This window comes from Pimephales promelas, chromosome 1 (assembly GCF_988280905.1).
Source record: "Pimephales promelas chromosome 1, fPimPro1.hap1.1, whole genome shotgun sequence".
NCBI lineage: Eukaryota > Metazoa > Chordata > Actinopteri > Cypriniformes > Leuciscidae > Pimephales > Pimephales promelas.
The window spans coordinates 386428-458516 of record NC_142769.1 but is presented as its reverse complement, the minus strand read 5'-3'; the positions used below and the strand labels follow the sequence as shown (position 1 = coordinate 458516).

General features: G+C 39.4%; 5 protein-coding genes and 1 non-coding gene across 8 annotated transcripts; 3 read left to right on the top strand and 3 right to left on the bottom strand.

Moving 5' to 3' along the window:
* Nucleotides 1-6531: 6531 nt before the first annotated feature.
* Nucleotides 6532-8220, top strand: sox32 (SRY-box transcription factor 32). Its single transcript, XM_039673151.2, has 2 exons — nt 6532-6829; nt 7691-8220. Exons 1-2 carry the CDS (start codon nt 6532-6534, stop codon nt 8218-8220), a joined length of 828 nt encoding a protein of 275 aa, XP_039529085.2.
* Nucleotides 8221-27334: 19114 nt separating this feature from the next.
* On the top strand, nt 27335-31000 carry sox17 (SRY-box transcription factor 17). Its single transcript, XM_039673086.2, has 2 exons — nt 27335-27849; nt 29230-31000. The coding sequence occupies exons 1-2, from the start codon at nt 27534-27536 to the stop codon at nt 29730-29732; spliced, it is 819 nt and encodes a 272-aa protein (XP_039529020.2). The 5' UTR covers nt 27335-27533; the 3' UTR covers nt 29733-31000.
* Nucleotides 31001-39145: 8145 nt separating this feature from the next.
* LOC120480171 (uncharacterized) lies at nt 39146-48861 on the top strand. Its single transcript, XM_039673150.2, has 3 exons — nt 39146-39814; nt 43092-43242; nt 43549-48861. Exons 1-3 carry the CDS (start codon nt 39146-39148, stop codon nt 48141-48143), a joined length of 5415 nt encoding a protein of 1804 aa, XP_039529084.2. The 3' UTR covers nt 48144-48861.
* Nucleotides 48862-51744: 2883 nt separating this feature from the next.
* On the bottom strand, nt 51745-66764 carry LOC120480162 (kinesin-like protein KIF20A). 3 transcript variants are annotated; one of them, XM_089131110.1, is made up of 18 exons: nt 66519-66764; nt 66343-66438; nt 64408-64527; nt 63499-63637; nt 61868-62052; nt 60677-60767; nt 60422-60601; nt 59207-59318; nt 59065-59127; nt 58731-58874; nt 58488-58656; nt 56822-56998; nt 56109-56248; nt 54319-54484; nt 53080-53191; nt 52792-52862; nt 52603-52722; nt 51745-52068 (listed from the first exon to the last, which is right to left on the bottom strand). In XM_089131110.1, exons 1-18 carry the CDS (start codon nt 66633-66635, stop codon nt 51844-51846), a joined length of 2427 nt encoding a protein of 808 aa, XP_088987236.1. In that variant the 5' UTR covers nt 66636-66764; the 3' UTR covers nt 51745-51843. The 3 variants fall into 3 exon arrangements, with proteins under 3 accessions (XP_088987236.1, XP_088987174.1, XP_039529068.2); XM_089131048.1 differs by having other exon boundaries at nt 58488-58653; nt 58719-58874; nt 66519-66763; XM_039673134.2 differs by having other exon boundaries at nt 52792-52856; nt 58488-58653; nt 58719-58874; nt 66519-66763.
* A 1184-nt stretch (nt 66765-67948) lies between these two features.
* Nucleotides 67949-71259, bottom strand: rps20 (ribosomal protein S20). The gene is made up of 4 exons (XM_039673137.2): nt 71121-71259; nt 69604-69703; nt 69356-69429; nt 67949-68153 (listed from the first exon to the last, which is right to left on the bottom strand). Exons 1-4 carry the CDS (start codon nt 71121-71123, stop codon nt 67971-67973), a joined length of 360 nt encoding a protein of 119 aa, XP_039529071.1. The 5' UTR covers nt 71124-71259; the 3' UTR covers nt 67949-67970.
* LOC120480174 (small nucleolar RNA U54) lies at nt 69499-69567 on the bottom strand. Its single transcript, XR_005623051.1, has one exon. It is a non-coding gene; the product is annotated as a small nucleolar RNA U54 (small nucleolar RNA).
* Nucleotides 71260-72089: the final 830 nt, after the last annotated feature.

Here is a 72089-nt window from a genome sequence, read left to right as displayed (position 1 = left end):
TGGACAATATATGGATCTAAAACTATTCATTCCTATATTAATAACAAATGACCTCCGTCTAACATGACAAAACTGTGTTCATTACAGTTTTCACTATTAATTTTATTATTCACACGAATATGACACGCCTGAAACATGTTTTAGATTAGATTGTGATGGTTTTAACCCTGTGAAATTTTTTTATTTTTTTTTAATTCAAATAATTATTTGGAAACGTTTTTAAATAAAGTTTTGAATAAAAATAGCAGATATATTTTTAAAAGAAGTCTCTTGTGCTCGCCAAGGCTATTTATTTGATTAAAAATACAACAACAACATAATATTAATAGTGTTAAATATTATGGCAATTTAAAAGAACTGTTTTCTATGTGAATGTGTAGTTTAATCCTGTGATTAAAGTCTTCATTTATTTCAGGATTCTCTGATCAATACAAAGTTATATTTCATTTATTTGAAATAGAATGTTTAATAACATTATTTAAGTCTTTACTGTAACCTTTGATCAATTTGACGCATCCTTGCTGAATAAAAGTATTAATATCTGTTATTTCTTCCCCCATAAAGGAAATTCTTATTGACCGAAAACAAAAACTTCAGAGAAATGCTGTTCTTTTAAACTTATTATTGAACACTGATGATAATAGTCATAAATGTTGATAATCAGATCCTCATATTAGAGTGATTTCTGGGGGATCATGTGACACTGAAGACTGATGATTAATTCAGCTTTGATCACAGGAATAAATGACACTTTACTGGATATTCACATAGAAAACTGATGATTTACATTAGAATAATATTTTGATAATATTTTTAATCTAATAAATGCAACCTTAGTGAGCAGAAGAGACTTTTCTTTTAAAAACATTGAAAATCTTACTGACCCAAAAAGTGTGTGTGTGTGTGTGTGTGTGTGTGTGTGTGAGAACAGAATACAGTGCAGGACCTGCTGTGATACAGTAGTGGAGAAGTGAAGTGTGTGTGTGTGTGTGTGTGCGTGTGTGTGTGAGAACAGAATACAGTGCTGTGATATACAGTAGTGGAGAAGTGAACAATAGAGCGGCTGATAACATCTTATCACTGAATAACAGCAATAAACACACGAGCTGAAGCTATAGGGGAACACTCTGGAGAATAAACATCACAAACCAGTTCAAATCCACACCATAACCATAACCATCCTTAAACATAACCATAACCGTCCATAACCATAATCATAACCGTCCAAAAACATATCCATAAGATCTCAGTGTGTGTGTTGAGGAGTTTCAGAGGAGTGTGTTCTGCTAACGAGGCCCTCAGGGGTCCCGTAATCCCCTGTGTGTTTGGGGAGGAGGTGTGTGTGTGTGTGTGTGTGTGTTATCTGACTCACTCCTACTGGGCCAATACAGTGCCTGACACACACACACACACACACACACACACACACACACTGATTCACGGCTCCATCAGACGCACTGTATTCGCTGTTTAATCTCAAGACGTTCTTCTGTTCACTCTTAATATCTGTTAATATCTCTTTATAACTCGATCATATCCTGACTCTTTATAACTCAATCATATCCTGACTCTTAATATCTGTGATAACTCGATCATATCCTGACTCTTCATAACTCGATCATATCCTGACTCTTATTATCTGTGATAACTCGATCATATCCAGACTCTTCATAAATCGATCATATCCTGACTCTTCATAACTCAATCATATCCTGACTCTTAATATCTGTGATAACTTGATCATATCCTGACTCTTCATAACTCGATCATATCCTGACTCTTAATATCTGTGATAACTCGATCATATCCTGACTCTTCATAAATCGATCATATCCTGACTCTTCATAACTTGATCATATCCTGACTCTTCATAACTCGATCATATCCTGACTCTTAATATCTGTGATAACTCGATCATATCCTGACTCTTCATAACTCGATCATATCCTGACTCTTCATAACTCGATCATATCTTGACTCTTCATAACTCGATCATATCCTGACTCTTCATAACTTGATCATATCCTGACTCTTCATAACTTGATCATATCCTGACTCTTCATAACTCGATCATATCCTGACTCTTAATATCTGTGATAACTCGATCATATCCTGACTCTTCATAAATCGATCATATCCTGACTCTTCATAACTTGATCATATCCTGACTCTTCATAACTCGATCATATCCTGACTCTTATTATCTGTAATATCTCGATCATATCCTGACTCTTCATAACTCGATCATATCCTGACTCTTCATAACTCGATCATATCTTGACTCTTCATAACTCGATCATATCCTGACTCTTCATAACTTGATCATATCCTGACTCTTCATAACTCGATCATATCCTGACTCTTAATATCTGTGATAACTCGATCATATCCTGACTCTTCATAACTCGATCATATCCTGACTCTTATTATCTGTAATATCTCGATCATATCCTGACTCTTCATAAATCGATCATATCCTGACTCTTCATAACTCGATCATATCCTGACTCTTATTATCTGTAATATCTCGATCATATCCTGACTCTTCATAACTCGATCATATCCTGACTCTTCATAACTCGATCATATCTTGACTCTTTATAACTCAATCATATCCTGACTCTTCATAACTCGATCATATCCTGACTCTTTATAACTCGATCATATCCTGACTCTTAATATCATGGAAACATTGAAACAAACCTGTAAACGTCTTCTGTATAGAGTCTAGAATATATATATATATATATATATATATATATATATATATATATATATCTGTGTGTGTGTGTGTGTGTGTTTTAAACATGTTTTTCATTCCTCATAAATTCTGTTTTCAATAAAGTTCACTTCAACTTCAATCTGTTCTTTTAATCGCCATAACCATTGAAACACAATCAGTGTGAGGAAATCAGCAGATTCACTGAAGATAAAGCACATTAGCACAGAATCGGCCTCGAGTGTTTGACTGTCGGAGAGCAAGTGTTGCTCCACTCAATGCAAATGAGCAGCAGGACATGTGTCAGATTCCTGAGGACGGATCGCAATCTGCTCAGATAGCACAAGTCTATTTGATGTGATGTTTACATCTGGAAGACGTATTTTTAAGAGTGTTTGCTCATCTGCAATACGTCTACAGGACGTTACCTGTAAGATGTCAAATAGACGATTAGAAGATGTCAGTTTAACATCCATTTGAAATCATTACATCTTAAAGACATCTTCTAAACGTCTACTTGACATCTGACAGGTAACGTCCTATAGACGTATTGCAGATGAGCAAACACTAAAAATACGTCTTCCAGATGTAAACATCACATCAAATAGGCTTGTGCTATCTGGGTGGAGTCACTCCTCTTTTCCAACACTCGCATCTTGGAACCAGTTTCAAAGTTTGTGTTCTCGAGCACAAACACTGAAGTGTGTGAATGAACGGCAAGAACACTTTCTGTTTTTAGTCAAAAAGGCCCATATAAATAACCAATCTTTGCAACAGAAGTGAATCAATCAAAACTAACTTTATCTGGACAATAACTTTATTCTAGATCTACTGTAATCTCCTGTTATCACTGTAAAGCTGCTGTGAAACTCTATATTGTTAAAGCGCTGCATAAATGAAGCTAACTTGACTTGTTCTCAAGCCACTGATCTCCCCAGTTTGGGCATTATAATAACAGTAGATTATAATAACTTTATAGCATTGGATTATTCCTCTTTAATCCGGAGTATTAAACGAGTTTTCACGGTGAAATCCATTCAGTTGCATTTATTATGATGATATTTCTCAGCAGATATTCTGTGACGCATCAACTCACTCACATATTCTGCCCAAACTTCATTCTGTCTGATTATTTCTGAAAGATGCATCAGCTATATTTACAGCTCAGGGATGATCGGCCCATGTTTTCCCAGATCTGTTCAGATTAAGACAAAGTCAACATCACCACATTCTTATGGATATAAACACTACGTCATATTCATTACACAAATATTAATAAAAAGGTTTGCCGGATGCTCATGATTAGATGCCTCTAAAGTTATTGCGTGCATTGATTTTAAAGCAAACTTTAAACAAAAACTCTCGAATGCATTTATTATTATTTTTTTAAACACCGAAACTAACATTATTGTATTCACGCTGAGTCGCGCGAACTAATTAACAAAACCCCATTATCGCTGTTAACAGCGACGCGAGCGATCTGACGCGCGATGTGGATTCAGTCGCTAATCGGTGCGAACAACCTTCAGTTTCCAGCGAACAGGAATCATTTGTTAGTGTAAGCATTAAGACACAAAAGAGCATGTTTATTGGTAGCCTATAATGTTATTTCGCACTATTCTGAATTAAATCGTTAATCTATAAAGTGCATTCCCGTTTTATAGCAACTTAAAACGGTTTTTAAAATTATTTTTTAAATCGGTTCATAGCTTAATTGCACGCTGAAAATAGATTAAAAAACGCAGGGTTGTTTTAACCCAAATCTGGTTCAAATATGTACGAACCCAAAAAAGTCAAATAATTTTTTTTTAATTTTAATGTAATTAAAATTAAAAAATAACCCAACGGTTAGGTTTGTTCAAATTTGACCCACATTTGGGTTGAAACAACCCAGCATTTTTTTTTTGAATGTACAGTGAACATGCACTGCTTTATTAATATATCGATTATTACAGAAAGATCGTCTTTTGATTGAGTAAACGAATTAAATCAAATCCAAACTTGCGAATTCATTCACCTCATTCTCGTCGAGTTTAATGTTATTACGGCTCATCTATCTCAGTTAATTTCAATTCAACAGCTTTTCATCATAATCATCATGGAGATCGAATTAGTCTCCAATTCACATAAACTCAATCATGTCAAATAATAGCAGAAGACGCTCCAGTTGAATTCGATTATCCTCAGTATCATTAGACTGTCTAACATGCATTATTCCGAGATCGCATCGCATCGCTTCGCTTTGTCCGACACAGGTTTCGCCAGATAAAATCTAAAGCTTGATCATTGCCTTCATTGAATTAACCGAGCGGCTATTTCTGATCAGACGAGTCTGTGTTTAATCGAGGTGTCAAAGCGGTTCATGATTCTATTATGGCGGAATCACAAACACAAGAGTCTGAGACAACAGGTGCATCAGACAGACGAGTGTGTGTGTGTGTGTGTGTGTGTGTGTGTGTGTGTGTGTGTGTGTGTGTGTGTGTGTGTGTGTGTGAGAGAGAGAGAGAGAGAGAGAGAGAGAGAGAGAGAGAGAGAGAGAGAGAGAGAGAGAGAGAGAGATCTGCTGTCTGGAGGCCATCTTAATGTATAGCCACTTACTGTGTGTGTGTGTGTGTGTGTGTGTGTGTGTGTGTGTGTGTGTGTGTGTGTGTGTGTGTGTGTGTGTGTGTGTGTGTGTGTGTGGTTCAGTTATGGGAACAAAATGAAGACAATATCCCAAATCCTGGTTCTTGTGGGGATTCATTTGGTCCTCATGAGGAAAACCGCTCATAAATCACAATAAGTGATGTTTTTGGAAAATATAAAAATGCATCAAGTTTTCTGTGATGGGTAGAGAGAGATAGAGAGAGAGATACAGAGGGGGGTACAGTATAAAAACCATTAGGCCTATGTCTATGGAAAGTGATATTTTTAATGACCCAGTTTGATTAAACCATCAACATATATGAAGAAAAACGTTTTATATATTATGATAAGAGAATAGCAAAGCACTAAATTCAGTTAATGTATTTATCTGACTAAATTATCTGGCAAAAAAAGCCAAAGTAGCCACAGGTTTTATTGTAACCTTTTTTTTTTTTGATTAACTTAAAAAAGGAAATTACCTGGTAGCTTTCAAATGTTTAATTTAATTGAAATTAAAACTAAATTGAGTTAATAATGAAGAAGGTCAAAATATGATGTTATCTGAACCCAATTGATTATCCAAGTTGATTTGACCAAAGAAAAAAAAAGTTGATCATGAATATAACTTTTCACAATGTGAAAAAAAAGCATAGAAAAACAAAAAGCAATCGGTTATTAATAGTCATGGGTTACTCTTGTTTTGCGTGTGTTCATGATTTCTGGGCAAAATTATGATTACTGTGGCTACTTTGGCTTTTTCTGGTCAGCCACATAGTTGTAGACATCAAGCGATGTGATCTTGTACGCGAGAGTATTTCTTCTCCTTTTTTAAACATTTAGAGAAAAATTCCAGCGAATATAATTCCAATCCCAAGAGGGATAAGAGAAACAAACTAATTTATTGAATTTTCAGTTTTTCCAGTAGAAACTTCACAGTTTCCAATTTCATGTTATTTTAGCCTAAATCATGGTTTAGCCTAGCATTGGATATGTCTGCTAATTTATAAAACCATGTTAATATTTTTTTCTATAAACATTTCGTTAGCGTGCGCGTGCACATCGGCGTTATCGCTGAGGTGAAACTTCCCGCGCTTCTTCACACCTTTAATCCACTCCTCCGCCGCTGATTGGCCCGCGCTCCCTTAAATCCCACTGCATCCCAGAGATGGACCAGGACGAACTCCAGCATGTTCCTCGACCTGATCGTCCCACAACATCATATCGACCGCGCCAGAATGATGCTCGAGAGTCAGCAGTGCCGGGTCGCGTCGCGTTGCCCGATGTCGCGTTGCCCGGTGTCGGGTCCGTCGAGCCCGGTGTCGGTGGATTCCGAGTCCTGTTGCTCGAGCCCTGAAGCGAAGACGCTCGCGGAGGCTCGAGTGCGACGCCCTCTGAACGCGTTCATCATCTGGACCAAAGAGGAGCGTCGACGCCTCGCGCAGCTCAACCCGGACCTGGAGAACACGGACCTCAGCAAAATACTCGGTAAGTGCTTCATTACAGCGTTACGCCGGAATATGCGTTTCAGATCGTTCACTGTTAAAAAAATAAAAATAAACCGGAAAATGTAGGCTACTTGTAATTTTAGTAAATTATACAGTACTAACTTTCCGTACAGTAACTTATAGCCTACAGAAACGAAAATTTTCGTTAAATCTTAAAACACAACATAATGCAATGCGTTATTCAAAATACAGGCAAAACACCTGTAAAAAATAATAATAAATAATACCGAAAAAAATCCAACCCGATCTCACTGCAATTCGTGCGTAATGAGGTGGGTTATTCGTACGAATTTGTACGATTTTTTACATAATATCTGCAAACGAGTTGCCCAATTCATAAAAATTCGTACGAATGACCTACCCTTGTCCAACACACCCTCACTGGGGTTTGGAGGGGGAAACAGTTTTTTTTTTTAGGTTTTGGGTTAGGTTTAGAAAAATCATTCGTACTAGTATTCAACGAATTCGTACTAGTGAGTTCGTGAGATAGCACTGTTTTGACGCACTTTTTTATTATATTTTGTTTACAGTGTTTGTACAAAAAATCAGTTTCTTTTACATTTAAAAAATGCAGGTTTGTTTAAACCCAATTTTGGGTGAAATATGGACAACACAACCATTGGATTAAAAAAATTATTCAAAAATTGAACCCAACTGCTGGTTTTGTCCATATTTGACCCAAATTTGGTTTAAAACAACCCTGCATTTTTAGAGTGTACAATAAATGCTACAACACTCATTTATACGATTTGTCTAAACCCAACCCATAAGCTTATATGCATATTGTAATAAAGTGAGCAGCCTATTACAGTTTTGACTAAAACGTTGTGTGTGTTTACAGGAAAGACATGGAAGGCCATGTCTCTGGCAGAGAAGCGTCCTTACATGCAAGAAGCAGAACGGCTGCGAGTCCAGCACACCATCGACTATCCCAACTACAAATACCGGCCCCGTCGACGAAAGTGCAACAAGCGTGGCATTAAAATAGCTTCAGCTGAGAACATCAGCTCTCCACACGCTAGTTTCCATCTCAGCGAGAACATCAGCTCTCCACACGCTAGTTTCCAGCTGAGTTATATTCTTCAGGGTCAAGCCTCGCACTGGCCACGCTCGCTTCCACACACTGGGTTTCCACTGGAGAGCCACCGTGAGACGACGACACCGCATGGAAACCTGGCGTATCACAGCTCGTGTTTCTCGCAGACGAGCGGGCCTGAGCTCTGGGTCGGAGGACCTTCTCTGGAGTTTTACCTGGAGCAGGTGAGGTCCGACATGCTGGACCAGCTCGACCGCAGCGAGTTCGACCAGTACCTCAATCCTGGAGCCCAACACACTCCCAACAGAGACTCCAGTGTCGAACGCTTCCAGTGAACCAGCCTGTGTGATACACTGTGTTTATTTATTATATGGCTGACACTTTACAATAAGGTGCACTAGTTATCATTAGTGAATGTATTTACAATGAGCAATGCATGCTGTTAATAATACAGCTGTTCATTCATGTTAGTTTACTGTGACTAATGTTAACAACAAGTGCAACCTTTGATTTTAATAATGTTGACATTAATATTAACTAGGATTAATAAATGCTATAGAAGTATTGTTCATTCTTAGTTCATGTTAACTAATGAACATTATTATAAAGTGCTATTATTATATGTAATGCACATGCATGTTGAAAGATCATGACATTGTTTACCTTGAGTTCGGTGTGTATTTATATATTGTTTTATTTTACATGTGTAAAGTTTGCTTTTTTATGATGTCATTAATAAAATATGTGATCAATCACTTTATAGTTTTGGATGAACTGATTTAATATCTGAATGACATGCAAGTTTGCAGATAAATTATTGATATATAAAAAAGGAAGAAAACATTATTTTGAAGCATGTAAACTTCATTTGTTAGCTTAGCGAGGAGGAACTGCTGTTTGCTGTTTTACTCACGCCTTTCTGTCAACAAACCCTCCCTGAAAATCCCCAAACACATACGTCCACTGAACAAAGTGTGCCAGATTTATGAAGAAACCTAATACATCATGTGCTTCAAGCTCGACAGAGAACAACTGATGTGTTCGTATCAGTCGTAAAGATCAGTATAACACATGAATTGTCTTGCGGCAACTCAAGAGTAGGAGGGTCGTTCCTGGTATTCAGTGCCTTTTGGCCATCAAACAATGTAGAAAATCTAGTTTTTAAAAGAAATGTATTATAGGGTGATGCAAAGCATTTGAAAAAAATATTCTGGTCAAAAATGTTCACCCTGTTACTTATACTCTTGTAAATTTTTTTTATTGTCACTGACTTATTAGCATGTTTTTCTGCTGGTTTTATGAAATTAGTGTCAAAAAACAACAACTGCTTGACAGGGTGGACAAAATAATAACAGGTGGATAAAATAATAACAGGGTGGACAAAATAATAACAGGTGGACAAAATAATAAAAGGTGGACAAAATAATAACAGGTTGACAAAATAATAACAGGTGGACAAACTAATAAAAGGTGGACAAAATAATAACAGGGAGGACAAAATAATAACAGGTGGAAAAAATAATAACAGGTGGACAAAATAATAACAGGTGGGCAGAATAATAACAGGTGGACAAAATAATAACAGGGAGGACAAAATAATAACAGGGGGAACAAAATAATAACAGGTGGACAAAATAATAACAGGGGGAACAAAATAATAAAAGGTGGACAAAATAATAACAGGCGGACAAAATAATAACAGGTTGACAAAATAATAACAGGTGGACAAAATAATAACAGGCGGACAAAATAATAAAAGGTGGACAAAATAATAACAGGCGGACAAAATAATAACAGGTTGACAAAATAATAACAGGTGGACAAAATAATAACAGGCGGACAAAATAATAACAGGTTGACAAAATAATAACAGGTGGACAAAATAATAACAGGCGGACAAAATAATAACAGGTGGACAAAATAATAACAGGTGGACAAAATAATAAAAGGTGGACAAAATAATAACAGGCGGACAAAATAATAAAAGGTGGACAAAATAATAAAAGGTGGACAAAATAATAACAGGCGGACAAAATAATAACAGGCGGACAAAATAATAACAGGTGGACAAAATAATAACAGGCGGACAAAATAATAAAAGGTGGACAAAATAATAAAAGGTGGACAAAATAATAACAGGCGGACAAAATAATAACAGGCGGACAAAATAATAAAAGGTGGACAAAATAATAAAAGGTGGACAAAATAATAAAAGGTGGACAAAATAATAACAGGCGGACAAAATAATAACAGGTGGACAAAATAATAACAGGGAGGACAAAATAATAAAAGGTGGACAATGTAATAAAAGGGTGGAGAAAATAATAAAAGGTGGACAAAATAATAACAGGTGGACAAAATAATAAAAGGTGGACAAAATAATAACAGGCGGACAAAATAATAACAGGTGGACAAAATAATAACAGGGAGGACAAAATAATAAAAGGTGGACAATGTAATAAAAGGGTGGAGAAAATAATAAAAGGTGGACAAAATAATAACAGGTGGACAAAATAATAAAAGGTGGACAAAATAATAACAGGTGGACAAAATAATAAAAGGTGGAAAAAATAATAACAGGGAGGACAAAATAATAAAAGGGGGACAATATAATAACAGGGAAAACAAAATAATAACAGAGTGGATAAAATAATAACAGGGCAGACAAAATAATAACGGGGAAGACAATATAATAGGGATAAAATAATAATGGGTGGACAAAATAATAACAGGGAAGACGAAATAATAACAGGGTGGAGAAAATAATAATGGGTGCAAACTAATAATAAGTGGTATAAACAATGGATGGATGATTTCACATTTACATTATTACTGTATTAGATGGGAAACATTATGTAAAATACTGCAGTGAACATACTTCTTCAACTTTAAACATCAAATACTTTTCAGATATTACAGGGTGGACATTCTGATCTAAAATCAGCCAATGCACCATGACTGAGCAAAAACAAGCTAACATAGAAGGCTTATCAATAAAGAATTGAATTGTCTTTAAAACTATTATTTTAAAAATATTGAATATTTCTCTTAACTGAATCATCTTAAAGAAACATTACTGGTAAAATGACTGATAAATCATCATGAAAATGGTGATAAGTGGTGGCTAAAAATATGTTGTGAAATGTCACTTTTTTTAATCAACTTAAATAGAGTTGAAATGGTGTTATTTATGCGTAAAGGACCGTTCACATCAAGCACGATAACTATAAAGATAACGATGAAGATAACTATATGATTGCGTCCACACCAACGACCGATAACTGTCTTTTAAACACGCGCGCGCCCGCGCTATGTTTTTAAAGTAGCGAAAATGCTTTACGTTACAAACAAATATCAAAAGAAAAGCAGGCGCTTTTGGGTACAAGACATCCAAAAGAGGAGAAGAGTTGGCAGCGCATCTAAACAGTGAATCTAGCTGATGAAATCATGCAGTGATGGGATAAAAACATCACTAGTCACACTTTTGGATAACGCCTTTTTTTTTCACTGCAACTTCAGCAATATTGTCAACTAGCGCTGGATAGCCTACCTGAGGTAATTTGCTAAACTGCATATGGTTAGGGTTATTCCCAGGATACAACCGATTGCTTTCCATATGTATTGTTCAGGCAACAATAATAAAGATAAGAGAAATGACTGGTACAGGCTTCTTTTATTCCACGTGGTTGTACACACAGCATATCTCCATTACCACACCACTCTTTAGCCAATGCACTTCATCTTATACAACACATTACTGCCATCTGCTGGAATCAATCATATACAGCTGTACTCATTACATCTCTTTTCCTTTTTTTTTTTTTTTTTTTTTCTTTCTACATGTTACATGAACTTTCACATAATTACAAACACTTGACTATATAACACTCAATTCATTTTTTTTTTTTTTTTTTTACCAATTACAAGTCCATTCGAACAAGTGGTTTTCGAACTCGATTAGATCTCCGTAAGATAGGAATGTCAGTCTTTGGTACAGAGGAATCAAGTTCAGAATCAGGATCAAGTTGCTGATCAACAGAGGGCATTGAGGGCATTTCACAAGACTGCATTTCAGGGGACATCAGCTCCACAGTTGGCTCATCCAAAGGACATTTCTCTGCAGTCTTAAGCAAACTCTGTCGATTTCTCCGTAAGGTCTGCCCATCTTCTGTATGAACAAGATATGATCTCGGGTTTATCTCTTTTAGGACTGTAGCTTTCTTTCTCCATCCTGTTGGCTCCGCAACTCTAACGACATCTCGTTCAGAAAGAGGTTTTAGTTGCCGACTTCCCTTGTCATAATATTCTTTCTGCTTCTCTTTTATATGTTGCATCTCTTTCAATGACAAATCGTTGATTTCTTTTTTCAGAGATAATTTTGGAAGTGTGTCACGCAGTTTGCGATTCATCAATAACTCGGCAGGAGATAATCCACAACTGAGTGGAGAGGAACGGTAACTCAACAGAGACAGATTTTCATCCGAATTACTTGCCGCTGCTTTTTTCAAAAGTCTTTTTACAATTTGTACCCCTTTTTCTGCTTTACCATTTGCCTTTGGATAAAGAGGGCTTGAAGTAGTATGCTTAAAGCCATACTGCTCTGCAAACAGCCTGAATTCATGACTATTATACTGGGGACCATTGTCACTTTGCACACAATGAGGAATTCCATGCCTTGCAAAAATGCATTTCATACGTTGAATCATCTCGTTCGATGTTGTTTGACGGAGCTGTTCAACTTCAGGATAATTGGAATAGTAATCAATAACCACCAAATAATCCTTACCATTCAACTGGAAAAGATCAGTGCCTACTTTTTGCCACGGCTCAGTAGGAAGAGCAGCTACCATCATGGGTTCTTTAGCCAGTTTATAATGATGACTCAAACAGACAGCACACTGACTGATGAATTTCTCTATGTGCACGTTAATTCCTGGCCAAAAAACAGCTTGTCTAGCTCTTCTCTTGCATTTTTCAATGCCAAGATGCCCTTCATGGATTCGACGAAGCATGTCTTGGCGCATTGATACTGGAATGACAATTCTGTTATTTTTCATCAGCATGCCCTCCACCACACTCAATTCTGCCCTTAATGGAAAATACTGTGGACACTTGCCTTTGGGCCATCCACGATGAAGATGTGCAATAACCCTCTGCAGTTCAGAATCTTTTGCAGTTTCCTCCGCAATGAGTCTTAACATCTCATCTGAGACTGGTAGAGATGAAACCACCATACTCACATGTCTCTCAACTTCGTCCATATTGCTGATCTCTGAGGCGGCTGGTGCTCGAGACAGTGCATCAGCTACAATGATATACTTTCCAGGGGTATAAACTAAATTCAGATCATATCTTTGTAACTTCATCATCATGCGTTGAATTCTAGGTGACATGTCATTTAAGTTCTTTTGAATGATAGATATTAATGGTTTATGATCCGTCTCTACTGTAAAAGTAGGTAATCCATAAACAAATCCATGGAATTTATCACAGCCAAATACTAACCCCAAGGTCTCTTTTTCAATTTGAGAATAGCGTCTTTCAGTCTCTGTCAGAGATCGAGAAGCATAGGCCACAGGTCTCCAGGAATCCCCAATGGCCTGAAGAAGCACCGCCCCCAATCCATCCTGAGAGGCATCTGTAGAGATCTTAGTTGGACGTGTGTGATCAAAAAAAACAAGGACAGGTTCAGTGGTAAGAATCCCCTTTAACCTCTTCCATTCTTGATCATGAACTGATGACCACACAAACTCTTGATCATTTTGTAACAACTGTCTCATATGTGTGGTTCTCGCTGAAAGATTTGGCAGAAATTTTCCAAGGAAGTTTACCATTCCCAACGCACGCAGAATTCCCTTCTTGTCACTAGGTGGAGGCATATCAAGGAGGGCTTGTACTTTTGCTGGGTGTGGCTCCACACCTTTTGCCGACAGCTTGTCACCCAAGAATGTTATCTCTGTGACTCCAAATTGACACTTTTTCTGATTGAGCTTTAAATCATGTGCACGAACTCTTTCCATCACTTTTACCAGTCGTTGATTATGCTCTTGAAGGGTGGACCCCCACACCACAAGATCATCAATATATACACGAACACCCTCCAGACCTTCAATAAGGGTTTCCATGGCTCGATGAAAAATCTCGGGAGCTGACTTGATCCCAAAGGGAAGTCGAAGAAAACAATATCTTCCAAAGGGAGTATTAAAAGTACAATACTTGCTGCTCTCAGAATCCAATCGGATCTGCCAAAACCCTTGAGAAGCATCTAATTTACTAAAAAACTTAGCTCCTGACATGTCACTAATGATCTCTTCACGGGTGGGAATCTGGTAATGTTCTCTTTTTATACAATCATTGAGATCTTTAGGGTCTAAGCATACTCTCAACTCACCATTTGGCTTTTTCACACAAGTGATGGAATTCACCCAATCTGTAGGTTGTTCAATCCGCTGTATAACTCCTGATTGAGTCATGCGATCCAATTCCTGCTTCAAGAGATCTCGCAGAGGTGCAGGAACCCGCCGAGGAGCATGTATGACTGGTGTGGCATCATCTTTCAGTTGTATTTTATAGGTAAATGGCAATGTGCCTTGACCTTCAAAAACATCTGGAAATTGTTTGACAATGTCAGTTACATCATCACAGACAGTCTGTAAGACTACAGTTTCCCTGTTGACTTGATAAACTCTTTTAACCAAATGAAGGTCTTCACAAGCTTTATCTCCTAGAAGAGATTCATGGCCGTTGGGAACTACAACAAACATCAAACTTTGCATCTTTCCTTTGACTTGTAATGTTAATCGACATACTCCTTGTGTTTCAATTGATTGTCCATTATAAGCTTTAAGGGGAACTGTACGTTTTTTAATGAGAGGTTTTTCTTTCAATGCTTTCACATCTCTAATGTTAATCAAATTAGCTTTTGCACCCGTGTCTAATTTAAAAGGCACAATGGTCCCATTAACCACAAGAGGAACAATCCATTTCGAAGACGAAAACTTCACTGAATCCTCTCTGGATACACATGTTGCAGCATCCTGATTTATATTCTCTTCGGAAACCATGTTGACATAAAACGAATCACTCAAGGAGTCACTGTCATCTGCCTCCTCCACAACATGCACTTTATTTTCCCTCTTCATGTCTTTTGAAAAACACATTTTTGCAAAGTGGTTCAGGCCATTACATTTCGAACATCTTTTTCCGAAAGCCGGACACTGTCTGAACTTATGTTTGGTCCCACAACGCTTACAAGAGAAAGTTTCATTGTCGTTTTCTCTGAAATTTCTTGAGTTTCCTCTTTTCCTGTCTCTGTATGATATGGCATCTACTGCTGCGCTCTGAACTGACATCGCTGACGAATTAGCCCCATCAAATTGTTTCACTTGTTGTCTTGCTACTTCACTGGACTGGCACAATTGAACAGCATAATCCAAGGTGAGCTCTGATTCTCGTAACAATCTTTCTCTCAGTTTCTTATCATAGATACCGAAAACAATCTGATCACGAATCATTGAATCTCTCAATTCATTAAAATTACAAGTCTTTGCCTTTATTTTGAGGTCTGTAAGAAAGTAATCAAAAGCCTCTCCTTCATGCTGCATTCGCGTTCTGAATACATATCGTTCATATGTCTCGTTCCTCTTTGACAAACAATGAGCATCAAATTTTTCCAATACCTTATCCAGTTTCTTCTTGTTTGCCTCTTCCTCAAATTGAAAGGTGTTATAGACCTCCACGGCATCAGCTCCAGCAATGGTAAGTAACAGAGCAATCTTTCTTTCGTCCACAGCAGCTGCTTGTCCAATAGCGACAACATACAACTCGAACTGTTGTTTGAAAGTCCTCCAATTTGCATCCACATTTCCACACAACTTCAGCGGCCCCGGTGGTTTAATGGCATCCATTGCTCTTTTCTACTAACCCCACTCCTGGTACCATGTATTGTTCAGGCAACAATAATAAAGATAAGAGAAATGACTGGTACAGGCTTCTTTTTTTCCACGTGGTTGTACACACAGCATATCTCCATTACCACACCACTCTTTAGCCAATGCACTTCATCTTATACAACACATTACTGCCATCTGCTGGAATCAATCATATACAGCTGTACTCATTACACCATATATCCATCTTTTTTAACGGTTTGGCTTGTCAAACAGTGGAGGATTTTTTTTTTGTACCTCGACGATTAACTTTTCTGGAATGTCATCCGCCATTTTAAATGCGCGAGACCGTTAAATTAGAATGGATTCTGATTGGTTGTCAGTGTTTTATCGTTGGACAGCTGGAAAAAAATCGTTCTGAAAGTGATCCCATCGATATCGTTCCTCATGTCTTTATCGTTATAGTTGTAGTGTGAACTCTGTTATTCTTTAATATGGAGAACGATTTTTAGAATTATATCTTTATAGTTATCGTGCTTGGTGTGAACGGGCCTTTAAATTAATATAGTTCCAGCATTTTAAAGCAGTAAGACCGAATCCCAGGAATAACAGAGAATCTTTGTGTGTTGCTAACATGTCTTGCCCTAAAACTGAACCCCTGACAAATATCTTCCAGTTCTGTCAACAGAGTGACAGTGAAGCTGACATTCCATAACTAAAGCAATGATTACAATAACTGATGCCAACTCTGGAATGTGTAATATTGATTATGAGCCGGCACACATGAGGTCATATTTGCTTGTTTACCGTCTTTTTCAGGAATATGCCTTTTAAGATAACACCCAAGAATGTTACACACGTTGTAAACAGAAGTTTTGTGGAACGTTCAACTAAAGAATTTTACAAGACGCTGGAAAATAACTAAAGTAATTCATTTTCTTGACATGCATCCAGATCATTAAAAAATTGGCAGTGCAACAGAACAAGTTAGCTTAGCTATTTATAAGCAAGAACTTTTTAATAAGCAAGGTGTTGAGTGTACTAGTCCTACTTGATCTTAGCGCTGCGTTCGACACTATAGATCATAAAATACTCTTGGATCGACTACAAAACTTCACCGGTGTTCAGGGACAGGCATTAAGCTGGTTTAGATCGTACTTATCGGACCGTTCTCATTTTGTCTGTTTAAATGGGAAAAAATCAAAGATAACGTCAGTAGACTATGGAGTACCGCAAGGATCAGTTTTAGGCCCTCTGCTATTCTCAATATATATGCTGCCACTTGGTAATATTATAAGAAAACATGGAATTAATTTCCACTGTTACGCTGACGACACTCAATTATATATTTCATCACGACCAGATGAAAACACTAACTCATCTAAAATGACAGAGTGTCTCAAAGATATAAAATGCTGGATGACACGTAATTTCCTGCTATTAAATTCAGATAAAACGGAGGTATTACTTATTGGTCCAAAAAACTACTCACAAAACCTCTCACAATACAACTTTAATATAGACGGATGTCCTGTTACTTTATCCACAACAGTAAAAGACCTGGGTGTTATACTAGACCGCAACTTGTCGTTCGAAAATCATATTTCATATGTTACAAGAACAGCCTTTTTCCACCTTAGAAACATTGCTAAGCTACGTAACATGCTATCTATTTCTGATGCAGAAAAATTAGTTCACGCATTCATGACCTCGAGACTAGATTACTGTAATGCTTTATTAGCCGGTTGTCCTGCATCCTCAATTAACAAGCTACAGTTAGTACAAAATGCAGCTGCTAGAGTTCTTACTAGGTCAAGAAAATATGATCATATAACACCGATTTTATCATCTCTACACTGGTTACCTATTAAGTTCCGCATCAACTACAAAATACTACTACTGACCTATAAAGCCCTAAATGGTTTAGCACCTATGTACTTAACGGACCTTCTTTCGCCCTACAATCCACCGCGTTCCTTAAGATCACTAAATTCAAGGCTTCTGGTCATTCCTAGGATATCGAAGTCCAGTAAAGGAGGGAGGGCGTTCTCGCATTTAGCTCCAAAACTCTGGAATGGCCTTCCCGATACGGTCCGAGCCTCTGACTTGCTGACACAGTTCAAAACTAGATTAAAGACGCATCTCTTTAGTCAAGCATTCACATAATGCTTACCTTCTAGTCCTCTGTTATGCCATACGGAACCGTTTGCCACTGAAACTGCTTAACGCACCAGTGGGGCTCGACAGCCTCTTAGACAAACGGGTCGGCGCGTATGGTTGGGTTGCGGAGAGTTCGGGTTACGGAGAGTTTGTGAGTTATAACGGAAATTATTATGAACATCAGCTATGCTAATTATTTCCCATCTGCCTTTCTGCTGTTATCTCGGGACGCTTGTCCCGAGAAAAATGGCGTTCGTCAGGTCCAGTTTTGTGTCCAGCCTCTCACGGGGATTTCGGATGCCCCAACGCCTGTGATGAGACGACTCAACGCCTGTGATGAGACGACTCAACGCCTGCGATATGTTATGGCGCCGTTTGATTCATAAACAATATTTATATTTAATATTTATATTTAAACAATATGAATGTAAGCCAGAGGAGAACTGGGCCCCGACTGAGCCTGGGTTCTCCCAAGGTTTTTTCTCCATCCAATCTGATGGAGTTTGGTTCCTTGCCACTGTCGCCTTGCTTTTGGCTTGCTTTGAGCTTGCTCAGTTGGGGTTATTTATTTAGTGTTTAGCAATGTTGTTGATCTGTGTTGTGCTACTTACATGTTATCACTGTGAAGCTGCTTTGATACAATCTGTATTGTGAAAAGCGCTATATAAATAAATGTGACTTGACTTGACTTGACTTGAAAACAGTCAATTATACTGCTTTATAACAAACAAACATGGTTGGCAAAACATTCCCAAAACATGTTTATTTTTATGTTAGCCAGGAAAGCTTTCCAGGCTAAGAAATAGGAAAAATAGGACTTAATAATAAAATAGGACTTTTGCTTTGAAATATTGTTTAAAATTGATTGATAGAATTAACCCGAGCAAAAAATCCGTCAGGATTAAATCAAATTGATACATGTGTAAGATGTCGTATCTTGTATCGCTCAGTAACCGATTTTACATTAAGCGCAAAACATAAAAAAGGAATAACAATTATGACTACTATAGGATAACGATAACATTAAATTAATTCATTGCCACGGAATTACCCGGTCGTGTAAAGAACAACCCCACGTGTTTAGATCTTAATTCTTGTTTTTCATCATTTTAACTATAAAATGAAAAGATTTCGACTGATCTAATACAGGTTTTAATATACTTTGTTAATGAAAAATGACACATTTCAGCATGGTATATAGTTATAAAAATAAAACCTAAAATTATCCTGCAGGGACCTATAGTTTCTCAGAAATATTACCAAACAGGAACGTTAGGAACATTATAAGGGAATGTTCTGTGTTTGCGCGGATACTCCAAACCGGCCAACTTGTTTTCATATTATTTTAATTTATTGTAAAACTCATAAACACACCGGTTTGTAGCGCTAGTTTACGAGTGCACTGTTATTACACGTCACGAACTAACCTCGCGAGCGCCTGTCAATCACACGTCACGTGCACATGTTGACCACGTGATGGCGCCATAACCCAACAAGTGTGTATGGCAAAATCAGAACAAAATAACATAAGCTGACGTTATGCAAATATCAAGGTATCATAAGGCTAAACTTCATGTCTAATGTTAAAGATTGTTTTTACGTTTGACACGCTATACTCGTTGTTTTATTAAATGCTTGAATAGATGAGTTTGAGACTAAGTAAAATGTGTGTGTGTGTGTTTCTGTTTATATTACATTGTGTGGACCAAATGTCCCCACAAGTATAGTAAAACATGAAATCACCTACATTGTGGGGTCCAGCCAGCGGTCCCCATGAGGAAAACAGTGTATAAATACTAAGTAATGTTTTGTTTTGTTTTTTGAAAATGTAAAAATGCAGAATGTTTCCTGTGATGGGCAGGTTTAGGTTTAGGGGCAGGGTAAGGGATACAGTTAGTACAGTATAAAAACCATTACGCCTATGGAGAGTCCCCACAAAGATGTGTGCGCCTGTTTGTGTGCGTGTGTGTGTGTGTGTGTGTGTGTGCGAATGGTCCTGATGTCAACACTTCACAGGAATAGACCTGATCCCACAGAAACCTTTATCAGATCATTATGACAATAACACGAGCGCTATCAGTCGAGCACAGGCTAAATCTGGCCCGTCACAGCAATAATGCTCAGTTATGAGTCCAACATCATTCCCACAACACACACAGCCACGCCTGAACTTGAACCGTATCTTAAAGCTTTGAGTTTAGCGCTCAGTTTTGCCCATGTTTAAGCTTTGCTTGCTTCAGGGGAAATTTTCATAAAAGTCATTATAACGTTATTATTTATTATTATTATTTATTATTTATGACTTATTTATTAAGTCATAAATAACCATATTAATACACGAGAAGTCATCAGATTTTACTTAATTACTACATTTTTAATTGATAAATTGAAGGTTTTGTTAAACATTTCCATATTTCTGCAAAATGGTGAAGAACTTGAGTAAAGTGGCACAGTTTACCCCACTCTCTCCAACCAATAAGCATTTGCAAAGTCTTCAGGTTCTGACTAAGAACTAGTTAGTTCATAACTTTACAGGCGAACTCACACCCGTCACACACACACACACACACACACACACACACACACACACACACGAGACCCAGCAGAGAAAGAATACTTTTGAATGATGCCTCAACAACACAAGGCTAATATCATAAGACACTTTCTTTAAAGGGCGGGCTCCAGTCAAGCCACATAACAACCACCTGGTACACCCTAGCAACCATCCTAATTTACACCTGGTAAACCCTAACAACCATTTTAATAACCACCTGGTACACACGAGCAACCATCTTAATAACCACTTGGTACAACCTAGCAACCAGCCACATAACAACCACTTGGTACACCCTAGCATCCATCTTAATAACCACCTGGTACACCATAGCAACCATCCTAATAACCACCTTGTACACCCTAGTAACCATCTTAACAACCACCTTGTACACCCTAGTAACCATCTTAACAACCACCTGGTACACCTTAGCAACCAGCCACATAACAACCACCTGGTACACCCTAGCATCCATCTTAACAACCACCTGGTACACCATAGCAACCATCCTAATAACCACCTTGTACACCCTAGTAACCATCTTAACAACCACCTGGTACACCTTAGCAACCAGCCACATAACAACCACCTGGTACACCCTAGCATCCATCTTAACAACCACCTGGTACACCATAGCAACCATCCTAATAACCACCTGGTACACCCTAGTAACCATCTTAACAACCACCTGGTACACCTTAGCAACCAGCCACATAACAACCACCTGGTACACCCTAGCATCCATCTTAACAACCACCTGGTACACCATAGCAACCATCCTAATAACCACCTGGTACACCCTAGTAACCATCTTAACAACCACCTGGTACACCCTAGCAACCAGCCACATAACAACAACCTGGTACACCCTAGCATCCATCTTAACAACCACCTGGTACACCATAGCAACCATCCTAATAACCACCTGGTACACCCTAGTAACCATCTTAACAACCACCTGGTACACCCTAGCAACCAGCCACATAACAACAACCTGGTACACCCTAGCATCCATCTTAACAACCACCTGGTACACCATAGCAACCATCTTAATAACCACCTAGTACATCCTAGCAACCATCTCAATAACCACCTGGTACACCCTAGCAACCATCTCAATAACCACCTGGTACACCCTAGCAACCATCTTACTGTAACAACTGTTTAGAATTCTATGGAAAAGCAAAATAAAAAACATTTTGTTTCATTTTCGCTATTGATATTCAAACAAATCTCACATAAGAGGATTTTTTTGTGTGTGAGTTTTAGTGTGAGTGTGTGTGTGTGTGTGTGTGTGTGTGAGTGAGTGAGTTTTAGTGTGAGTGTGTGTGTGTGTGAGTGTGTGTGTGTGAGTGAGTTTTAGTGTTAGTGTATGTGCGTGTGCGAGCCTACTCAGCCATATTTTTTAGTTTTCTGGATGTGGGTTATTAGGGAATAATAATTATTTATAACTGCTGTATAAGTGAGTGTGTGTGTTTGTGTGTGTGTGTGTGTGTGTGTGTGTGTGTGTGTGTGAGTCCGATCTCTGCAGAGATCAGAACAGGGAAGCTCAGCTCACACACTCATAGGAAGTTAGTACAGGGCTAAAGTGTGAAATCACTTCTCGTTATCTATGTGTATGTGTGTGTGTGTGTGTGTGTGTGTAGATATTTTTTTTCATTAGTACCCAAACTGGTCATATATGACACACATTTCTGAGAGATCGATTGCACACACACTGATGCACACCGACAGATGATGATTAACTTTTATTCAAACGTGCCTATCTCTGAATCAAAGCGGTTCACTCAATAAAGTCGATATTCAGTGTTTGATCAGTGTGTGTTTGAGTCCGTGTGCCTAAAATATCAGACTCGCACAGTTTCTCACCAAAGCTAAACTCGGGTCACAGTTCCCAGGTCATTCAGCAGAACAATGGGGCCGTTAAAACCCAATATATCACTCTCACTCGTCCCTCTCGGACTCCGCTTCTTTTCAAGCTTATATCACACCTCTCTCTCTCTCTCTCTCTCTCTCTCTCTCTGATTTACAGGATGTGTGCTGCTATTCCTAATCTTCACACAAATGCTCATTAAAATGATTAACTATTGCAATAATCAGTGTTTCCCCGCATGACTGGCAACTCTTTGATAGGGTCAAAATGGTCAGACTTTAAAAGGCCATCGATTTTCATGAGGACATTTTTAAAGGCACACTACGCAAGAATTTTACGTTAATATAACAGCTTCACAGTCATTTCGGTGGTAAATAAACTCCTCCTGGTAGTAAAGCCTGGGGGGGGGGACAGCAAATCTCGCGAGAATCACGGCATGCTTTACGGCAATGATGTCACACACATCAACAACGACAGTTGCGCGCATTTCATGTGATGCTCGACGATGGAAAAAGCAAAGAAAACGTGGTAGGAAGAGACTAGGAAAAGGAAAAAAGTATCTGACCGCGTGAGGAACCGGACAAGAGACGCACTCAGGATTGCACTAGTTGGCGCGCTAAAAAGCAGCACTGGATCCAACAGCGATGCCGACCTGGCGATCTTGTTGATGGACTAGTAAATCTCTTATTTCTAAGCTAGTTAGCGTTCTATGTTGTCTGTTGCTGCACTGGCTTGTAGTAGCCTATGTCATTTTTTATGATGCTGTTCATTCATCCATTGTTGATAATTAGACCAGTCCAATAGTTTCCTCATGTCTAGCTAGCTATTTACGACAGTGCAAGTACTCCGCAGCGACTATAGGGGTCGCCGTTTGACAAAAACACAATTTCTACATAGTGTGCCTTTAATTGGAATTGGAAAACAAAATATTAAACAAGTGGCATTTGTTTTGTAACCGATTTGTAACTGTATTTTTATAGCAGCATCTGTAAATATGTAAAGTTCGTGTTGTCCGCACACAGATACGTCCATTTTGGATGCCATATGCTTCTAGCGCAGACCTTTGTTTCGTTAGCCTTTGCCCCTTTGTTTCTTTGTTATAAGTGTATTTGCATGATTTGTATTCCCCTTGTGTTGTGTGTGATCGCTGTTGGCCAGCCTGTTGCTTTGTCAGATTGTCTCGTGTTTTCCCCGGTTGGCTGTCTTGAGCCTCTCTGCCTGATCATTGTCTCGGGCCAGGCTCAAACATCTATCTTCTAGTAGCTGTAGCAAGACAAATCTGAATCACGTAATTCCTCACAAACGTTGAAATATTTTGTCCCGTTGCTTTTATGGACTCTCTATCGATGGGCTTCTCCTTAACTTTATGCCTTCATGTCCCCCCGATTGCCTCATAGACAGTAAAAGATTGCCTGCGAGCGTCCCCTCCTGTCTATACGGTAATGTCTATATTGTGCGACAAAAAGTTCCGTGGTTATGACGTAATCGTTAGCCTATATTTTTCAAAAACAGCTTCTAACGTAAGATACAAAGTAATGGAGCCTTTTATACATTGTCGTGTTTATTTAGATATTTGGACGCCTCTGATGTAAAGTTATTCGCTGTCAAAGTGACGCCAAAATGAATGGGAGTCAATGGAATGCTAACAGCGTGAAGTTTTGCTACAATGGCGGCTCCCGCGAGGCTTCAACTTCCGGCTGATGGATTACCCGCTTGACTACGTCACTGCGTTGCTCTGGTTGGTTGTAGCGCTATCCTATTGCATGCAGAGGGAATTTTTGAAAGACAACCGTTTATCCCACCCCTCGGATTGAGCCCTGCCAATGGTGTTCCCAGACCCAATATCTTGATGTGGGCTCAAAACATGCTGTGTTTCCACTGTCGGGCCACTGCGAGCAGAGCTTTAAACAGGCGGGCGGGGCCAATAGCCTCGAGTCAGGAACACGGGGCTCAAAACATGCTGTGTTTCCACGGTCGGGCCACTGCGAGCAGAGCTTTAAACAGGCGGGCGAGGCCAATAGCCTCGAGTCAGGAACACGGGGCTCAAAACATGCTGTGTTTCCACGGTCGGGCCACTGCGAGCAGAGCTTTAAACAGGCGGGCGAGGCCAATAGCCTCGAGTCAGGAACACGGGGCTCAAAACATGCTGTGTTTCCACGGTCGGGCCACTGCGAGCAGAGCTTTAAACAGGCGGGCGAGGCCAATAGCCTCGGGTCAGGAACACGGGGCCCAAAACATGCTGCGTTTCCATGGTCAGGCCCAGAGCTCTGCAGCGCTTCACTGAAACCGACCCGTAACACGCCTCTCTGGAACAGCATCACACAAACCCATCACTTCACCAACAAATGGAAGTTTTATCAGAAAACTAATCAGAAGGAAATCATTGGAAACCGCGAGATCGCAAAACGAACAAAACCGTGTTCTGGATGGAGTTCAGATGATCGCAGGATCGCTTTCCAAGAACTCATCCAGTGCGATTTTAGGGAAAATCGTATCTATCGAAGACGTCCAATAGGTTACTTACGCACACCGAAAGAACACCACAGGCAAAGTGCATTCAACATGGGGAAATCTCACAGTAAAACTGTGAAAAATATGATACAATGGCGTTTTACACTTTGAATTGCTATATAAACAAACTTGAGATCATCAAAGCCGTCGACGTCGGCCGTGATTTGTGTTCTCTCTCCATCACTGGGCTTGATAATAACATTATGCATTTATAGCTCTTGTTTTTGGGAGTGTTAACATGTTTGTGAGGCACCAGTACGGCGGAGGGGAGACTGGGATGGTGTGTACATACTCAAACATATTTTAGGGACACATTTGTGGCCTCCCTTTAGGAATGTCCTTTTTCTTATACATTTAATAAATGAAAAAAACGTTTGTTTTTTGCTTTGTTTTTTAGGAAAAATGCTTAAAGTTGTCTGGGTTATGTTTAGTGTACAACTAGCTATATATAAAAACAGTAGACGTTTATAAAATGTCCCCATTTGTGTGTGTGTGTGTATGGGAGAGGTCTCTCACCCTTATCTAGTGCTTCAGCCTGCATTTCCTGTCCCTCACGAACTGCTTCCTGTCCTTGGCGTTGGAGCCTTCAGACACACACACACACACACACACACACACACACTGTCCCCCATGCACAGACAGCTCTACACATAGACTCACATTTATGAATACGCACACACTGTCGCCAGGCAGGCCTTTGTGGGGAATTACACAATAGCGCTGGCTCCTGAGTGCCGGGGGACTTTACATGAGTCAGACGGAAGCCGTATATGTGTTCGCACTCTCTCTCTCTCACACACACACACACACACACACACATGGCCCAATGCTTCTTCATAAGTAAAAGTACTGTATGAGGGGGTTACACACGCGAGCGGCTCATGTGTGTATGTGTGTGTGTGTGTGTGTGTGTGTGCTCTTCTGCTAAACCCAGTCATTATAACACAAAGAGTTAGAGAGTAAAAACATTCAAATCAAGGTGACCAGAAAATAGGATGTGGTTTTGGTCAAGTTCCCACTTGCTCCGGTAACACTGCACACGATCGGGACATTTTAGTTCTCAAAACGTCAACTTTTACCGTTTACAGTCTCCTCAACAAACCACAGGGACCCTTCACTGTAAAAATGAATATGCTTTATCTAATCGATAAAATGGTGGCAATTACAGATTACAAGCAATATTATTTATTAAATTGAACAAATTAGAATTGAGTAATAGTTAATCAAATTAACATTCCAATTTGTACAATTTAACTAATAATATTGCTTGTAATATGTTGCCACAATTTTATTGATTAGATAAAGCATTTTTTGTTCAGTGTTCACGGAGGCAACAGACCCGATATTACAGACCCCGATATTCAATACACAGTTTGTTTCTAATATTAAAATCATTTATATTAATATTATTAGTATACCTTGCATTAGATATGTTTAAACAAAGCACTGTGTTAAACTCAAGATTGTGAATATCACTCGCTGACTGTTTTGTGGTGTAAAGCGAGTTTCTTCACTGAATACAATGCAACACCTTCTCTTCATTATCAGTGTGTGACGATCCTCCTACTACTGTTTGCAAATCCAGGTTAAATCTATGCATCAGGATATTAATCCTAAACCAAACATGAATCGCATCCGCGAGGCAAACATTTAAACTCTTAAACACGATTAAACGTTCGCGAAATAAAAGTTAAATTACAATTTCACGTGTGATGTCTTTTAAATAACAGGCCTAATATTTAGAATCGCTGATGTAAGCGCATATCTTCTTAAACTCTTTATGCTTGTTGCACTTTTTTATCATCATGAGTCATGAAAAATAAAAAGCACATTTGTTTTAAGCGCCTCCTAGATAGAAAATAAGAGTGTGAGTAAAAGTTAAATCACAAGCTGTTCATGCAATGCATTTTTGTCCTAAATAAACACTCGCAAACGGAAGAACTTTTCACCAAGCACAACACATATGCTGTCAGGTAAATGCGAATCTAGCATGCGTTTTATTTATCGTACCATTTATACGCCAAAAACAGTGCGTGCACGAGGGAACTATTTTTGGTGTATATGGCACGAGAAATAAAGTGCATGCTCGCTCCTCACCTGACAGCATGGGCTATGTGTTGTGCTTGGTGAACTTTCATGAGATCAGGCTAGATTACTACATGCTTTACCCTCGAACTTTTTTATTATAATGATAAATAAAAAGGGTTTTAACACACATAACACATTCGCATGCCTCCTAGAAAGAAAATAAAGGTGTTTCTAATGCATGAGTAAAAGTTAAATCACGAGCTTTGCAATGCATTTTAGTCATAAATAAACGCGCAAACGGGAACAGAAGTTTTCACCGCACACAACTGGTGTGATTATTCACTTTATACTCTTTGAATGTAAAGTCCTGCCAAAAAGTGAAATGTCCCGGGGGAAGGATCGCTGTGAACGCGCAGTGTTTGTGAACGCGGAGTCTTGGCTCGGTTCGGTCCGCCCACACGGGTCACTATTGGTGGAGTTTAAATCTGTGTGCACTTCTGACCTTACTGGATATACTGTAGCGCCCAGCACTGGGAGACCAGCAGAGGACATCCAGTGGAGGAAGTCTCCAGGACACACACAGTCTAGTTCATCACCGGGGATCACCAAAGAAACGCGCGGCGCGTGCAGGAGATGAGCAGTCCCGATGCGGGTTACGCCAGTGACGACCCGAGCCTGACCCGAGCCAGACCCGAGCCGGACCCGAGCCTGAGCCGAGGCACCAGTTCAGTCATGATGCCCGTCGCGCGACAGTGCGCGTGGCCGGAGGCAGACGCGCTTCACGCGCTCTCAGACGCCAAAGCGAAGCGCGAGACTCCCGCGCGCGGAAAGAGCGAGGCGCGCGTCCGCAGGCCGATGAACGCGTTCATGGTTTGGGCGAAAGATGAGAGAAAGAGGCTCGCGCTGAAGAACCCGGATCTGCACAACGCAGAGCTCAGCAAAATACTCGGTGAGATATATGTGTCTATCACTGGTTTACTAAATCAGCCGCTTTTGTTTAAAAACATAATTATTCAACTCATTATTCTCTATATAATATCCATCAGAATAAAAATTTGCCGAACACGTGTAAGTTTATCATTGACCCAAGGTGAAATAAAGCAGATCTAATGTCGTATATTAATATCATTCGACATGAACGTGTAATACTTGTAATACAAGCAATGCTGACAGTACAAATATAATATGCATCTATATTATTGTTTTATAATAATGCAATTGGCGTGTAGAATCAAATTATGTACCAGTAAGTGTAATAAGAGTTCTGGAGTTGTGTTTTTAACCAGCTCGTTGTTCATGATATTTTGCTGATTTGATCAATAAGTTGAAACATCATTCTACGTTGCTTTAAAAACTTTTTAAAACAAGATTCAACTCATTTTTTTAATTTGGTTTAATGTAATTTAAGTTAAACAACCATGTAAAACTTTATGGCTGCTACTTTATTTTAAGTTGTATTTATTTATTTTTTTTAAATTAAGTTATGTGGACTTGTCAACTTGACAAAATTAAGTTAAAAAGTTGACAATTCCACATAACTTGTTTTTTTCAACTACGCATGAAGTTTATTCACTTAATTTCAAGGTAACAGGGTTCCTCTCTTTTTTAAGTTAAGTCAACTAATCACTTTTTAAACTTAATTGTTTAACTAATTAACCTCATCGTGAATTGTTCAAGCATTAATTGGAAACACTTCACACAATAAGGTTAATTAGTTATGAACTAACAACATTTCTACAGCATTTACTAATCTTCGTTAATGTTCATTTCAACATTTAATAATACATTATTGAAATCAAAGCTTAGTCACTGAACATAAACAGACTATTTTTAATAACTAGCATTAACAAATAGTAATAAACACGGTAACAAGGGTTAGTTAAAATTTTAAGTTGATTGAACTGGAAAAAGTGAGTTAATACAATGAAGGAGAGTAATTTAATCACCAGAAACTCAAAATTATATGTTATCTGAACTAAACAAATTATTTAAGTTGATTTGACAAAAGAAAAATGTTGTGATTACTACACTGTAAAAAAATATTTTCGGTTTAACTTAAAAAAGTAAGTAATCTGGTTGCCTTAAAATTTTAAGTTGATTGAACTGGAAAAAGTGAGTTAATACAATGAAGGAGATTAATTTAACCATCAGAAACTCAAAATAATAAGTTATCTCAACTAAATAAATTATTATAAAGTTGATTTGACAAAAGAAAATATGTTGTGATAACAAATCTTGAAAATATATTTTTTACGGTGTAATAACCAGGGTTAGTTGGCGTTATTAATGTTCACGGTCTGTAAAGCTGGATCTCTGGTGTCGTCTCTAGGCAAGTCCTGGAAGTCGCTGGCGCTGTCGGAGAAGCGGCCGTTCGTGGAGGAGGCCGAACGCCTGCGAGCGAAACACATGCAGGATCATCCCAACTACAAGTACCGACCCCGGCGCCGCAAACCGGCCAAGCGAGCCAAGCGTCTGGACTCGGCGTTCCTGCGGCCCGCTCCGGACGACTTCCCCGCGTACTTCCAGAACCAAGCCTTCGAGACCTTCAGCGCCACTCCGGCGGGATTCAGCGCACACCAGTCCTCGTGCAGATACACACACTTCCAGGAGCACGCCGACACACACACCGCCTACACACACACCGATCCGCAGCTCGGCCTGATGAGCGACGCACAGCTTTACGACGAGAGCCTGTGTGTGTATGACTCTCCGGGGCCGATGATGGACGAGTGTGTGGTGTACGGGGGCCCTCATGTCCCTCAAGGGCCCGATCTGATCTCCGCCGCTCTGTCTGACGCCAGCAACGCCGTGTATTATTACACTCATTCCTGAACAACTCAATCCAACTTGGTGAATTATTTCTAGCTTTCGATCGATGAAATGTAAGTCCGCGCGGAGCCGAGATTCCAGAGGCCATTCAATGGTTTTCACTCTAATTTTGAGAATCTGAACCCATTAATATCAGCATTAAAGTTTGTTCATTTCCAGAGGCTGTTTATCATCTTAAAGTTCCTGTAGTCGATCATTTTATCACCAAAATTACTTAAACGTTTTTTTTTTCTATTTAAATATCTTGACTGTAGCTCGACACCTCATTTAGTATTTGCGGTTCTATGAATATGCAAATGAGCCCCGCCTCCATTTACACACTCACTCAGAGAGCCACTCAGTGTAATTCCACATAGAGATGAAATTTCAATTGTTTACACATTTTTTTTAATTCAAACTCATTAAAATGGCATAATCAATCGAAAATATGAACTAATGTGGAATTGTCAAGTCGATCATTTTATCACCAAAATTACATATTTAAACGTTTTTTTTCTATTTAAATATCTTGACTGTAGCTCGACACCTCATTTAGTATTCGCGGTTCTATGAATATGCAAATGAGCCCCGCCTCCATTCACTCACTCACTCAGTGTAATTCCCCATAGAGACGAAATTCCAATTGTTTACACATTTTTTAAATTAAAACTCATTAAAATGGCATAATTAATCGAAAATTAATTGAACTAATGTGGAATTGTCAAGTTCATTTAAATAACTTTATCAATTAAGAATTAAGTATAAAGGCAACGGTTTCTTCAATTTTTTAAGTTAGAGAACTGAACACTTTTACAGCCGAAAGCATAATTTCAGTTTAGTATAGTTTTTCTCAGCTCGCCAGGATTGTTTATAATATTAAAGTCCCCCTGCAGTCGATCGTTTTATCCCTTAAAACTCATCTTTGATCAAGAAAATAACATATTTAAGTGTTTTTTTAATTAAAATATCTTGAATGTAACTCGACACCCTTGCCTCATTTAGTATTCATTGTGATATACATATGAATATGCAAATGAGCCCCGCCTCCACTCACTCAGCTCAGAGATCCACTGGTCTGACGGCAGCATTAAAGTTTCAAAATGTGCAATATTTCACTTTCAGTAAAGCAGGACAAAAACACTAATATAATAATAACTCTGGCGACTCTACTGTAAATATAGTGTAAAATGAACTGTACAGTAAAACCCTTACAGAGTCATTTTTGTTTTTATTTTATTTTTTCGTTGTTTTGTTTTTTTTGTATTTTTGAAAAATAAAAGTAAAGCATAATATTGTGTTTGTTACTCTGTTTAAAACAGTCAAACTCTGTCGTATGAACTCTATTCTGCTGGATTGTGTGTAAATGATGTTCGTGCTCCAGTTAAAACTTCCCGGTTCTCTCACACACACACACACTAGCCTAGCACATACACACAAACTCTCACACGCACACACTCTCATTCGTATCCACACGCACACTCACATATACACACAAACACAATCTCACACACTCTCATTCACAAGCATATTAGTGTGTATGTGTGTGTATGTGTGTGTGTGTGTGTGTGTGTGAGAGAGAGAGAGTGTGTGTATCTGCTAGTGTGTGTGTGTGTGTGTGTGTGTGTGTGTGTGAGAGAGAGTGTGTGTATCTGCTTGTGTGTGTGTGTGTGTGTGTGTGACAGGACTATGTAAATATGTGTCTCCAGGCTTTATCAGATTCATAAGCTTGTCCTCAATCCCAGTCCAGTTGTGCTGATGATAAATATAGACACACACACACACACTGAATGGTAGCTCAACAACACAACCAGTTATTCCTCACACCGATTTACACACATCTATACATATCTCTGACACACACGGATGCTTTTGTTACTCGTGTGTGTTAGTGGAGTAAATCTATAAATGGACCTGATTGTTACAGGAATACTGACTAAAAACTGTGTGTGTGTGTGTGTGTGTGTGTGTGTGTGTGTATGGATGTGTGTGTTTGTGTGCACATGAGTGTGTGTGTGTGTGTAAATGTGTTTTACACGCGTCTCAGAGAAGCTTCACACGATGTTCCTGTTTATCAAACAAGTTCCACATTTGTACCTAAAAAATAGTGACACACACACACACATCCATAGACACATTCATACACACACACACACACACACACACACACACACATCCATAGACACATTCATACACACACACACACACACACGTGTAAAAACCTTTATCTTTTCCCTTTGCTTTTGTATTAGTACAGCAGGGACACTTACGAAATCAGTTCAATTTCATGTTTATTTATCACTTGATTTAACACAGATTCCTTCAGATCAGCTTCACAGATATACATTATAAATATTAATAAACACCCATCAGGCACTTAAAGTGATGGTTGATATCGATGAGGTTTATAATAGTTTGAGAAACTATCAGTCTGCATTCAATCATCCCAATTGTGCGTGTCCTTTACTTTTATACAAAATATAGATTTTACAAACTGTTTTTTTTACTCTGAAAATGCCATGAAATCAAAGACACATGTCTATTCAAGTTTTGTTGGAAATTTGATATCTGAAAGTTGATATCACAAAAATTAAAGTTCCTATGAGATTTAGTTTTGGCGCTTTACCCAAAATGTCCACCGGGTGTCACACACATCCCACTGATATTATTGGGTTCTCGAGTCACAAATGTCAACATTTCTGTCACAATATCACTTCATTCAGGAAAACAATCCCCAGATATGGACCCCAGAGTCTCAGACCTTTCCAACGATATGCACTTTGTCAAGATTAGAAAAGGTTTTGATTATAAAATAGACTCCACCCACTCGAGTCGCCGCTATACGTTTCGCAATACAAAAATTTCAAAATAGTTCTCAAAATGAATACTGAAAGTTTTAGCTAATACTTAATTTATGAATATTAATAAATGATGTGATAGGAAAAAGGGCAATATAAAAAAAGAGCACCAAGCGTCACGCTAGAGTTAAAGAACCCATGCTAGCATGTTTAGCATATAGCCAGCATGATTTGGCATGTTGCTAACATGTTTTAAGATGATTTAGAATTGGTGCTAGCATGAATAAACAGTGCTGGAATGTCTGAGCACATTGCTCAAACATGTTTTAACATTTTGCTAATATTATTTAACAAGGTGCTAGCATGATTCCAGCATGAATTAGCATGGTGCTAGCGTTAAACATGTAGCTAATATTATTTAACACATCGCTAACATTATTTAACACAATGTTTGCACCATGTTAATGAATTAACATGGTGCAAAAAATTTTTTAACATGTAGCTAGCATGATTTAACATGATGCTAACTTAACATGGTTCTAGTATGGTTAACATGTAGCTAGCATTATTTAGCATGATGCTAACTTTATTTGGTTCTATATGGTTGACATGTAGCTAGCATGATTTAGCATGATGCAAATTTTATATGGTTCTATATGGTTAACATGTAGCTAGCATGATTTAACATGATGCTAATTTTATATGGTTCTATATGGTTAACATGTAGCTAGCATGATTTAACATGATGCTAATTTTATATGGTTCTATATGGTTAACATGTAGCTAGCATGATTTAGCATGATGCTAATTTTATATGGTTCTATATGGTTAACATGTAGCTAGCATGATTTCGCACAAAATGAACCATGCAACTCATTACTCCTGGACTCGTTTATGTTGCTGTGAGGCGCTCGCAGGTTCTGTCCTCCCGTCTCCCCGTGTTAGCCGTCTTATATGCAACCTTTATTTCAAAGTGAAGGTGCCAAAACTTTATTGGGACGAGAGAATTTGCCTGTCAAGTGTGGTTTTGAACCCCTCGCTCTCAAACATGATTTAATGAATAGCATTTTACTTTCGCTTTTGATTTTGGCGTTCAACGATCATGAACCTGCGCTGTCGCTCTTCATTACACAACATGCAAACCAGTCAAATCATGAAACAAGTTCCCATGAAACAAACGTCCCGCCGGACCTGCTCGATATTAAAAATAGAGTTAAAAGAGAATTGAGCCGCTGTTTCAGTGATCGGAGATCCGGCTTCAGTGTGCGCTTAGACAAAAACTCACAACAATATGTTAAAATACCCATCTTGGCGAGTTTTTACTAAACAGTTGGTTTTGTCTTAAAGGGGTCATATAATGTCATTTTAATTTTACAAGTTAATTTGATTCTCATTAGTATTGTAAGAAAACACTTATTTTACCTGGTCAAAAACAGCTCTGATTTCAGCACGCCGTTTCAGTGCATGCGTCTTTAAATGATAATGAGCTTCGCTGACTCCGCCCCTCTGTTTTGACCTTTACTGTCTATGGTTTTGACGGAAACCTTAGCCGCATTCATCGTGACGCGTGCAAGTGATTTGCAAAGATTAAAATAAAGGTTAATAAAGCTTTACACACACTTCTTCTGGAGGTGCAGCAGGTCTGTGAGTCTGTGTCAAAACGCTGCTGTCAATCAACAATTGTGGGAGGGGCGTCGACCATGTGATATTAGTGTATTAGATCGGTGGATTCGCTCTTAAAGTGACAGTAGCCTAATAATCACAACAAAAGAAAAGAGAATCACTCACTGATAACTTTAGTAACTTCATTCATACGGTGCAGAGTTTTATTTTTAACACTCGATTATTAAATTTTTGTATAGTATACAAGGTAAAATACTTAATTTTTATATATTTTATATTAGTAACACTTTACAATAAGGTTCATTAGTTAACATTAGTTAATGTATTAACTAACACGAACTAACAATGAGCGATCTTTTTTTTACAGTATTTAATATTTCTTAATGTCAGTTAATAATAATACAGCTGTTCATGCTATAGTTCATTGGGACATAATGTTAACAAATACAACCTTTGATTTTAATAAAATATTAGTAAATGTTGAAATTAATAGAATTCTAAGTTCATGTTAAAGCTTCTTTTAGTTTATTCTTAGTTAAAAACACTTAGTTCTTTCAAAAATATATGTGCTCATTAATGTATATTTACTTCGTATTCTTGTGAGTGTATAATATGCCATTGAAAATACATACGGGTAAGGGGTTCGCCATGTTGCCCCTTCCATCTTGAAAGTACATTAGCCAAAGAGGGACATACCCGTTAATTCAAGCTTCGCCTTTCGCGTTAACGTTGGAGTTAACACTCATGGACGAGGTCGAACTGGAAGCCATGTTAATCTTGGACTACACTGGCCACCGTAGGAGTTAAAACGAAATTGGAATTGAGAGGAACAGAAACTAATATTCACTGGATGGTCATATACCTTTTCACCACTAGATGGGGGTAAAAATCACACAGTGTAGCTTTAAATAACGAACATTATTGTAAAGTGTTCCCTTTTAATGTATTTGTCCTATTTTTTGTAATCTTATTTTACATGGTTTATATATTTTGCTGAGTGTCGTTGTTCGACAGTGAAACTGCGCTTATAAAGAACAGATTATGGGTTTCGAGGTTTCCTGAAGGCATTGTCAAGGACCCGTACAGAAGCGAGTTTATGAATATGTGTTGGTGCTTATAAAGTCAACATGCAGTTTTTATTTGAGCGATTCTCCCGCAGTCAGTGTCGCGAGTGCCGGATGATCATGTGACACGGCATGGCCGCTTCGCTTCATGTGTGGGTCCACAGACATATCAAACAAATCCCATATTTATCCCAAACATGTCTTGGATGTTTTCCCAGTATAAGCAATGCTCGCTCGGGGATCTGAAGCCGGCGCCTGGAAAACTGCAAAGGGTTAAATATAGATACACACATTCCAGATGAATACCTCAGCGTATGATGTCTCTCTCTCGCGTGTGTGTGTTTTCACTCCTTTACACGCTTTATAATCTCTTCATGATTCTCAGCTGGTCAGAACATCACGTGTTCACACACAGAGTAGCTCACAGCAGAGTTATCAAATATATACATCATAAAACCCAATTCTTTTGTTTTGTATGTTTATGTTAACTCTTTCCCCGCCATTGACGGACTTGTTGGCTTGTCGTGTTCCCACTGTTGTACGGTAGGGGGCGCTGTGACATCTTCCCTTTTTGGATCAAAACACAGAAGATGCAGAACAGAGGAATCTCACGTAAAATGACGTGATTGTCAACATCAAGCAGCATATAAATCAAAACTGTCTGTAATTGAAACTTGCCGGCCCAGAAAGTTATTAAAGACATCGTTAAAATAGTTCAAATGACGACAGCGGCTCAACCTTACGATTATCAAGCGACGAGAATACTTTCTGTGCTTCTGTACGTCAGAACGAAGGCTCACTATTGGCCAGTATCACACACATGACCAGCGTCGGCCAATAGAGAGCCTGCGTGTGACGTACAACACAGAACGTTACACTACGAGAACTCACTCGAGGCCCACATAGAAGTAAAGGAAGACTTGAATAAAGTCATTATTTTTGTTTTTATTGCCGCACAGAACGTATTCTCGACGCTTGATAATCTAAAGGTGGAGTCGCTCTCGTCACTCGCACTATTTTAACGATGTCTTTAACAACTTTCTGGGCCGGCAAGTTTCAATAACAACAGAAGCCTATGGAGGAGTGATCCAGCGCTCAGATTTAATCACAAATATATTCATTCGTGTCCCGAAGATGAACGAAAGTGTTATGGTGTTGAACGACACGAGGGAGAGTCATTACTGACAGAGTTTACATGTTTGGGGGAACTGGCCCTTTAAACACTGAAGCTTTGAGGCGGTGAAGGACTCTGTGTTTGGGATATTTATATGATCCAGATCGTCGTGATTTTCTCCGCTTTTTTGCTCAAATATGAGACTTGCCCACATTCAAGAGTTGATTAAAAAAATAATGCCTGGCCGTATTTTTTTTCTTTAAAATCAGCAGGTCTGTTATTCTTTTGTTCAGATATTATTTCGGAAGAACATGTTTTATATATCGGTTTAATCATGTTTACGGCTGAATTAATGAGGGAAAGTTTTAATCGACTTGCGTGTCCTCGTTTTCATCACGCAGTTGTAATCGGTTACGGTTTATGAAAATAAATCTATTTAATTGATATTATAGTATAATGCTCTCACTGTCTATGCAGTTCTAGCTCTTTGTGTAGAGATTAATACCAGTTTACTATACAGTATTTGACAATATTTCAGTCAGAAGTTCAAACGCGTTTAATATTGCGTAAGAACATTTGTTTATACCTCATCAGTTTGTTACAGTAGAGTAAAAAATATTGAATAATATTTGAGCATATTTTTCAAACGTACCGTGTTTCTTTTATTGATAAGATATTGCTAATGATCAGTCAGGTCTTTACCATTACACAAGTGAAGGTGTGTTCGGGTGATGTGCTTAGCGTGTTCCCCTCTCTCTCTCTCTCACACACACACACAGGTTGGTGAGATTACCCGCGAGAAGAGATTAAGTGGCCCAGAATACCTCGGTCTCCATCGCAGCTTCTGTCCGGCGTTTGACCAAATGTTCCGGTTCTCTCGCAGCCATGAGGAACGCAGTGAGTATCTCCGTGACTGTACGTGTGTGTTGTGTTGTTTAGACTCGAGAAGTGTTTTCTGGAGCGGTTTCGTCGTCACCACCGATAATCTGCATTCAGAGCTTTAAGTGACTTTAGTTTGGGAAATGTGTGCTTTCTACACATCGAAAAAAAGGCAAAACCGTTTCCTTATTTTAACTTAATGAACGTTCAGATTAAATCCTGAGTATCAAATCTGATATTGGATTATTTTCTCCAAACGGGTTAGGATTAGGGTTAACCCAAAAATCTTAATTAGTTTACTTTTTAAAGAATGCATTTTTTCCACATAAATTCTACAGGAGTTTTGTGTAAGATTGTCGTTTAGCGTTTATAATGGTGTTACGTTGGTGAACTGGCTGATCTGAGCACAGCTCTGGTGGGTTAATCCAGACCTGTTGAACAGTAAACAACATTAAAGGGATGTATAGTCTGTGATCCACACAAACAGGCTTCAACAACTCAATTTATATCTATATGGTGATTTAAAGAAAATCACGAAGCTCTAACGCAAAGAAAACTACCAATACATGCGAATCATTGCAGTTTCCATCTGACGATGACAACAGAGAAATGTAAGGCAGATTATTGATTAACTCTTTCCGCGCCAGAGACGCATGTTTCCGTGTTTCCACTGCTGTACTGTAGGGGGCGATGTGGCACATCTCCTGAATGAGTGCTGAATCTCCTCATCAAAACACACGTGGAGAAGAAGATGCATCACATGCAAGCAGATGCATATGAAAAATAACGCGGCCATTAATTTTAAACGACAAAAAAATCAAAACCGCGTAATTTGACAGAACGAGACGTCGACCCGGGAAGGGATAACGACTGTACAAGCATTAGAGCATTGATGGACTCGATCTACATCTGTGTTTGACCGTCGTTCTGAATCTGATCCGGACGTGTTTTTCTTAGCTATTTGCTGAATGTTGCTTTTTTTATGAAATTTTCCCACATTCAAGTGTTGATAAAAAAGAATGCATGAATGCGGAGGATCTGTTCTGTCTTTTGATATTTAATGCATGTTTAGATCTAATATTCTGGCCATGAAACCTTTGTGAAAATGATCAAAAACGTTGTTGTTTTTTTTTAACGCTGGCGGGAAAAGAGTTAAAAACGCTGGAGACGAAAGAGTTAATACGGACTTATTTTCACATGGTTCCTTGCAAAATACTGATTTATGATCTCAAAACACTTTTACCATCGTGCATGATTTGTAAACTAATACATTTTGAGTTTTGCATCACATAACCAGCTCTATTTGTTTGTCTTTTCTGGCGTTTTTTTTTTTGTTAACACTATCGGGTTTAGTGTAAGTGGTGCGTTATTTCCAAACTCCAGAAACCTTTACACACCACTCAATCCAGAACTGTCGTGAACAACATACGTAATAAAACACTCCCACTTCTTCAGATAAAACTGATCACGCTTTTAGCGCCACCCACTGGACATTTTACTTTAACAATGTCATTAAAAAAACAAAATGACATATTTAAAAAAGTTCCTCTTGCCTTAAAATATCTTAACTGTAACTCGACACCCTTGCCTCATTTAATATTCGCGGTGGTTTATGAATATGCAAATAAGCCCCGCCTCCACCCACTAACGTTGATCTGATTGGTTTGTGACGTCAGAAACACCAGCGATTTCAAAGCGTGTTTTTGAGACCGTCTTTGGTTCACGGCAGTTTTAAGGAGGAAATACTCTTATCAACTTACACACGGTGTGTGTTAAAGCGGATTAAAAACACCACATTCACACATAAACAACATTAAACGCCCGCGCTGGATGCTTTCACTTGGTCAAAAGCACGATGGCATGCTTCGTTACTATTTAAGTGGCCATAATCATTCTACATTTTTGAGATCTTTGAGTTAATTTCATGCATTCCTTCATGTAGGATGCGGCTGAATCGTGATGATGATGATGATGATGACGAGTGAAGCACCGGTTGTGAGGAAGGCTATTCCAGCGGCCCAGTCCACCGCTAGCGGTCACACTCAGATGACCTCCCGGCAACCAAACGTCACGGAGAACACGTCCTCTAAACGCGTGTGCTTCTACAAAAGCGGAGACTCCCAGTTCAGTGGTCTACCCGTGATCATCAACAACCGCACCTTCAAAACCTTCGAGGCTCTGCTGGACAGCTTATCGAAGCGCGTGCCGCTACCGTTTGGCGTTCGCACCATCACCACTCCTCGAGGTCATACGTCGGTTCGGTCCCTTGAACAGTTGCATCATGGGCAATCCTACATTTGTTCCGATCGCAGAACCGTCAAACCCGTTGACCTGGAGCGCGCGCGCCGGAAGCCGCCGCCCTGGTACCACGCTCGACCCGTTAGCGCCCGGCGATTAGCTTGGTACACGCACAGCCCTGCTCAACACGGCGTCCACAGCGCGAGGAGGAACGAGCGGGTCCTGCTGCATACGCCAAAACGCCTGGTGCTTTTCCGCAACGGAGAGCCGGAAGTGAAGCACACGCTGACGCTGCAGAGGAGGACCACATACTCCTTCGAAGCGCTCTTAGATCACATGTCAGAGGTCATGCACTTCCCTGTGCTCAAGTTACACACACCTGAAGGAAGGAGGGTAAGGATTTTGCCACCAGATTGCATTGATTTTTATTTTTTCTTCAGTTTACACCTTACAATAAGGTTTGTTAGTTAACATGAACTGCATCTATACAGCATTTATTAACCTTTGTTTAAATCTTGTTAACTTTGGTTAATGCAATGTGAACTAACATAAACAGCTGTATTTTATTAACATTAAAGGGTTAGTTCACCCAAAAATGAAAATTCTGTCAGTATTTACTCACCCTCATGTTGTTCCAACCCCGTAAGACCTTCGTTCATCTTCGCAACACAAATTAAGATATTTAAGATATTAAGATCGCTCCTGCATACTAGTCCATAGGCTTCTTGAGGGAATGGCATCGAAAAGTCATTTAAGACATCGTTAAAATAGTCCAAGTGACTACAGAGGCTCAATCTTAACTTTATCAAACGACGAGAACACAAAAAACAACAAAAATAACGACTTTATTTCAACTATTGGTTTATTTCTCCCTCTGCGCGAGTCAGGTTACTAGTTTAATAGCGTAAGCTTCTGTTATTGTACGTCACACGCATCACACACACATGACCAGCGTCGGCCAATAGTGAGCCTTCGTGTGACGTAGCTTTACGCATTCACACTACGTTAACTGACTACAGGCCCATGGAGAAGGAAGTGAATAGTTGAAATAAAGTCGTTATTTTTGTTGTTTTTTGCGCACAAAAAGTGTTCTCGTCGTTTGATAAAGTTAAGATTGAGCCGCTGTAGTCACTTGGACTATTTTAATGATGTCTTTAATGACTTTTCAATCCCATTCCCTCAAGAAGCCTATGGACTAGTATGCAGGAGCGATCTTAATATCTTAAATATCTTAATTTGTTATGCGAAGATGAACGAAGGTCTTACGGGGTTGGAACAACATGAGGGCGAGTAAATACTGACAGAATTTTCATTTTTGGGTGAACTAACCCTTTAACAAAGATTAATAAATACTGTAACTCATGTTTGGTTCCTGTTAGTTAATACATTAATTCATGTGAACTAATTAACCATATTGTAAAGTGATAACTTCAGCTCTTTAAATCTAGTTTTCAATTTAAAAGAGTAGTTCACTTAAATTACTCTCCCCACGTCATCCAAGATGTTCATGTCTTTTTTTCTTCAACCGCAAATAAAAATGTTTCTCGACAGGTTTCCTAAACATCCCCTCCTATTATTACTGTGCCCAAATTTAAATGTAAAACAGGACGCGACACCAAGATACAAAAATACATGTACGCTTTTGACACATGGAAACAAAAATAAACTAGGACTCTATTTCCAGAGTGTTGTGTTCGATGAGCGTGGTGACCATTTCAGGTGTGGCTCTGGTGCAAGTAATCTGGCCCAGTCATAAATAGCCTTTACAGACCCAGGAAGACCAGTGACGCTAATCCTCTTTACCATTTCATCCTATTATACTCTGCAATCTGGGGTAGAACACAGAAGGGAATAAGAGGCATGGCATGTAGACCACCAAACCAGCTTTATTAATAATGCTAACTTAAGTGTTCTTCAGAGCATGATTGTTATTTATGGATATTATTGAAGTATACATTAAATAGAGTAACCAATATGTGTGTATATATATATATATATATCTATCAAGCGGCAACATTCTGATCTGAAAGCTGAAGCCTACCCGGAAGTGCGAAAAACTACAATACGTCTCAAATCCACTAGAGGGCGGTCCCAAAAGGGAGCAAATATCCATAGACGTCATGTTAAAATATCCGTTTTCACAGCATAAATTCATGTTTACAGTTTAGTCCCATGGACTTTTATTGTAAATTTCAATTGTGAGGGGGGTGAATTTTTTTCTAACTCGTTAGTTTAGATCATATGTATGACAAATAAGGGCGGTTAACTTTGATTGACAGCTGATAACGGTCTGCGCCGAGTGAATTTGACGTCTTGGCCATGATTTGACACAACACATCATACCACCTCTGTATCCTTTCTGAAACTTTTGTATTTTGTATTTCTCAAGATTTTCCAGTATGGCGCCGCCCATACCCCCCATAAACAGCCTCAAACCCGTTCTTCAGAGAGTCTATGGGTGACGTCACAGACGCTTTGTCCATATTTTTTACAGTCTATGATATATATATATATTCTCGACACTTGGGCAGGAACCCTTGGGTGGGACTTGGTAAAGTTATTTTTCCATGTGCAGGAACTTTTTTAATGAGAAATGAGAAGCCTTTGGCGTCACACACAGATGCGATGGGAATGGGAAATGTATCGTCATGATGACTTTGGGTATAATTTTGCCATTATGACACACATGTTGGGGTGTGATTTTTTAAATTTACATTTATTTTATTTACAACATTTAGAAATGTTTGAGCACGTAACCCGACCCCCTAAACATACCCATTTGTGTATTATATAATATAAAGCACAGAAACAATAATTCAAAAAGTACAAATTTTCCAAGTGTTCAGAGGACAGACGATCGATTTGTGTGTGAAACGGACCCAAAAAACGAAGCTCAGATCATGTGCACGTTCAAACTTTAGCTGCGTTACGTCAGCTCGGATTTAAATCCCATTGGCTCTCGTGTCCGATTGCGTCATGCTAATGTTTGGGAATGAGCATTCATAGACTGCGATCACTTTCAGTGAATAAACCTCACACTGTTCTTGGGGTAGGGTTAGGCTCCAAAAAATATACCACTTTTATAATGCAAACCATTAAATGCGGACATGGCAAACAACTGAAAGCAATGGAGTGTCCTGAACGCCCTGACCAAGTGTCAACATTTTGGGTTGGGAGTGAGAATGGGTTCGTATTCTCTCTATAAATCCAGCATTTTAAAAACCAAGAGGAAGCCAGGAACCATTGGTGATATCAATCCGCAGACCTCATAGGTGCACAAAATTGCTTTCACTAACTTCTGGAATAGGCTTTACACCCTTTTTTCAGTCCCTGAAACAAATAAACAACTGTTCAGACTTACGCCATTGTGAGCCCGCTTATACAACATACACATCGTCTGCGAAATCTATACTCATTTACTCACCCTCACCTGTACAACGTTCTGTCTTCAGTGGAGGATGAAAGAAGTCATTTATTGAAGAGTTGAAGAGTTGAACCCTACTGCCCGTTATCAAAGCCACACTCTGCTTGAATTTGACTTTGTTAATAACTCTTAACTTTAATAAATGACCTAATCCAACAATTATGAAGTGCACTGTATTGTAGAATGACTGCTAACTACACCAATGCTTTATTGACAAATGACACCGATGTTTTCACATTATCATAGGTGGACGGGCTTCCTGCATTGATCTTATGCTCTGGGGTATTGGTGGCCGCTGGCCGGGAACCCTTCAAAAAAAGCAACTATGATGTCCAGAATTCATCTCCACCAAAGTGGCCACCGGCTAAAAGACTGGGACGGCGGCGTCCAATAACCAGTAAGATGATTCATTTGACTTTTATTCCAGTACTCAACTGCTATAATGATGAGGAAAAAGTAACTTTGCAGATATCCAATGTCTTATGTGTTACACTGCATGTCAAGATAATCTATTACCGAGACAGTCTTGAAGCAAGTGCTGAGGCATTCATAACTACTGTAATACCTACAGTGACCCACTTTCTTCAATATGGATTATAGCATACATGCTCTCTCTCTAATCTGTGTTCCTATTTTTCTTGCTCCACTGCTGGCCTGACTTGATCCAACAACTCTTCATCTGTCAACACATCATCTTAAAAAGGAAAAAAGAAATCCCGCAGCGCCAAATCTTGTCCCTTCTCCCTATCTTCCGAAAGCTACATTGTGAACCAAATACAAAGCAGTTTACCAGGAAGTATGTGTGATTTTCCAAGCAACCCAAACGGCTCTGCGGGAGCAGCTACTGGATATCATCTCGAGTCCGTTTCGGAAACAGAAATAATCACCAGTCTGGATGGTGAGAGAGAGGATGACCCACACATGCCCTCTGATGATGACATCGAGAAATCCTTTCGAGTCAATCAAGATGGAAGTATGACCGTTGAAATGAAGGTACGCCTCACTATTAAAGAGGAGGAAACCATTCATTGGACCACCACAGTCAGTCGCTCCAATGTGTGCAATCAATTTACAGCAGCCACTCTTCCTTGTCCTGAGCTGGAAGCTAATTTAGCTGATAGCTTACCCCCTCAAAACGATCCTGGTGCCATTGAGGTCAACGAGAGTGACCCCAATAACACGAGCCGCTCCTGCCCTGAGGAAAACTGTAAGGTACATCCACAGAGTGAGATCAATGGAGGAAGCATGGAGTTAGAGCGGCTTGCTCACAAACAAGGATCCGTCGAGAGCATCAGTGATACAGAAACGAATAAGAACTCTTTATGCTCCAACGTGGAAGATCCGGACAATGGAGAGGCGAAGCAGAACCACCCCGTCCCCAAGCCTCGATGCACTCTTCCCTCTGATACGAACACCACCACATCGATTCAGTCCAGTGACTACAGATCTTCAGAAGTCCTCCAGTTGCAGGACTATCAGAAAAAAACTGTGTTACACATCTGTGAAGAGAACTTCTCAGGCAATTCGCAACATGGCTATATAGCATCTTCTGACACAGTATCCTCAGATAAAACAATCCATTACTTTAATGAAGATGTGAAATCTGAGACCATGGCATCAGTCAAATGTCAGTCAATTTGGGAAAAAGATAAACCATATGCTGCCACTTACAAAACAAACACCTCCTCAACACAAAGGGCCAAGGTGTCCGTAACACCATCCCCAAAAGCATCGGCATCTAGAGGAGTTATTACTGTCGATACAACCACAAAGAGGAAGTCAGTGCGAGTAATAGTGAAAAAGAATCACTTGTTTAGGTCTGCTTATCCAGAAAGAAAGCCGAGGGATAAAAAAGATGACATCCTGAAGGAGATAAAGAAAATAAGAGCTGATATACTGAGCCAGAAAGGAGCTATAAAACACGTCAGAGCAAAAGCGGTTCAAAAACTTCTGAAAAGGAGAAATAATAGTGGGAACGGACTAAAGCCTCAAACAGAGCGTGTTCAGACGACGTCGAGTACAGACGACCAAAGCCCACAATTGGTTGAAAAAGAACAAAACAACCTACAAGTGCAAGCTGATGGTTTCACTCGGCCAAAGGAAAACCTGCATAAGACATCCGTCAGCAAAGGCACAATGACACAGCAAACATCAGACTATGTTGAACTCTGGCTACAATCTCAACAGATTCCAGCACAGTCCTGTTTAGAAGCGATACCCAAAAATAACACAATGGCAAAAGCATCACTGTTCAATGACCAATCTTGTAAGACAATACAGCCATCAACAAAGGACAAATTTGATGAGAAAGGGATCCATGTACATTCGCCAAACGCCAAAAGGCCAACACTTTCAGACTTAACAAAAACAAATGGAAATCAACAGATTTCTGAGCTAATAGTTAAGACCTCCTCGCATGACACAGAAAATACTTTGAGAAGACCAATTAATATCCAAAGTAAGCCTCTAACAGATCTGATGGATCTGCAAGCACAAAAATACTATACAGTTAAAATGGCTGTAAGGCCCGATATGAAGCCTGTACTTGATCGGCTTTGCAATTCCATCCTGTCGCTTCGTGAGATCACCCAACACAAGCGGTCATTATGTTTGAAAACATCCAAATGTCTGCCAGATTTTTCTTCATCCTTGGCATCTACGTTTAGCTCTTCCTCTAGGGTAGTCCTTGCCTTTCTTTCTATCATGACTTTAAAGGATGGCTTAAGCCATTTAAATACATGTAGTCAGACTGAGGCCAACCTAAGCAGTTCAGAGGCAATGCTCATGCTCCAGTCTCTACAGGAACTGGCAGTGATAGAGGATGCACAACATCTAAGGATAAGTCTATCTGACCTCTACAACTCGGCATCTGATCAGCTTCTTCAGAACTGGAAGGGCTTCCAAGTACTGAACAATAAAGCAAGAAGTAGCGGTGGGAGTGAGTCCCATCACAGGTCAAGTATAGAGGAGGAAGAACATTCAATCCAAGTGCTGATGGAACATCTAGGTGTTCCTGAAAGAGTCCGAGAGGAGCTGGCAGCCCTCAACCATGCAGATGTAGAGTACATGACTTGCAGTCAGATGGAGGACACTGACACAGTAAGGGATTCACTCCCAGAGATGAATATGAATGGCGTTTCAGAGCACCGCTCTAAAGAGCGGATGTTTAGTTTCTCAGAGTTTGTGCTGGAAGATTATGTGAGCACCTATGTTAATTCAGTTATCGATAAAGCTATAAATGCACACCTCACAGCAGGCTCACAGGCAAGACCTGATGTGGACAATCTTGTGATCACCGATAGACACCAACGAGATTTGAGAAATGATATCTGCTCCAACATTAAGAGAACTTTTCAGGGTGATGCAATACCTGACTCTGCTATCTGCGAGGATGTGTCATCTAGTGAATCTGGCTTTGAGGCAGAAATGTGCCGAGAAATGGGGTTAAAGAGAACAGGATTGCAAGGAATGGAGAAAGTAAGACGCAAGCGACCAGGAGAAGAAGAGACTGTCAAGAAACATCAAGAAAAGGAAGAGAGACAATGGGAAATTGATGAGGGAAGAGGTACATGGGAAGAAAGTAGTTCTGAAGTAGAGAAGACAGTATTACAAAAAGAAGAGGTCATAGGTACAGCGGTAAATGATATCGAGAAATCCATAGACACGGTTGAAAAGGGAGGAACTCAATTATCAGAGGAGTCACTTATTACCTGTACAGGAAAACTACATTTCTCCTTGAAAGAAAGGTCCCGCCAACAGAAGGAGAACGAGAGTGAGATCTTTCCTTTCAATGAAGAAGAGAATCTTACTGTGAAAAGTCCTGAACAGGTATACTCAAACGAGAAGATTTCAGGACTTTGGAGCAATAAGAGGGATGTTGCATTACCTGAGGTGCAAGGTATTTCTCATTGTGTTCATATTGAATCAAATACAGAAGTGGATCAAGACTTGTGCATGGAAAGTGGGACTTATTCAGAAGAGGAACAGGTGATCCTAGAAGCGCCAGAATGCTACACCATCTACCAAGAGGACTTTGAGGAGATGTCTAATGAAGCCACAGAGTGTGAGGACAATGAGATTCATAAGGAAGAAATAGCAAGCACTGTTGTAAAGCTTATCTGCAGTCTACAGGACCAGGATAAATCAGAGTTTAAGAGACCTCATAATACAGCACAAACATTTGGCGAACAGCTCTTGAACCACATCAATGAACCAAATCTAGAGGCAGCAGAGTTTACCAGAACCACAGATAGGGCATCCATGGATTCAGTCTCATCCTCATTAGCATTCAGCTATGATTCCAAGAACAGTGCTTTGGCAAAAGATTCAGAGGTACACATTCAGACCAACAAAGTGAAATCCATCAGAGACATGTTTCTTGCTAAGAAGAACACTACAGACATACAGCCGAGAAGCCCAAGTTGTGATTCTGCAGAATACCGATTTGAATCCTCTGACAAGAAACAACCCCAATCCACAGACGATTCAAGAGAAGAGGAAGATCCATGCAAGTTGTCCATTGCCAAAGGTTATGTAAAAAGGACTATTGAGCGGCTTTATGGGCAAGGCCCTAAAGGATTAAGTTCTGATGAGAAGATATCGTCTTCATCCCACAAAGTCAAGAAACGAGAAGGCCTTAAAGGTACAAATTCCCCCAGGCTGCCCTCAATCAATGAGGCTCACACTAATGCCATACAGGATTTGTCATACTTTAACGCCACGAGCACAAGAGACGGCTTCAATGAGCCAACGCATTGCGTTACTCTGAACGCCAGGGTGGGACCAAATGATGCAGTCCTAATTGATAAGGGTCGCTGGTTATGCAGGGAAAGCCAAACGAGTCCGAAATCTTGTCCAGAGGATGAAGACACACCCAAGTGTGTAAAGTCAGAGACGGATTCTGGGAAAGAGGATATTCCATATTCCCTATTTGGCCATTCTCCAATCATACCTGACAAGGATTCGTCTCTCAAAGAACAAGGGGAAAACACCGGGTGCCTAGGTAGGACGTTCACCTACTTTCACCTTCCAAACGCCAATGATTCAGAGATACAGCCAGAAGAGCAAAAACCTGACCCTCCCGAGGGGAAAACAGAGATCAAGGATACAGAACATCACAGTATTGTGTCTGCCTTGGTACCACCTTCCAATAAGGTGCATCCGATCACAGGAACTTCACCTCCAGTAGTTACCCAGCCGACTAAAGGACAAAGCGCTACAGTCACAAGACGCTCTGCAGAACCTGATGCGCTGGAGATTATATATGTGTTTTGTGGACAACACTGCCCCATACTCTAAACTTGCTTCAGATTGTGAAATAATTGATTTGTACTATATCGACATTAGTCCTCACCTCGACATGGGCAATGGGCACCAACATGAACTCAAACTGAGAACAAATGCCAGTCTGGAATGCTCTCTGGGAACCCTGAAGGTGTGTTTGATTGGGGATGAGTGGCTCTCGAGGGCCGGGTCTAGTCCCCGATGAGAAGCAGTGGCCGCTGTGCTGGCCGTGGATTAGCATTAGGGAAGATTGATTCGCACATAATGGATGAAGAGACCGTTTACACAACAATCCTTTTTTGGTTTTTGATTAAATGCAAGACGCAGTGCGTCGGAATGGAAAAAAAATGTGCAAGATCTCAAGATGCCTTTTGAAAAGTTGAACTTCTTGGCACACCAGTTTTACTCCAGAATAAGACAATTAATGAATGGCGTCGACCAGTTTTTAGCACATTATAAACAGAGATTATGCTCCGGGCAACAGCTCTCCAGCCGTCATTTGCACGACAAGCTCTTTAACGAATTGTGCATCCTTGTTTCCTTAGGATACAGGGAAAGAAAAGGAGGATAGAGGAATCAAAGAAAAACATATTTGTCCGCTACAGACATGCTCAATCTCTCACGGTTGGCGGAGCTGGACGAGTCTTTTTGTCCAAAGCATAGAACAGACTTATTTCTACTCATCTAACAGTGTATGTTGTATGACCACGCTGCCTGTGACCACTAAGGGAAAGTTGGAGATATAACAATTATAATTTTGTGTTTGTATTTATTTGTATTATTAGAAATGTCAGTAGATTTGTACAAACTTGTGTTGTTATTATATCTCACGCATTAGTAGACTGTTAGGGTTCGGGTTAGTAGAATAAGTTGTGATGTAGTTGAAAAGTTATTATAGTCAGTAGAATGTCTGGAATAGTGTCACCACCTATATATATATATATAAACCTATAGTGCAAGGTTTTTCATAGAACCATAGATGCCAATTAAGAACCTTTATTTTCAAAACTCTATTTATGAAATATGAGTGCGAAGAAGTTCAATACAGTAAGACTGTGTAACTTGTGTATGGTACAATACGCACAAAAAAACGTGTAATGTATCGTCAAAATGAGACTCCTCAATCAATGGCAGCTGATGTGTATTAATAAGAAAAAAATAATCATTTGTTCAGTTCAACATGCGTGTTTATTATGTCCTCTTTTTCATGAACTTTAGACAGTTTCCATACAAATCTTGGCATTAAAAATGTTGAATTATTGATTGAGTCCTCTGTCTGTCTTTGTCTGGGATTTTTGTTTTGTTTACATCAGTTTAACTTATTATAACCAACCCATACACGATAACACCAACTAAATTAAAAGTGCATAATTATTTGTTATAAACAGTTGTTTCTTTATATGCACGCATTTTAATCAGTGAAGCGGTTACGTGTAATAAAATAGTCTCGTTGAAGAGGAAAAGGGTAATTAGAATATCTAACTTTTTTAATAAATGTAAATTGTAATTAAGCTTTATTAAATCCGTATAAAAGCTTAAATTAAGGAAAATTAGATGAATCTGGTTAATCAACAAGTAAAAGTTCACTTAATAGTCAATTGTTTATTTTATGTGGATACCAAGCAATTCAAAATAATTGGTACATAATAATTTTTCCCTCTTTCCAATAATAGCAAAGTGGAACTGGATGATAAACACAAGTCGGGACAGAATATCAAGAGATTTACAGTGACGACATGGGAATTTTTGTTTTTGACTAAAGAATCATATGTGGAATTTAGATCAAAAGTGTAAAACTAAAAAAAAAAAGTAAAAGTCCATTTTAAATAGTACCACTTCACCAATATCCATATCTCAGGTTATGTCTATGAGCGTGGAAGGAAATGGACATTTATTTTGGCGTACACAAAAGCCTGAATTATAAATTATAATATCACATATTTTTCAATTCAGGTCTATAATTTAATACGAGACACTCATATTTCGTGTTGTCAGATTATTTGTTAATTGCATTTAATAAATGACAGCTTCAAAGAAACTGCAGTTGGTTTGTAAAAGGTGTTGGTTTTGACTGAGCTTTCGCTGCATTTACACTGATCTGACCAGCAGGGGTCGCCAAACAGTGAAACATTTTGCCAAACAAACAGTTTATTCAAGTTTCTAAACACTTCACTTCACAATCACATCTCCTGTCACTGAAAACAACTACAAAATACACCAGATCCTGAACAGAGGAAACAACCCAGCGTCACAACTCGACAAAGTAGTTAACGTTATACGAGTAGCAGATTTGGTACAAACTACATTATCATACTTGCGTCTTGCACCCTGTCGCCGTTTAAAACTGACCTGTCAATCATCTCGTTAAAGTTAAGTTCGTCAACGTTGAATTTGATTTAATTTCCTACCGTTTCGGAGAAATGCTGCAGCTGCTGATGTGCCCGCGTCGTGGATCTTTCGGAGATTCTCCTCGTGTAATGATGCATTTAATAGTTTAAGACCAGCCATATATTAATTTAAAGTTCACAATACTTTTGCATTGTAAATAACATAACGTTATAATACATATCCCTTCGTCGTCGTCAGGTTAGATACTGATTAATCACTCAAACCACTTTATTCACACCAAGTTAGTCGTATCGCAAATCCGCCATGTTTGTAGACCTAATCGAACCCGAATCCTCGTCTAACACGCAATGGGTTGTGGGAAATTTTAATTAGCCTAGAGTGTGCACGACCTGCACTTTAGATTCCAACCGGAAACTGTAAACCCTATTTGAAATAATCATTTCAACATACCACTATTTGGAACATTAATTCTGATAGTATGTGAATTGGGAAGCAGCAAAAGAGTTCACTACAAGAATGAATGGCAAACACCAATCAGAAAACTACAAAACGACTACAATATGAAAACAAAAAACAGAACAAAAGTCCCGAGCAGGGATTGTAATAGTACAACAGCAGTTTGGCGGATTCATTGTATGACACCCAATCTCCTTTACTGTACAGCTGTGGTGCGGTCCATATAAGCTCAACACACACACACACACGCTGATTAATTTTAGCACTAAATTCTCTTGTTATGAGGTGTACCATAAAGCTTTAATGATATAAAGTTAGTAATATGCATTCAACTGTTATTTATTTGCTAAACGGCAAATTCTTTTCAAATTCTCTCAATTCCATAATTTACATGCAAGTTCATAAGTTTACAGCATTGCTTTCCTCCTTAAAACTGCAGTAAACCAGACAGTCTCAAAAACACGTTTTGAAATCGCTGGTATTTCTGACGTCACAAACCACCTTGTAACCAATCAGATCAACGTGTGATCGTCGACCAGTGGATCTCTGAGTGAGGGAGTGGAGGCGGAGCTCATTTACATATTCATAGAACCACTGCGAACACTAAATGAGGCGAGGGTGTCGAGTTACAGTCAAGATATTTTAAGACACAAGGAGGAATATGCAAGTTCTGTGATCAACGATGAGTTAAGGGATAAAATTGACATCACAATCTTAGATCAGGAGATAATCTGATTCTTTTTGAACACATTTTCATTGGCACATTTGAACATCTGGTTATCACAATCACTAGCGTACTCGTTTTTACAGATTTGAAGAAAAAAGTGGCAAGATTTAAAAATACACTTTTATTACATATTAAAAACCTTCGTAGAAACATTAAACAAACACATAGCACTCCCGGACATGATCAGCTAGGCTTCTTCCTCAGGGTCGTGGCTTTCACAGACTTCCTGATGGTGCGGCACAGACTCCCAGTGGACGGAGGAGTCATGGACTCTTTAATGTTGAGCAGAAGACCACACCGCGGACGAGACCCGACGCTCACACTCGCACGCTTCACCTCCTCACGCAGACGGCCGATCTCCTGCTCTCGAGCGCTGGCATCACTCTCCAAACACTCCGCTTTCTGCTCCTGTCCACACACACACACACTCACTCCCAGAACGAGTGGCAACAGACGCACAGTGAGTTAACCTGCAATTCCTCCACTGACCACTAGAGGCGCTGCAGAAGAGACTCACTCCCATAGACCCACATGTTAAAATGGCCAACTTTATAGCAGAATAAAACATGTTTACAGTCTGGTGCAAAAACTGTTTTTGGTCTATATCGCTAATGTTGCCCTTCATGACGACCGTGAGGGGGTGAATATTTTCATAACCCATCCGTTTAAATTATATTAAGCCATAAAGTTCTGCATAATTAAGGGTGTGGTCACTCGAGTGACAGGTGGACTGCCGCTGATGTCACTGCTAGCATTAGCGTCACCTCAGCTAATCCCCCTCGCTGCACATGTTCGTTTATCCAGGAGTAACACACTGCCAAGATGGCGACGGCTAGCTCCGCCCACTTTGGGTTTCAAATACTGTTTAGAAGCACTACGGGTGACGTCACACTTTTTTTTACATCTATGATCAGCACATAAGTTTCATTCAAGTGTCCTGACCTGATTCAAGAGTCTGTTTTGTAGAGTTTGGATCTCCGCAAGTTTTTCCATATAGCTCTCGCCGGCTTCCTGAAGCGTCTCGTTCAGCTCGCCGATGCGCCGCTCGAGAGACACGATGAGCTGAAACACAGAGCAGACACTCACGATTCTGCAGCACTTCCAGGAGTTCGCCATCTCTGGTGCATTTACCTCTTGCTTCTCAACACACAGATTCTCCACCGCACACTTCTCCTTGTACAGGATCTTATACCTTTCTGCATCTGCACAGTCGATTGAGAGAGATCACACAGAGGATTTATATACTCTACAAGCTGTATACAAGCTGTACCTCTAAACACAACCGTCACGGAGCTTTCTGCAGTTTTACATTTTGAAAAAACATTTAGTATTATTTAGAAGACGTTTTCTTCGTGAAAAAAAAAAAAAAGTTCCCTTGAGGACAGAAAAAAGAAAGAAAGTCAAGATTACACACGATACCTGTGTCTGTGGACGGCAGTGGGCTTGTCTGCGTAAAGTTGTCCTGTTTGAGGGGTTGAGGACCAGAACACCGGCATTTCTGTTCCAACTCAAATACACGTTTCTCTAGCGCCTATAAATAAAATGACAGGGATTAAATTGCATTAAGCGGCCAAGCACAAAGGAACGAGAAGTCATGCAAGCATGGCTGGAACAGACCAACTGCAACAAGCAATCCAAGACATTAAGATTTTAGACTGAAAAATTGTAGATAGTCATCAGTAATGATTTAATGGTTTATCACTTTCGACCAATAGGTGGTGCTGTGATCAAACTTTGATTCGCTTCAGGGCATGGTTCCGAACACAAAGTTTCATAACGACAATGTTCGCAAGAGATTGCTTTTTAATACAAATTCAAAACGGGAGACGCCCAAAATTTCCAATATGGTGCTGTTCGAGAGTAAACCACGCCTCAAATATGAGAAAATGAACATGTGGTTTCCAGACCACGTCTCATTCTCATGGTCTGGCGTTAGCTAGGCTAGTTCGAGACTGCATGCTGCACCGAATCTAAAGAGATCTTTGATTTTGGGCTGAACCGTTCAGAAGTTAACGGATTGGTCGAACTGTTTTCGAAAGAGCACATCTCCTGACCACTAGGTGGCATTGTCCCGAAATTATGCAGGTAATCTCATGTCATGGTTGTCATGACACCTACCAAGTTTGGTCCAAATACGCTAAACATTGCAAAGATTTAGCCTCATGTCCATTTTGGCGCGCTCTGTTTCCAATTATTTCGTCATTCGAAAACAGTTCGACAAATCAATTTTAATTCCATAATTTTGTTGGCAAGATCTGGCTCAATTTTTGTGAAAATCGGAGCAACAGTCTAGCAGTTTGAATAAGTACTGTTTTTGGAAAATTCAAGTGGCAAAAACTGACGTCAGCGTGCAATCGCAGTGGTGACATTCAGACTGTCCTCCATCTACATGCCAAATTCCATCATTTTGAAGAACACTAACTGTTACAGTAAGTCCCTACTTGCCTTTGGTGCTTGGACCCTAATAATAATAAACAAAATTTGTCAATTAATAAATCCAACTAGATTGTTAGAACTAGTGTACAAGCATTTATAGGAAATCTCTCCTTCAATGCGAATCGGTATAATTTGACCTGCGCAATCCAACAAAAGCACACCTCTGCTCAAACCTTCCCATCATACACTGGGGTTAATTAGATCTAAAAGGTGTGTGCGTGCCTTGGCTCGCTCTTGCTCTTCGTTGTATTCATCTATAGGGATGTAATCCTCCTCCAGTCTCTCGAGCGCACACTGGTACGCGTGCTCTTTCAACGCCTCTTTATACATCTCAAACGTGCTGTCCATCTTCTCCTCATAGCTCTCCTTCAGGTCCTCCAGCTGACGACTGAAACACAGACAGTTAAAGTGAAGCCAGCTTCATTTATACAGTGCTTCAACAGTCTATGTTTCAAAGCAGATTTACAGTGAAAAAAGGAGATTACAGTAACAGATTGTTTGGCTTTAAAGCAGATCTAGAATAAAGTTATTGCCCAGATAAAGTTAGTTTTGATCGATTCACTTTTGTTGCAAAGATCAATCGTTATTAACTTGGGGGTGCTAACAGGACACCATTCACACAGATAACTTGTGTTCTGGCGGTTCATTCACATAAGTGTTTGGTGCTCGAGAACGCAAGCCTTGAATCCAGTTCCAAGATGCAAGTGGTGAAAAATGAGAAAATTAAAAATTCTGTACAAAAAAAAAAAAAACGCGTTAAGTCTATAGGTAAGGAAAGGCTCCTCCAGACCCGAGGGAGCCCTGGGATGGCACCTTCAGATCTGTGGGAGCCCTGGGAAGGACCCTCCAGACCCGACGGAGCCCTGGGAAGGACCCTCCAGACCCGACGGAGCCCTGGGAAGGACCCTCCAGACCCGACGGAGCCCTGGGAAGGACCCTCCAGACCCGACGGAGCCCTGGGAAGGACCCTCCAGACCCGACGGAGCCCTGGGAAGGACCCTCCAGACCCGACGGAGCCCTGGGAAGGACCCTCCAGACCCGACGGAGCCCTGGGAAGGATTCTTCAGATCTGTGGGAGCCCTGGGAAGGATTCTTCAGACCCGACGGAGCCCTGGGAAGGATTCTTCAGACCCGACGGAGCCCTGGGAAGGATTCTTCAGACCCGTGGGAGCCCTGGGAAGGATTCTTCAGACCCGAGGGAGCCCTGGGAAGGACCCTCCAGACCCGACGGAGCCCTGGGAAGGATTCTTCAGACCCGAGGGAGCCCTGGGAAGGATTCTTCAGACCCGACGGAGCCCTGGGAAGGATTCTTCAGACCCGAGGGAGCCCTGGGAAGGACCCTCCAGACCCGACGGAGCCCTGGGAAGGATTCTTCAGACCCGAGGGAGCCCTGGGAAGGATTCTTCAGACCCGACGGAGCCCTGGGAAGGATTCTTCAGATCTGTGGGAGCCCTGGGAAGGATTCTTCAGATCTGTGGGAGCCCTGGGAAGGATTCTTCAGACCCGACGGAGCCCTGGGAAGGATTCTTCAGACCCGAGGGAGCCCTGGGAAGGATTCTTCAGACCCGACGGAGCCCTGGGAAGGATTCTTCAGATCTGTGGGAGCCCTGGGAAGGATTCTTCAGATCTGTGGGAGCCCTGGGAAGGATTCTTCAGACCCGACGGAGCCCTGGGAAGGATTCTTCAGACCCGACGGAGCCCTGGGAAGGATTCTTCAGATCTGTGGGAGCCCTGGGAAGGATTCTTCAGATCTGTGGGAGCCCTGGGAAGGATTCTTCAGACCCGACGGAGCCCTGGGAAGGATTCTTCAGACCCGTGGGAGCCCTGGGAAGGATTCTTCAGACCCGAGGGAGCCCTGGGAAGGATTCTTCAGACCCGACGGAGCCCTGGGAAGGATTCTTCAGATCTGTGGGAGCCCTGGGAAGGATTCTTCAGACCCGAGGGAGCCCAGCGAAGGCTCCTTTTTGAGGTGAAACATGTCCATGTTCTAGTACCCAGCTCCGGCTCCTCACCTGTGCAGCTCCTCCGCCTCCGTGATCTGCTGCAGCATCGCGTCTCCCATCTCCTTGCGGATCTGAATCTCCTGGATAAGATTTTTCCTGCGCTCGGCCATCAGCTTCGAGCGCAAGCTCTCCACCAAGTTCAACAACTCCTGCAAGAGAATGACAGACATGTGGCAGCACTGCAAAACTCTTCTTACTCAGTATTTTTTTCCCTTGTTTCCAGTCCAGATACCTAAACATTCTTAAAATAAAGATGTCTTTACTAAAGTAAACTAAAGTTTACCCAGAAAACAAGACATAATATCTTGAGTGAGGTTGCTAAAAACAAGCAGAATTATCTGCCAATGGGGTAAGAAAAAAATTCTTAATTCAAAAGAGAAACAAGATAATTTAGCATTTTAATAAGTTAAAAGAAAAAGCTTAATTCTGACAGACAAATCAAGATGCAGTTTACTATACAAGTAAAATGCCATACGATGTCTTGTCAAAATTAAGCTTTTACTTATTAAAAAGCAAAATTATCTGCCAATGGGGAAATAAATTAACTTGTTTCTCTTTGAATCTTGTTTTCTGGGTATATAAAGGAAAATTATGGCATTTTACTACTTTAATAAAGATATCTTTATTTAAGAATACTTAGATATTTGGTCTGAAAGCAAGACAAACACAGTAAGAAGTGTTTTGCAGAGCGAGCAGAGGATCATGTTGACGTGCTCGAGCACCTCTTGGGGTAGTATGGACACGTCGGCCTCGTCTCCGTCCAGCAACTCTTCCTCTGACAGATATTCATCCACAGCCTGGTCATCAATCACTCCGTTCCTCAGTAACGGCTTCCCATCCAGACCCACCAGACGCGGGGTCAGAGACTCCACAGATCTTTGAGGCATGACCTGTAACACCTGACATACACACAGACCCCCAAAAAACAGGCAAAGGGAGAAACGAGGCATTGAATCAAATGAATTGCTTTGGCAAAATAATTCACTGTTTGGAAGAGTCACTCACTGGCAACCCCTGCTGGTCAGATCAGTGTAAATGCAGCGAAAACTCAAAACATGCAGAAAAACATCTTTTACAAACCAACTGTATTTTTAATTGAAGCCGTCATCTATTAAATGCAAATAAATCATCTGATACCACTATAATAACTTGGTTGAATAACTCAGAGAATTATATAATTGTGGCTTTGACCAATATCAAATTTAGCACTACACGGTATGTGTCCAAGTTATGGAAGCATTGGTTTAGTTGTCTCCTTTGAAGTATGTATTATATTGTGTGTATTGTCTTATTTGTCGGTCTTTTTTATCTGGACCGGTGAGTCTGTAATAAAGTTTATTATTATTATTATTATTATAATATCAAGCATCTCTATATAAAGTTTTATTTTATTAAATTGTAGGGCTTGTGTTGTTTATGAAGAGCTTGGTTAACCAGACCAGTAAGAGACTCTTTAACAAATGTATAAAACTGATCAGGTAAAATCATAAAGACACAGAGGTCATCGCCCCCTAGCGACGAATTATTGACATTTGGAAACTGTGATATTGCCAACTATTTTCAACAGAATCTTGCTTTGAGTCGCTAAATGTGGCTAGATTGGCGTAAAGATGGCGTAAAGATGGCGTAAAGATGGCGTAAAGCGCTAACCTACAGGACCCGTCGGCAGTTTGCACCCTAGTCCGAGCTCACACACTGTTAATTAATATATTACACGGCCAAATGTCCAATAAAGCGGTTTTGATTTAGTGACTGCTAACCCTAATCCAAAACGTCGCTTTTTAACACAAAATGGGTCTGAGAGGAAGTCGCTAATCTCAGTGACAAGTCTGTACGTTAACGCATGTGATTTCAGTAAACGATGCTTCGTTACATCATAACCAGACTTCGATACACACTCTGAATCCCTGATCCCAAATAAATGACTGGAAAAGGTTCGACCGTCACTAGTTGACGTGGTCAATTAGCTTCCCAGATAGCAAACTGACATTGAATCAACGTGGAAATATGACATCGAAACAACGTTGATCTGACATTGTTTTGCTCATCGAATTAACGTTGAACCAACGTCAGACGCGTCATTCTTTCAAAACTAACGGCAAATCAACTTGAAATCAACGCGTTGTTTCAACGTTATGAAAGCAAACCAATTTTCGATTTTCATTTAGCTTTGAAGAATGCCGCGTCTGACGTTGGTTCAACATTAATTCGATGAGCAAAATCAACGTTGTTTCAATGTCGAGAGACGTCGTTTCCACGTTGATTCAATGTCAGTTTGCTATCTGGGTTAGACTCGCTGTAAACTTACGAATCTGTCCTACAACAACCACTGCTTCCCATAAAGCTCACAAACGTCATGATCAGGGTTTGAAATGAACGATCCCAAACCTGCTTGGCCACGGCGGAGAACTTCATGACGTGGAGGGTCTCGTCGTAGGTGGAGGCGCACTGGTTGACGTTGACGATCATGCAAGCCCGTCCGCGGCCGCAGAACATGCCCTGGAAGAGCCGGGTCAGCTTGCTCTCGCGGAACGGCACGTAGCTCGTCTTCGCCCTGGAGGATCAGAGACGCGCGTGAGCGGAGGAGGCGGCCGCGGCTCACGAGGAGATCGCCAGTACCTGTAGCTCTGGTAGCTCTGGTTGCTCCGCAGCGCGGCGATGCACTTGCCCAGGATCAGCAGGGAGTTGTTGATGTTTCCCGCTTCTTTCAGACGCTCCCCAAACGTTTTGGTTTTGTTGCATCTCTCGGAGCCGGCCAAGTCACAAAGTGAGAGACTTGAGAAAAGGAACACGTTACACTTTCAAAACGGATTAGCTTCACTGAATTTTTAAAAATCCAAGCTGATTTGAGCTTAAATTTTGTATAACAATATGTAATATCGAAGTTAGTCGAGCAATTTTTAACATTTCTTATGAGATCTAACAAAGTAAAAATTTCAAGTTTCAAATTTCACAGTTCACTCACTCCGACAGTCCGTGAACGTCGGCGCCGTCGAGGCGGATCAGCTTGATGGTGAAGATACTGTGGCTGTAAGGCAGAACAACAGATTTACTTTGACATGGAAGTGTGTATTGAGTACTAATGATGACATCACTCTCATGATGACCTTCTGCTGGACGACTGGTTCATCTTGGTCGCGGCCGCGCTCCGGTTCTTATTGCCCACGCGCAGCACTTTACTGGCCTCCTCTGCGTTCTGCACATTAACCCATCGCAGATCTACAAGACACACACACACTTTACTGGACACACACACGCTATAAATAGTCACTTGTGCTCCTCACGGATAGAAATGTTCCCTCTAGTGGAAGCGTTTGGAACTGCAGCCGAACTCATTTACTGGGATATCAGCCTCAAATTTGTGTTTAAAACTGAGAACCATAAATCTAATCTAAGTTTTTAGAGTAAGACATGTTCTTGAAAATATATGTCAATTTTAAATTGTATTTTTGCAAATTTTTCATAAATTAAATACTGTATTTTTACGTTCAGCGTTTAAACCTCAGTTCAGCAATTATCCGCCGAGTGTCGCGTTTAAGAGATCAAACTTCAGTCTGTATCTGAAGCAGTCTAGATTTACCACAGTTTAAGCTGGACATTTTTTGGCTTGCTTAGTCGGGGTTATTTAGTATTTAATATTTAACAATATTATTGATCTGTGTTGTACTACTTTCATGTGATCACTGCGAAGCTGCTTTGATGCAATCTGCATTGTGAAAAGCGCTATATGAATAAATGTGACTTGACTCTATGCTCAAATTGTGAATAAATGGATTATAAATACAGCGAAAATATAATTAAGGCTGTTTACACGGAAACGATTCTGAAGAGAAAACGCAAAAGTGGCGTTGCGTCATCTTTTTTTATTCTGCGTTTAGACGAGCGTTTTGTGTGGGAAATCTGCGTGCAAACGGAGACGCAAAAGTGTGAAATTTAAAGTAGTATGCACTACAGACGGCTAGGAGTGCATACTACACCAACACGAAGTCCGCGCGCCTGCGTACAACTTTCACCATCAAGCAGACTTTTGCGTTTTTACCGTTTACACGGGAACGCGGCGGTGGAGCGTTTAAGATTTCCACTCTGGAGGGTGGTTTCACTTTTTAGCGTTTTTGAGCCCCAAAAACGTTGTCGCCGTGTAAACGAAAGGCACATCCGATCAAATATTTTTACGTTTTCACCCACGAGCGTTCTCGTGCCTAAGGACCATAAAATCCCCTCAAAAATATTACATTTATAAAAACATGATTGAACTAAAATATGGTACATTAATTGAAATAAAGAGATTGGTCATGTGACGCGCGAGTTACGACACACTGCACCTCTGATGTAGGAGCTCCCGGCGCCGTCCTCACACACTCTCAGCGCCGGCCGTCTCCGGGTTCTGCTGGTGTGGGCCGGCTGGAGCAGGTCGTACACGTGCTCGTTGTAGATCTCGTAAAACGCCACCCAGACGCAGTAGAGCCAGTGTCCATCATCAGCCGTGACATCGCCACTGTCCACTGGAGACACGCCAGAGATTACACACACATCAGCACTGTCCACCTGAGGATCACACACACCGTAGCCGAGTATACCTGTATGGTCGTACGAAACACTGGAAAACGACAAACTGTTGACGGAGGAGTTCGAGCTTCTACTTCGACTGGATTTTGTGGGTTCAGGATCCTGAGACGAGACACACAGTGATTAACAACAACAGCGGGAAACGTTATAGCAGCATTACAAGCGGGCCAGTGTCTTCTAGTTAGCATTAACCCTTGTGCATCAATTAAAAAAAGTTATACATAGGTAAAAAGAGGACAAAATTATAAAAATGTCATAAAAATGCAGAAAGACTTAAAAATGAGCACAAAGACTTAAGTTTGGTATCATTTTAAAGAGGACCCTTTGCAGATTATTGCTGAAATAAAAAAATAATAAGTAAATCAAAAAAAAGTTATATAGGTATAAGTTTATGAAAATTATTTATAAAAAATATTTTATATAAAATATATATTTTATAAATCAGGTTGAACTCAAAACTGCAATAAAATCAAAGTTGGTTGTGTTCCAAATTTAAGGATGATATCTCAAAAAATGAGCTTTCGGTAACAGTTTGTTTGGGCGTAGTGACATATTTTCCCCATTGGGTGCCAGCAAAACCCCACTGGAGCTCACAGTGATTGTAATACTGAGGGAGAAAAACTGCAAATTGAAATCCTCACACATGCACCAGCACACACATATTTTTTAACACACTCTGACATCCATACCAACACACCCACACAAATATTGTTGCATAACGTATCCAGTTGGCTCTATAATATGCCGAAGCAGAAAACAGGAATAAAGCGATATTTGTTTTATAGGCCAAACTTAAAAAAAAAAAAGACACCATCTGATAAAAAAAAAAAAAAAAAAAAAATGTTGAAGCCTTGCCATCAGAATGAAAGCATCTTAACGAAGATTGCATAATTTTATAAGTGAACCGGGGATTAAAAATGGCAGTTTTAATGGGTGTCAATGAGGACATTTTTGTCCAAAAGGCGCTGAGGGAGTATTTTTTATACCAAATGCAAAAAATATATTTTTTTAAGAAAATGATGGTGAAATAGTAAAATTCCAATAAAAACACACCTGTGCGAAGTTTTTTGCAGTTAGCTTTAACACAGACAAAGTGATCAAAAACACAAAACTGAAAAGGACAAAAATGTCCATACGGATGCACAAGGGTTAACAACCATATAAAGAGATTAAAATCTCGTTCTGTGACGCGGGGCTCGTACCTCTTTGAGTAAACTGAAGAGCGCGGCTTTGGCGTTCTTCTCCACTTTGACTTGTTCCGAGTCGAGTTTCTGCACATCCGCGCTGAGGAAGGGCTTCAGGTCGGCGTGCTCGTACTGGCGGCCGGCTATGTGCCGAAACACCGCGTCCAGCGCGCGCGGCAGGATCCCCGGGTCCTTCTGGGAGCCTGAACACAGACGTGACATGCGCTGCGGTCAAGTCATCTCGGAAAGATCGGGATTTTCTTTCACCCCTTAACTGCCTAACTTTACTTCACTATATTTCTATTAAATCCTAATCTAATTATGACAAATTATATATCGTTGGAAAGGTCCAAGACCTCTAAATAGATATTCTACCCCTGTTTGGTGTTAATTATGTAGGAAGAGTTATTGATGAATTTATGACAAGAGTGCACCTCAAAAAAAGTTTTGACCTTTGTCACAAAAAGTCGGCGCACTCACTTTTAATCATTGAAACTTCTGTTTTTATGCTAAAAGTTCGTAATAAAACACATAATCTAGCATTTTTCAATAAAAAATATAGTATAATATTATCCTCTAAAAATAATAATATTTATATTTATTATCCTCTAAAATATAATATTATTTTTTATCGCCTTTTTTATTATTTCACATATTTTAGTAGTTATCATAAATTAGGTATCATTTGAAAGCTTATAAACTCAGAATTCATCGTGTGAAAACTGTTTTATAATTGAATGTTGCGTTACCATAGAAACGGTACTTATTTTATCAGGCTCCTCCCCTTTTGGGCATCTTTTATATTTCATAATTTCTGATCAAAACCTTTTCTAATCTTGACAGAACTAATATTGTCAGAAAGGTCAGAGTCTCAAGGTTCCAAATTTTGAGACAGAAATGTATTAATTTGTTAAGGCAGAATTTATACAACTAAACTCAATGGAATTCAATGGCACCCGGTGGCTATTTTTGGTACTACGCCTAAACAAAATCTCATGGGAACTTCAATTTTTGTGAACTTCAAATTTGGAACATAACTTGATAAGATTTATGGCTTTGATTTTATAGAAATTTTAGAGTCAAAAATATTTTGTAAAATATATATTTTATACAAAATAAAAAAATATATAGTACAATATATTTGATTCACCGCAAATTTAAACTTCTATAACTTTTTCATACTCTCATTTTTTGAAGTGTTTTCACTTCAGCAATATTCTGCTGAGTGTTTTCTTTAAAACAAGACCAAACTTGGGGTATATATTCCAAAGCATTCTTAAATTACAACCATTTAAGTTTGAATAGTGCATTTTAACCCCCATTCTCAAAAAGGGGGGTGACAGCTACAGGGTTAAACCCCGATCTTTACGGGTCAGTGAGAAACATGGCGGATAGGAGAAGGCATTTAGCCGTGATATTGCGATCATTTATGACGAAGAAAGCAATTGCCTGCACAGGACATAGCATTAATATAACACGCAACAATACACTTTACAGTGTCTTCATAAAAAGTTAAAAACGAAAGCAACGATCCACATTCCTTGTTTTTAATTTTCTGGAAGTAGCCAAGAACCTTTGAGTAATTGAGAGAAGGTAGCGATGAAAGTGATGCCTCAGGAGGACTTGAGTGTTTAGTGGGGTTCGTTCACCTTGTATGGTGTAGGTTTTCCCGGCGTTGGTCACTCCGTAACTGAAGACCAATCCGTTCTTGCCGTGCAGGAACTCGTGCACCTGTGAGCCGATGGTGCCGTCGAAGAACTCGGTCTGGGAGCACGTCGGCCCGAAGATCTGCAGGGCAACACACACACACACTTAAACCCTCATCTCTCACGGGGCGAAATGACCCAAAGCTGTAAATTACACTTTTTTTCAGAAAGTTTATTTGATCATTTTTTTTGCAACTGCCATGTGATTGGTTGATTAGATAATTGCATTAATGAGAAATTGAATAGGTGTTCCCAATAATCCTTTAGGTGAGTGTATAAATGCATTTTTTGGGAGATTGTCATTTTTTATTTTATTTACAAAATTAATGGATTTTATCAACTAGTCATTTAAGTCTAAATTCAAAATAACGGACAGTTTCATGCATAAACCTTTTAGTTCAGTTGTAAATATCTTACATTGGGAGTCTTTGACCTCTTGTGGAAAAATAAGAACACATTTTATGGCTCTAGATGACTTTATATCTCTATATAGAGCAGACGAGCTGTTGCGCTGGATCCCTCAGTGTTCATTCAGACACACATGTAGACAATATTTTTTGGTAAGCTTTAGCATGTTTTTTAGGTTAGGTGTACTGAAGCATTCATCACATTCAATTAATTTCTAAGCGGGTTAAATTGATCCGAGATCGAAGGATTTGTTACTTTTTCAAATTTCATTTAAAATCCATTTCATTCGCATACGTGTATATTCGTTGTTCATGTGCGGCACAAGTCCTGGAGGCTTGGACCCCTCTGAAGAACTTTCGATTTTTATATCAGGGTCAGTTTAGTTTCCCGGACCCGAGTCAGAACGACCCGTTCTGTTAACAAAAGCCTTGCGTTACGCGTCACCTGCGTGAAGCTGAACCTGTAGACCTGTTGGCCGATCCCCTTCTCGCTGCTCTTCATGCTGGCGGATCCTTGAGGAGCGTGAAGAGAGACGTTCTCCGAATCCTCCAACACCACACAGCCCTGACAGGAGAGATAAGGTCGATTAAAAGGCTTTAACTTTAGTTAACGTGTAATGTTGCTGTTTGAACAAACATCTGCTATGACGCTCAAAGTTCAAAGCAAAGGGAGAGATTCGCATAAGTGAACTCTATTTAAGGACTACACTGTAAAAATTAACCGTAAATTTTACGGTAAAAAAACCCGGTAGCTGTGGTTGCCAGAACTTTACCGTTAAAAACACAGTAGGAACGTTAATAGTTTTACAGACTTAACTTAAAATTTACAGTAATAAACCGTATTTTACTTTCTGATAAAATGTTGATTTACCAACTTATTATCAATTGACATATTAATATCTGTTGTGATATCAACAATCATCACGGCAGAGATGAGTTACATGAGCAATCACAGCTCGTCACAAGTGAAAACTTATATAAACAGTGTCATTCACACAAACATTAGGCACCATCATGGTAACACGCATGAAATAAAAAAAAATGTAATAAACATTAATTTAACATTAAATGCAACATAAAACCCTAATGAACATAACTGAATAGAAAAAAAAATGTAAACGACGAGGAACCATAGTTATTTCAACAAAAATACAAATTGTGAAGCGTCACACAGGGAATTGTGGGTTTTCAATGTAAATTATACAATGATTTGTTCTTTCACTTTCAAAAACTGTAAATTTAACGGTATTTTACGGTAAAAGCATATCAGTTTTTACCATATATAGTACGGAAATGTTGTTTACCAATTAACAGTTTTGCACTGTAGCATTTTTACAGTATTTTACCGTTAAAATCACGGTTATTTTTTACAGGCTGACAAGCTTCTTCACTGTTAGTGACATCACTAACACTAAAATTGACAAACTCCACCCCCATGAAAGCATTTATAGATTATCATAACAGAATATGCTAATCAGTGACTAGAATATAGTTCACTACATCAGGGCTGCCAACTTTTGAGTTTAGCTTGGAGTGAGAATGGACTTATTTGGTAACAAAACAATTTTATCAATTTTAGTGACAACATGTTAAGCTACGATGTTTACATGGTACAAATACTGGCAGGCTACTGTTTTTAGTAGCCTATTGCTTGAAACTTAACGATTTCAATTAAATGCTCGTGATTTGATTCAATATTGATTCATTTGGATAAATACAGTAGGCTATATGCGTGTCAATTTCTCCCTCAAGACAAAAAAAAAACCCCAAAAACCCTCAGCTAATGCTACATCCAGAGAGCCCGGTCAGCTGCTATTATTAATGAAATGTTAAAAATATCAACCCTGATTAAATATGTGTTTATTACTAAAACAAAACATTTTAAGTGCACATATTTAGCTAAATAGCTATTTTTTCTAACAAACTAAATGTTCAGTAGTCATTATTACCTGAGGTAAATGTACTTGATCTTGTTCTCCAGCTGATTTATTGATCTCTTTCCATGGTTAAAAAACACTTTTGATCAATTTTATGTATATACACATTTCAGTAAATTGTTCATTATACCAACCTTTTGCTCATTTGTATTTATTTACAATTTACTTGTAGAGTAAGAGATGGTCGGTTCACTGAGCCGCTACCGCGATCGGTGACGTCACACTTAGAAGCGCCAAACGGGAGCTGCCCCTCATTTGCATTTAAAGGGACCCCCAATAAGCATTTTGCATGCTAGAAAAATCTGTGGTGGTGTATCTTGAGCTAAAACTCTCTCGGGACATCAGACTTATTTTACAAGATCTTGTGAAAAGGGTCCTGTGCGCACCCCAATACCACGCCTTGTTTCCAAAGGCAAACATCATTGGATTGAGTTCAACCGTACCTGATCTTCATTGCTTCTCAGCTCTTCTTCACTGAAAGGACGAACTTTTAAATAAACTCGGAGCTGCTGTTGCTCAGAGACCTCAGCGCTCTCGCCCTGCACACAAACACCACAGCGCTACATATAAACATACAGACGGACATTATGTGTTACGTATGGATTAGCGATCTTATAACCTGTGATGTTATGGAGGAAACTCCTGAAAACTCTGGAAGAGCCTCATGATGAGGTTCACAAGCCGTCGACTCCATCGCCAACATGGTGTCTTCGTCCACATCCATAACCGTCGCCATGATTATACCGTCAGATAACTAAAGTTCAGCTTCACAAACTTGACATCTGTGTGTCAGTGGTTTAGAGAAAAGCCATTTCAGACATGAAAACCAGCTTTAATAGCACAGGTGAGAGCTTACCCAGAATGCATCAGCCACACCTGCTCATCAATCAGCTCTTAAAGACATTCAGCACACCTGTGAGTAGATCCGCTTCAAATCACAGGTGCATTCTGGGCTCTCGTGACTAAAAGTTGTAAATATCTTTAGCTTTAAATGTGCATAATATACAAATAAGATGTTCTTGTTCCCTGAACCCGAGATATCGGCAACACTTTAAAATAAGGTTTATTAACTCATATGAACTAGGTTTGTTCCAGTATTAATATCAGTTAATAAAACACAGCTGTTCATGTTAGTTCACTGTGACTAATGTTAACAAGCACAACCTTTGATATGAATAATGTATTGGTAAATGTTGACATTCATATTAAATTAGACTAAAATATATTTTTTATTTGTGAGCGCTGCACATTTAATTAATTCCTCGATTTTTAAACTTTGTACTTTTAAAGTTTAAATGAATGACTTTCTCAAACATTTTGTCCATTAGTATCAATTCATAATACATTTAACGTTGATGCATTAAAGCAATTTAATTTTACAGCATTATCTTTAAAATAAAACAATATTTAGGAAACTTCAAATCATAAACATTAAATCACCGAGATCAATAAGTGATGAAGTATTGCTCATCAGTTCACGTTGATATCACGGTTAACTAATATTTTGACAAAGACTGTAAATATAATTAAACTGTGAAACGCATTTATCTTCAGTTTCGGTGCTTGACAAGGTCTATTAAGTTCTCTTGCACACATTTATCTTTACTTTTCGTCACGTTACATGTATATAATCATAAAAGTATGAACAAAACCATCTCTTTTACATCAACACTCAGATCTCGGTCGACATCTTTAAAGACCGTTCCCTCAAAGTGAGTTATATCGTCACTAACTGACTGACACCAAACTTTAGTTTATGGATTTCACACAGGCATAACTTTCCTGATTTTATTCAAATTTTCAAAAATTTTATTTTTATTAAAAAAAAGTGAACATTTATTTCTGGCTGACAGGATTTTCTGATTGGTGGAGAGCAAGACGAAAAGTATTTGGATTTCATCCAGTGTTGAGATTTTTGTTCTAAAATCGTATGCAAATCAGTGCATATTTAATCACATATTTAAGAACTAGTAACACACGCTAATGTACTGAGTCGACCGGTGAAGTATGGTGATAGTTGTGTGTGTGAGAGAATAAACACAGCAGCGGTCAGAGTTGCGAGACGAGTTTATTAAGCGTCTGCGATGGTGACCTCGACCTCCACGCCGGGCTCGATGCTGATGCTGGTGATCTGCTTCACGATCTCGGACGGGCTGTGCAGGTCGATGAGGCGCTTGTGGATCCGCATCTGGAACCGGTCCCAGGTCTTAGAGCCCTCTCCACACGGGGTCTTACGGGTCGTGATGCGCAGGGTCTTCAGGAGAGAGGACACGCTTTACTCAGAACACACTGCTCACCCCTGCACTTTAAACCTTAACCCCTTAACTGTCACTGTCCCGATACCGGGACGCCTAACTTTACTTCGCTATATTTCGATTAAATCCTAATCTAATTATGACAAATTATATATCGTTGGAAAGGTCTAAGACCTCTAAATAAATATTCCACCCCTGTTTTGTGTTACAAATTATGTAGGAAGAGTAACTGATGAATTTATGACAAGAGTGCACCTCGAAAAATCTGCATCATAACAGGAATTCTGACCTTTGTCACATCATTGAAACTTCTGTTTTTATGCTAAAAGTTCATAATAAAACATATCATCTAGTATGTTTCAATAAAAAAATAAAAAGTATAGTATAACATTATCCTCTAAAAATTATAATATATATGTATATATTATCCTCTAAAATATAATAATATTTTTTGTGGCTTTTTTTATTATTTCACATATTTTAGTAGTTATCATAAATTAGGCATCATTTGAAAGCTGATAATCTCAGAATTCATCGTGTGAAAACCGTTTTATAATTGAACGTTTCGTTACCATAGAAACAGTACTTATTTTATCAGGCTCCTCCCCTTTTGGGTATCATTATATTTCATAATTTATGAACAAAACCTTTTCTAATCTTGACAAAAAACATATTGTCAGAAAGATCTGAGTCTCAAGGTTCCAAATTTTGAGACAGAAATGTATTAATTTGTTAAGGCAGAATGTACACAACTAAATTCAATGGAATTCAATGGCTATTTTTGGTACTACGCCTAAACAAAATCTCATGGGAACTTCAATTTTTGTGATATCAACTTCAAATTTGGAACATAACTTGGTTAGATTTATGGCTTTGATTTTTTTGTGAAACATATTTTGTAAAATATATATTTTATACAAAATAAAAAATATATAGTACAGTATATTTGATTTACTGTGAATTAAAACTTCCATAACTTTTTCATACTTTCATTTTTTGAAGTGCAATAATCTGCTGAGTGTTTTCTTTAAAACGAGACCAAACTTGGATATATATATTCCAAAGCATTCTTGAATTACAACCATTTAAGTGTGAACAGTGCATTTAACCCCCATTCTCAAAAAAAAGGGGGGGGGGGGTAACAGTTAAAGGGTTAATACGTGTTTTTGTTTTAAATTGTGTACATGTATAACGGTCTCACCTTGGTGGGCATCCGCACGGGGCCCTTGACCTTCAGGCTCTTCTCTTTCGCACCTCGGATCAGATCAGCGCACACTACAGAGAAGACACGATTAATGAAGACGCATCCGACACACACACACACACGGACGAGTGTTCAGGGGAAAAGGGCTCAGAATAGCGTATATTATAACTCATGCTGAAGTCGTTCACATGATATCCTCCTCATTGCCGTGTTTAGCACAGACAGGTTATCTCACACACACACACCTTTCTCCAGAGACTTGACGTTACGGCTGGTCAGTGTGATGCGGATCCGGTGGATCGCGACCTCGGCCTCGACCGGGGCTTTACCGGTGTCTTTAAACGCCTGGAAACACACACGTGCCGTTATTAAACATCTTTACACACTCAAACACAAATACCACCTTTATTCAGAACACACACTGCCGTTCAAAAGATCGGGATCGGCAAGATTTAATGTTTTTAAAAGTCTCTTCTGCTCACCAAGGCTGCATTTGATTAGAAATACATGAGTAATATTTGTTAAATTAACTGAAAATACAGTAAAGTGTAATTTATTCCTGTGATGTTCAGCATCATTACAGTGGCACATGATCCTTCAGAAATCAATGATCAAGAAACATTTAGGATTATCAATGTTGAAAACAGTAAAAAAAAAACTGTATTCTTTTAATGTAAAAAGAACAGAATTTATTTGAAATAGAATATTTTTGTAACATAAATCTCTTTACCGTCACTTGATTAGTTTAATGCATCCTTGCTGACTAATAATAATAATGACTTTCTTCCCAGTATTTTTTTTTCTGAGCCCAAAGTTTTGAATGAATGTTTAGAACTGTTATCTTCAATATTTTACTATATGCAGTCTTGGTGAGCATAAATCTTGTTCTCGAACCCAAACTCCTGAACAGCACCGAAACTGGATTTATCCACTAATGTATAAAAAACTGAAAAAGGACACATTTAATGCCAAAATTGCAAAATATATACATTGCACAAGTTGTGTTTTTAGCATTTTAAATAAACTGATATTACTGGTGTTTTGGTTGCACAATAATCCAGAAATAAATATTAAGTATGAAATACATCGGGACTCATATTGTTGAAGTGTTCGTCCTCCACTCCTGAAGAGATGTACACTTGCAATGTTATATTAGGGTGATAATACGAACTTCATAGTAGGAAATCGGACATGAACATCCTCAAGTAACGTTAGTATTACAGGGAAACTTTTCCCATTCTAGAATTACCGAGACTTTCCCCACATGAGTTAACGTTAAGTTACACCGCCTCGTCTTTCTGTGAAAGTAGTAATATTTTACATTAGAAAGCGCGGGAAATGTTAATATGAATGAGACAGTAAATATCATTTACGGCTAATAAGACTTATACAAAATGTATAAACAATAATAAACTGTGATTCCGGTTCTTTAAAGACAGCGCTGACGAGCTCGGAAACTCGACTTTAATAAGTACGAAATGGGATATTTCCGATAGCACGTGAAGCTAGCATGTGTACAAAAAATACTTCTGTTTACTTATAACGTTACACTTGAAGTTGCAGCTGGAACAAAAACAACATTAAATAGAAAAACACGCAAACGCTTGAAATAAAACACGGTGAATAAAATGTTTGACCGCGAATCTCAGAAACCACGAGCCCTCAGAAAGATCAACAGCGCCGCATTTTTACTCCGATAACAAACTAAACACACACAACATGCGAAAAACACACTTTAGATACTGGTATAACTTCAAATTACCATGATTATTATTTCCTGACCGACTTATTCGTATCAAGAGCTGAGAAGAACAGCGGTGAGTCAGGAAGGGCAACGGGATCTCAACGCGATCCTTCACGAAAGGGCGGAAAAACGGCCTGCTCGAGCTTTTATATGCCACATACGGGCACTGCGTGACGTCAGCGCCTCGTCACCACTTCCGCCGGAACAAGTGCATTTAGCGGGATTTTTTTTTTTTCGCTTAGCGAGATCATGGATAATTAAACATGGCTTCAATACATTTAAAAAGAAAAAAATAGATAAAATGTATTTAAAAAATAACGAAACTGAACACATATTTTAACACTGTAATTCATACAATAGTTTTTTTTTCTGTTGGATCACCGAGGAGGATTATAACGGATACATATGGCTTCAATAAAAAAATAAATGAAAAAAAAAAATCTATTAAAAAAATAAGGAAACTGAACAGACATTGTAATTCATAAAACTGTTTTTTCTTCTTTTTTGTGTGTGTGCGGGATCAATTGAATTAATGAGCGTGTCTCAATAAATATACATAAAAAAAATGAAACTTAAAATTGTAATTCATAAAACAAAAATACACATTGAATGTAATTTTTTCTCAACCTGAATATACTTTCCACACACAAAACACTTGGTAAAGTGAGTCCTTCTCGTGTTTATTGATCAGATCAGTACTGTGGACAGTATTAACACTGGACCAAATCTCTCCTCTCCTCACATAGCAGCAAAGGTCGTCTGAACACACACACACACACACCGCCGCCACAGCCTACCTGCCTTCACACACACCTGACACGGCGAGCCAGCGAACACATAACCTTCTCTTTGGGTGATGTTAAGATTCGTCAGCTGTGGCAGCAGGTTCCCATAACACACACACACACACACACATATATATATATATTTATATATTTATATATATATATGGGATTCTGTCTTAGGCTATACATATACAACAGTAGT

Bases quoted from the DNA above. Each gene is read 5' to 3' on its own strand.
- rps20 (XM_039673137.2), bottom strand. The intron at 69,430-69,603 runs GTGTGTGTGTGT...TCTTCTCTGTAG, and splicing joins CGTCAAGTCTCTGGAGAAAG to TGTGCGCTGATCTGATCCGA. The intron at 68,154-69,355 runs GTGAGACCGTTA...TCTCTCCTGAAG, and splicing joins CCGTGCGGATGCCCACCAAG to ACCCTGCGCATCACGACCCG.
- LOC120480171 (XM_039673150.2), top strand. From the start codon at position 39,146: ATGATGATGATGATGACGAGTGAAGCACCGGTTGTGAGGAAGGCTATT. The intron at 39,815-43,091 runs GTAAGGATTTTG...ACATTATCATAG, and splicing joins ACACACCTGAAGGAAGGAGG to GTGGACGGGCTTCCTGCATT. The intron at 43,243-43,548 runs GTAAGATGATTC...CATCTTAAAAAG, and splicing joins ACGGCGGCGTCCAATAACCA to GAAAAAAGAAATCCCGCAGC.
- sox17 (XM_039673086.2), top strand. From the start codon at position 27,534: ATGAGCAGTCCCGATGCGGGTTACGCCAGTGACGACCCGAGCCTGACC. The intron at 27,850-29,229 runs GTGAGATATATG...TGTCGTCTCTAG, and splicing joins AGAGCTCAGCAAAATACTCG to GCAAGTCCTGGAAGTCGCTG.
- LOC120480162 (XM_089131048.1), bottom strand. From the start codon at position 66,635: ATGGCGACGGTTATGGATGTGGACGAAGACACCATGTTGGCGATGGAG. The intron at 60,768-61,867 runs GTACGAGCCCCG...GTCTCGTCTCAG, and splicing joins TCTTCAGTTTACTCAAAGAG to GATCCTGAACCCACAAAATC. The intron at 58,654-58,718 runs GTACTGGCGATC...CTGATCCTCCAG, and splicing joins CAGAGCTACCAGAGCTACAG to GGCGAAGACGAGCTACGTGC.
- sox32 (XM_039673151.2), top strand. From the start codon at position 6,532: ATGTTCCTCGACCTGATCGTCCCACAACATCATATCGACCGCGCCAGA. The intron at 6,830-7,690 runs GTAAGTGCTTCA...GTGTGTTTACAG, and splicing joins GGACCTCAGCAAAATACTCG to GAAAGACATGGAAGGCCATG.